This window comes from Coptis chinensis, chromosome 7, assembly GCF_015680905.1.
Source record: "Coptis chinensis isolate HL-2020 chromosome 7, ASM1568090v1, whole genome shotgun sequence".
Taxonomy (NCBI): domain Eukaryota; kingdom Viridiplantae; phylum Streptophyta; class Magnoliopsida; order Ranunculales; family Ranunculaceae; genus Coptis; species Coptis chinensis.
The window spans coordinates 59391738-59463826 of NC_141462.1; the positions used below are offsets into that span (position 1 = coordinate 59391738).

The following is a 72089-nucleotide window of genomic DNA, read 5'->3' on the forward strand; positions in this document are numbered from 1 at the left end:
ACATACACGTGCGTTATCATTGGATTAGAGAAGTACTCGAAGACAAGCATTTGTGTATCGAGAAGATCCATACCGACAAGAACGGGTCGGATATGATGACCAAAGTCTTACCGAAAGGTAAGTTTGATATTTGTTGTGCTACTGCCGGAATGGTAGCAGACTCCTCCTATTGATTTGGAAACTGCATAGAGGTATCCCCCCTCACTGTTCGGGAGGGGGAGATTGTTGGAGTTATCCCTCACATGAGGAGAGAAGAAAAACGGAGCTGATTCTGCGTGAATATGTTAGAGCGCGACTGCGCTTAGAGTAGGCGCACCTGCGCCCATGCCGTAGAAGTCTCCAGTAAAGTGGGTGCGACCCGCGCTCAAAAGGGGCGCACCTGCGCTCAGTCTCCAGTGTTTTGGCGCGACCCGCGCTCAAAGGGGGCGCACTTGCGCCCAGGTCTAATTTTCGTGGGCTTCGCTACAGTAACCGTGAAATTTGGTTTTTGGAGATAAAACCAAAATCAAGGTTTTGAAAAACCTAACAAAAACAACAAAAACCAACCAAGTCAGAAGGATTGGAATCCAGACTAAAACAAAGAGAGAGAAACCCAATCTTAAAAGCTATCAAGATTGAGAGATAACATTTATAGAGATACAACCCTGTAAAGAGATAAGAGTGATCTAGTAAGGTGAGAGACTGAAAGGAGAGATTGTAATCTTCCTTCCCACTTTATAAAGAACTAGCTCTTGTGGAAGTAGGCACCATTGGCGAACCACGGTAAATCTTTGTTTTGTGGTTTGCCTTTACCGCTTTACATTATTATTTGTTGTTGATAGTTGTTTAGCGAGTTGGGCATGTTAGTATAGGTTGTAGTTGATATTTAGATTTTGTCCGGAGTTGAATTGTGTTCAAATACAAATTATCTGTGTAGTGGGGAATCGATTGGTATTGGTATAATCCCCAACAGAAACAAGGGTTAAGGAGTGTCATGTGGATAACATAACTTACAGGTGTTGTCTAGGGTGGGAGGTAGAGGATAACTATGAGTCTATGAGCATAGTGTGTTAAGAAGAATTTGGGTCTGTTGGGATGCCCATCCCATGTACAGTTAGAGTGCTTGAGAAGGAACTACAAAATATTACAATGGAGGTGCTCTTGCAAAATGGCAATTCTTTTATCCTCACAGTAGTATATGCAAGTAATGAAAGATTTGAAAGGCAGATGTTATGAGACAGAATCAGAAACTGGTCATGCAGAATTCAGAAACCATGGTTAATATTAGGGGATTTGAACTCTATTATGAACTCCCAAGAAAAAGTATGAGGGATACCTGTGATACCACACCCTTTTGCAGACTTGTTGCATTGTGTAACTATGTCTAATCTAATGGAGTACAAAGGTAATTTCTTGACATGGAGTAATAAGTAGGTAAAAAGAGTCAGCTCAAAGATTGACAGGGTGCTAGTAAATGCAGAGTGGATAGATAAGTACTCAGATCATGAAGTAGAGTTTCTCAATCCATTTGCAACATCTGACCATAAATCTATGGTGATATATTCTATTGCACAGAAAAATTACAAGAAAAAGCCTTTTAGGTTTTTCAATTTCGGGATAGAAGAGGACGGTTTCATGGAACTAGTTGCAAAGGCTTGGGCAGTTCACGTAGTAGGTAATCCCATGTATATACGTATGCAGAAACTGAAACAAGTCAAACAAGAACTCATTTAGTGGAACAGGGAGAGAGTTGCTAATGTAACAAGCAGAACTAATTAATGATACTAAAAAAGTGGTGGATGAGGTGCAGACCATATTGTAAACGGATCCTTTGAATGTGGAGTTAGTTAAGGCAAAAAAAGTGAGCATCGTATGTGGTGATAGCAAAGGCAGAGGAAGGAATGTAGAAACAAAAGTCAGGAGACCAAGTAATCATTGTAGATGATAACAATATAATACAAAGTATTTCTTCAAGTCAGTGCAAGCAAGGAGAGTGATTAATAAGATAACTTGTTTGAAAGACAATGGTGGTAATAGATAAAAGGATTTGGAGAAGATAGGTGAAGAATGCGTATTACAAGGATTTGTATGATCTAGAGAATATGAATGAGGTTGATTTTTTGCTTTTGATAATGTCCATCCAATACATGTGCTTTCTAAAAATATGTGCTAGAGAGTGGAAGCTAATGTAACAAGGAATGAAATCATAGAAGAACTATCAAGGATAGATAGTATGAAATCACCAGGTGGGGATGGATTCAATTCCTTATTTTTCAAGGTTAATTAGAGAATAGTTGGGGATGATTTTGTGAGAGCAATGATAATATTTTTTTTTTGCTAACTACTGCATTTATTTATGTATTAATCATTACGAAATGTACATACAGCAGTAAGATCATTAAATAATAACCTAGTTACACATAAAGGTGGTTGTTGAAACCATATAGACATAACATCTAAAGATATACTAAGAAGATTATCAGGAAGATTTAGGCAATGAATTGTTGGATGAAGCCACCATTATGGATTAGCAGACTGATCAGAAGCCATCTTTGCAAAAGCATCAGCCACAAAATTTCCTTTTCTATATGTCCATTGAAGTTGGAAAGTGGAGTACTGACGGAACAATTCTTTGATATCAGAAATAAGAGCAATCTCCCAAGGCACAGAATGAGAGTCATTTCTTATGCAGTCGAAAAGATATTGTGAATCAGTTTCAAAAACAACATACGCCAACTCTAGTTTGTGAGCAATTTGAAGGCTCATTCGAAGTGCGAAAGCTTCAGCATTAAGGGAAGAGCCACGTTTGATTGGTGACGCAAAACCCAACAAAAATCCACTGGAAGCATTTCGAAGTACTCCACCAGCACCAGCAGGACCTGGATTGCCAAGAGATGATCCGTCAATATTAAACTTAAGAAAATTCAGTGGGGGTGACCGTAACACCGGGGATAGAAGCTGGAACAGTGAGACCAATAATGAGATCACGCGGTTGTCGATGTAACTGCAATAGTTCTTGTGTCTGACTCTGAATTTGTCGAATCAAATTAAGTGGATTTGGGGGGGGGGGGGGGGTGGGGGATAGGTTGTTTGAAACCTGTACTTATTTCTTTCCAACCACATAATCCACAAAGTCATCAGAAATAAAACAAAACAGTGAATTTTATCATTGGTGCGAGCCAATGTGGAAAACATATCTAATAACCAAGTGAGAAAATCATCTTTTTGGGTTGCATTAATAGCTTACGTAAGATTTAACCCAAACCAGATAGCACGAGCAAAAGGACAACTTTCAAATAAGTGTAAATGAGTTTCACTCGCACCTGCACATAGATAACATACTGGATCCACCCTAAAAGACTTAACGTCAAGAACATCCACCTTGGGAAGTACTCCTTGAGCTCCTTGCCATAGGAAAAAATGGATTTTATATGGAATAAGCAATTTCCAAATCTTCTTATACAGAGAGGAATGCACTTCCATTGTTGGTCGCACATATTTCATTACGACAGAATAAACACTTTTCACAGTATAAAGACCATGTTTCTCAGGAGCCCAAAAGATAGAATCTGGTTGAGGTTAAAAGCTTAGAGGGATGAATAAGATTCTCTCAGTATACTAAGATGGCCAATAAGTAGTAACGAGGAGCTGATTCCAACTTCTATTCACCGGGTCAATAAAATCTGAAACTCTATCCAAAGGACAACCAACTGGTTGAGGCAATAGTGGCAGGGATAATGGTGTGTCAGGGACCCAAAAGTCGAGCCAGGCACGTACTGAAAGACCATTGCCAATGTGCCACAGTAAGCCAAAAACAAGAAGGTGTCGTAACTTATGAACTAATTTCCAAGCCTTAGATACAGTCCTTGGACACCGAGAGCGCAAGAATGTGCCATTCGGGAAATACTTGCCTTCCATGTAGGTAGCCCAAAGAGAAGTAGGCTGGAGCAATGCCCAAGCTTGTTTACCTAATAAGGCAACATTCTGGACTTCCAAATCCTTTACACCAAGACCACCCTGACTCATGGCCTTGCAAGCCAAGTCCCATGCAAAATAATGAAGTTTCTGTTCCCTTACCTCATGCCTCCATAGGAAAGAGCGACAATATTGATCAAGCTTTTCAACTAGGCTCACCGGTAGCCGGGGATACAAGACATTATATATGTAGGGAGTGCAGATAATACATAATTAATAAGAGTAATTCTACCTCCATTAGATAATAGGGTTGACTTCCAGCTCGCCAATCTAGTTTGAAATATGGTAATCAGTGGTGAGAAATTATCCTGAGATGCTCGACCAAGAATAGATGGTACTCCAAGATAATTTGGAAAGTGAACAGTACATGGAACTTGATGGATAGCATGAAGCATTTGTATGAGCCTTCTTGGTAATGCTTTATGATGTATCAAAGAGGACTTGGCCTTATTTATTCTTTGCCTGGAAACATTGCAGTAAGCCTGAAGAGTTGTATTAATAATTTGTGCTTCATTAGAGTCAGCTTTTGCAAAAATTAGAAGACCGTATGCATACATTAGATGAGTGAGTGGGTTGGTGTTTCTCGAAAATTGGAGGCCCTTAACCTGCTTTGACATTTGGAGATGATGAAGCTGCAATGATAGAACCTCTGCACAGAGAATGAATAGATAGGGCGACAAGAGGTCACCCTGTCTTAGACCACAAGAAGGACGGAAGTATCCATAAGGAGAGCCATTCACCATAATAACATAATAAGGAGTAGTAATACAAAACATAATTATTTGAATCCACTGTGCATGAAAACCAAACCTCTTCAGAACCTCCTTGATAAAGGGCCACTCTAAGCGATCATACGCTTTTTGCATGTCAAATTTAAGAGCATAGTAATTGTGTCGCTGATTGTTCTTTGCGCGGATATGGTGAAATGCTTCATGCGCCAGAAGAACATTATCATGAATGAGTCTGCCAGACAGAAAAGCACTTTGGTTGGGACTAATAATATTGTTCAAAATAGCTCTCATTCTTTTAACCATGATCTTGGCAATAACCCTGTAAGTGACATTTGTAAGACTGATGGGCCGAAAGTGTTCTGCCAAGGTAGGTCGAGCAATCTTGGGGATCAACACTATATATGTATGATTAAGTTCTCTGGCAAAAGTACCCTCGCTGAAAAAATGTTTCACCATATCACATACTTTAGATCCCACCTCCACCCAAAACTTTTTATAAAAAACTGATTGAAAGCCATTTGGGCCTGGGGCTTTGAAAGACCCAATGTCCTTCATAGCCTTCCATATTTCATCATCAGTCACCGGCAATAACAAATCATTGTTAGCTTGATCATCAACTTTGACAGGAATTAAACCAAGTAACTCAGTGTCAAGAGTTGGATTTGTCGAGGTCATGATTGACTGAAAATGTTGAATGAAATGAGAGCTAATTAAATCATGCGAGGTCAAAGTATGGCCATTACCATCAAATAAATAGTAAATATGAGAATTATGCCTGCGACGTATAACAGTAGCATGAAAAAACCTCGTATTTAGTTCATTAAAGAGTAACTTATCTGTTTAAGCCTTCTGCGCCCAATGCATATGTAGTCGTTTTAAAAGAAGATTATACTATTGCAGTAGATCCTTCTCCTCCTGAAGTAAATCATCCAATGGTTGAGAAGATGAAGATAATTGTTGTTGTTGAGACTGAACTTGCTGTAGTGCTTTTCTTATTTGAGCCAATTGATGATTAACATTGCCAAAATGATGTATATTCCAGTGTTTTAAGCTCCTTCGACACAAGTCTAAATGTTAACATAATGAGAAAGAAGCAGAGCCTGGTATATGTGGCTGCATAACCTCTTGAATCACATCTTTGCAAGAAGGATTAGTAACCCACATGGTTTCAAATCGAAATGGCTAGCTTCCTCAGTCTTTGAATCCTTGGTGCACAATCAAGAAGTAATAGCTTGTGATCAGAATCCAAAGTTGGTATGTGTGATAACTTAGCATTCGGAAATAAACACCGCCAATCTATTACACATAGTTCAATCAAGACGTTTAAAGACTTGGCGAAGACCTTGCTGATTATTGCACCAAGTAAATGGTGATCCGATAAAACCCATATCCATTAGACAACAGTCTTGAATCATATTGTTAAAGTACTGCATTTGTGAAGGAAACAGCAGAGGTCCTCCTCGTTTCTCACTGTTGCTACTGACATCATTAAAATCACCTATGCACAGCCAAAGTATATTAGATGGTGGAAGCAAAGAAGGTAAAATTTTCCACTGCTCTCTGCGAATGGAAGGAGTTGGACTACCATATATACAAGATAAGTACCAAAAATTTCCTTGAAAATCATTAACAACCGTATGTACAATCCAACTATCAGACCAAGCAATCTGAACATCCAAATTTTCATCCCAAAAACACCATAGGCCTCCCGATAATCCCTGAGACCCAACTACAAAAGACTTGTAGTGATCCAGATTACTAATAGTATTTACAGCTTTATGTACATTAGATTTTGTCTCACAAAGAAAGATAAAATTGGGTCTCTCTCTATGGATATGATCAGTCAAACACCTAATTTTAGAGGAATTGTCTAGGCCAATTCCTTGACAATTCCATGCCAGAATTCTCATTAGTCACACACTCACACCGCAAGACTTGCATGGGCTTCCACCATAAGGAACCACGAAATACCCAAATTGGGTTTGTACAAATTATGGTCACTGCAATAAGTACAATACCTTCCCGATGTATATTTTCTGGTATGTCAAAATCGGAAAAATACAGCTCTTTCTCCACTAACGAATAATCAAATCAGCATCCAAACATTACAAATTGTTTTTGAGTAGGCAAGGAAGATGTGCACCTGATGGTCTGGCAAAAGCTAAGAGCCTCACCCAAACTCTCCAATTACACCACTTGATGTCTAACCCACAAACACAATCAAAATGTTTCAGACATACCATACTCTGAATCCAAGTTAGAGGAAATGTAAAAGCCTCAACCTTTCAACAATTCAAATCTACACCAGAAAAGACACACCTGAAATATACTTGCTACTTGAGTAGAGCCAAATTCAACAACCATGAAACTGGTTTTCGTTAATCACGAGAAAACTATTCGGAAAAACCAACATGCAATCCCACAGTCGACCTTAGAAGATCCGTGAAAGTAAGATTCAAGGTCTTGATCATAGAAAATTATGGAAAATGGGGTGAAATTGAAGAGAGTTCATGGAGGAGAGAGAAAAAGGTTTTTTTTTGTTTTTTTGTTTTTTTGTTTTTTTTTCAGATTAGGTAAATTGCTTAAAGAATTCAATGCCACGTGCATGCATTACCTTGATCCTAAAAAATTCTAGGCCAACTTAACTAAGTGATTACCGACTTCTAGGCCAACTTAACTAAGTGATTACCGACCTATTTCATATTGTGGAGTGGTGTATAAATGTATTACAAAGATTATGACAAGGGGAATGAAGATGTTCATACCAATGGTGGTCTCTAGCAACCAGTCTGCATTCATAGTAGGGAGGAGCATATAAGATAATATCTTACTGTCTCATGAACTACTTCATAACTATCATAGAGACTCGGGGGCTCCAAGGTGTGCAACAAAAGTGGATTTTAAGAAAGCATATGAATCTATAAGCGTGGGCGTTGTATTCTTTAACTTACCAACCAATAAAAAAAAAACAAGGGTTAACTAGTATTACCCTCCCACTAGATGAGCCAATTAAGATTCCCCCCCCCCCCCCCACTAGATAGCCAATTAGGGTCTCCCCCCTAAACACACGGTCAACTTGGATTGACTGTTAAATTTTAAGTCAAGCAACAGAAAATTACACAAATGCCCTCATTATTTTCAAAATACAAATGTTCAATTTTAATTAGGTGGGGGCAATTGTGGTATTTTCAACCATTTGACTTAAAAGTTAACAGTCAAACCAAGTTGACCGTGTGTTTGGAGGGGGAAATCTAATTGGCTCATCTCAGAGGCGAACAAACTGATAAGAGCCAAAAACTGTAGTTTTAACCCCTTAATAATAATTGTTTTAGACCAATTATGCGAGTAATAAATAAGAGTTAATGCTGATTACGCGCTTTTATGTATTTCAGGCATTGGAGTCAATTATGTGCAGAAATGTGTCACTTTGGCGAGATAAAGGAGCAAGGATTGGTTGCTAAGAAGTTATGTGATTAAAGGCCAAGATTCAAGGAGAAAAAGCCTTTTTTAAAACCTGGTCAAAGTTGAAAAGTCAAAGTCAACGAGGGCAGAAACAACGCACAAAAGTCAGTAGAACTTCTGAAGATCGTATCTTTGGACTTAGACCTCAGAATTGAGCCTACCTTATGTCAAAACGACCGGCTCGGAAGGAGATTTCCAATGGTTTAAACCTTAATCCAATCAAAAGAGCAGAAGTGGACGAAAAGTCTATTGAAGTAAAATTCAGCTGAAAAGGCCTCTATGGACTAAAGAAATTGGGGTTTGGGCTCGATTTTCCGGCCCAAAACATGACTCCTCAACCCATGCACGAAAATATGGATCTTGTCTCCTCTATTTCAATACACAAGACTTAACTCTGAAAGAAGTAGTTTTTTAGGTAGCGATTAGCATAGAATTCTAGATATAGATTTAGACTCCATTAATTAATTTTTTTTATCTTGTTTCAAATTCAGTTATTGAAATATTATTATTGCTATTCATTAAATCAATAAATTTAATTAGTTCTTCATAATCTAGTTTCATTTTCCATTAATCATTTTAGTTTCAATTCATAGATTTAGTTATTTGTCATTACTAGTTTCAATTAATTCTTGCATGATTAGATTTTCATTTGAATTCAAATAAGCAAATTTAGAATCTTTATATCATGTCTTGTTTAAATTCAATTGGAAATGATAGTTTAATGACTCTTGGCTAAACCTCCATTAGAGGGGTTTGAGGAAGCCTTGATGAAAGCTTGATTGTTGTTAGTGTAGAATAATCGTAATTTTCCATTCCAATCTAGAAAGTAATTAGTTCACCATGAGAATGAGTTGCTTCACATACTAGTTGTTAGTTGGTAGATATTACCATGAACAATTAGGGATTAGGAACACCCAATTGGTATGCGAAAGCATTGCAATTCGGATTACGATGAATCTTCGCTAGTTAATTAAATCGAGTTAAGGTGGAATCAATCCCCCCTAATTCCTTATCATAGTATCAATTTAGCATTTCGTAGTTGAATTATCATATCTTGTTAGTATAATTTCCACCGTAGTATAATTCCCATCATACTCTCATTAACTTTGGATAGGACCGATAATCTTAGAAAACATTAATACTAAAGAACTAGGAGTGGAACGAATCTTCTACTCCAACTCTATTGCAATAGCATCGAGAGTAGAAATCTTTGATAACACAATTAGAATTAGTTTTAGTTTTACTTGCGTTTGAGTCTCGTTCTTATGAGCAGGTAAAACTATCATTTTACGTCTATTAAATGGCGCCGCTGCCATCTTAGTTCCCTTTAGTATTGTTTTCTTTAGTATTGTTAGTCTTCTCAAAGTCCCATTAAACCCACCCAACGTTGTTTGTTCTAACAGTGATTGTTTGGTTCAGAAACTAAAACTTTTTCAAAGAACAAGCCTGAGCATGCCCCGCGCCTATACAAGGCTAAATTCGAGCGCCCCCCGCGCTTAAGTGCCTGGAACTTGAATTTGACTTGAGTGCGACCTACGCCCTACCAAGGCAAAAATCGAGCGCCCCCCACGCTGAAGCGCCTGGAACTCGAATTTGACTTGAGCGCGACCTGCGCCCTACCAAGGCAAAACTCGAGCTCCCCCCGCGCTGAAGCGCCTAGAACTCGAGTTGGACCTGAGCGCGACCCACACCCTCTTCTTGAACCTCCCGATTTCCACAGGTTAGTTCAAACTTCTATTTCTTCAAGTTATTCAGTGTTCTAACTTATTAAATACATTGAGCTCGCGTATACAAGACGATATTCATAAGCAAAGCAAGGAGGCATTCAAGTACTTCTTTCTTCCACTCTTCGCATCTCCTGTTAGAGGTTTATAATAGCATATCAGGATTGTTTTGAGTATTGTCATGTTTAGTTAAGATTGGTCTTAGCCTTGCATGAGATTAAGGTCAGGCAGAAGAAAAATGCCTAACGTAATCAACCGGCAACGTCAACAAACACGCCTTTCTAGTATACCACTCACTACACCTCTAGCTAATATACCACACACTCTACCTGAAATAATGGCTGAAGAAAGAGAGTCTCCTCTCTTTGACTTTTACAAAGCCTTGAATGATAGCCCAATATCTTGCATCGTACTATCAGATCCAGTGGGGGATTTCTGAATCCCCCCAAATATATTTAATTTGTTATCCATTTTTCATGGGTTCCTTATCAGCACATGCGTAAGATTGAACAAGTCCTTACTACATTCCACCATCCTACGGTTGGTGCTAAACAAATTAAACTGAGGGTGTTTTCTTTCACCTTAGCCGATAAGGCGGCGTCTTGGTTAACTGCCCAAGCGCCTAATTCTGTGGACTCATGGGCCAAACTTGTTCAACTATTTATGAAACATTTTACCCACCTTGCGAAGACAAATGAAATGCTTTCAAGATTCATTTCTTTCGGCCGAGAATCCTCATGAATCATTTTATTGGGCTTGGAATCGTTTTCACCGATCTTCTTATAGAGTGTCCACACCATAATCTCGCGAAAAGACACGTTAGTTAATTGCTTTTTCATGGGGGACTGTTACACCACCACAAAGAGGTGCTTGACATAATGAATGGGGGTAGTTTCCTTAGTAAAGGAGCCTCAGAGGCTTATAAATTTTTAGAAGATCAAACAAAGCGTAATAATAACTGGGGGGTAGTGACGATATCTCCCGCTCCGCTAGTTCTTCTACAACAGTTAAGGCCGTCGATATGTTTGAGATGAAACTTGATCCTGAGCTTAAAAATTTAATCGAATCTCTCACTAAAAAGGTAGAGGCTATTTCTGTTCAACAAAACCTTATCCCCATCATGAATGTCAACTCCAATCCATGTAATTTCTGTTTGAGTCCTGAGCATCTCGACTCCTATTGTCCTCTCGCTTATGAACAACAAACATCACAACAAGATAATGTTTGCTCAATTAATAGTTATCCTATTCCTAACACCCCTTGGAGACAACATCCTAACTTCAGTTGGAGAAATAATCAACAAGTAACACCTCCAGGGTATAATAATCAAAATGTTAGGCCAGCAAACAATTACAATCCACCCATTAATTATAACAACCAAGCTCCACCACGTCAAGGACAAGGTCAGGGTAATTATAATAATTATAACAATCAAGCTCCACCATGACAAGGACAAGTACAAGGACAAGGTCAGGGTAATTATAATAATTATAACAATAATATTTATAATGCTAATAGAGGTATCGTTCCGGTAAATAATAACTATCAAAATCCACCCATTAATAATCAACGTGACATAGTTCCTATCACACAACCTCTAACAAACACTCCTCCACAACCGGATCGTTTTGATGCTTTTATACAAACCCAACAACAGATTTTACAAGCTATCCAACTTTCCTTACAACAGATAGCATAAGAGAAGGTACACTACTAAAAGAAGGGCTTTTTGTGTCACTTTTTAAGTGACACAAGTAAGAAGTCACTTGTGTCACTTTTGAAACTAATTCTGGAGTGACCTATAAGCCCCTGACACATAAAGTTCTACCAAAAGTGACACAAAAGCCTTACTAAATGTGTCACTTTTTGTTAATAAAAGTGACACTTAAGAATAACCTCTTGTGTCACTTTTAAGAAAAAGTGTCACAGTGCTTGTCAAAAGTGACACTAGTTGTATCCGTTTAGAACTAGAGTGGGACATAATTTCGTTAAAAGTGACACATTAAGTATACTAGTTGTGTCACTTTTGGACCAGAGTGAGACATAGAATGCGTCAAAAGTGACACATTAAGTATACTAGTTGTGTCACTTTTAGACTGTGAGTGAGACATAAGTACGTCAAAAGTGACACATTAAATATACTAGTTGTGTCACTTTTGGACCGAGACATGAGTGAGACATAAGTTAAACTTTTGCGCCAAAAGTGACACATTAAGTATATTAGTTGTGTCACTTTTGGACCAGAGTGAGACATAAGTACGTCAAAAGTGACACATTAAGTATACTAGTTGTGTCACTTTTGGACCAGAGTGAGACACAAGTACGTCAAAAGTGACACATTAAGTATACTAGTTGTGTCACTTTTGGACCAGAGTGAGACACAAGTACGTCAAAAGTGACACAAAAGCCCCTTACTTCTTGTGTCACTTTTGGGAATCAACTCCATATAACTCGTATGAAAAAGAAAGCGACACATAAGAGTGGTCAGTTGTGTCACTTTGAATAGATATTATGTCACTTTTTTCAAAAGTGAGACAAATGAAAATAATTTTTTTTAAAAACATTTTCTCATTTTAGTATTCGATCGTATTCATTTCTCAACCTGCATCCTATACGTCATAACCAAAATCCCATTAACCTGCTTTATGACATAAACAACATCTACATACATTTATCAAAACATCACAACCAAAATCACTTTAACCTGCTTTATGATACGGAAACAACATCCACTCGAGAAGAAAGAAACAACATTCAAAACAATTAACTTCTATTGATTTCATCGATCAAACCAAGTATTTTTCATCTAGTTTGACTCCCAACAAAGGAAGTCATTCCAATACCAAAAGAATCATAAAAAAAAAAAACTACATAACGCCAATACTATCCTAGCAATATCTTAGCTTGTTGTGCGCACTTCCAACACTAAAAACCTAGCTGCCATCTATTCATCTGTTAATCGATCCATGACACCTGCATCATATCATGAAGTCGTCATTCCACTATGACTAGTATATAAAATTAAAAAGCAAGTGAATCAAGAAGGGTATATTATACAAGTAAGAAAAAAAAAAACGATAAGAAAAGTATATATACATAAACAAAGGGAAAATATGGAAACCCACTTACCCAAATTAACTACTCGATAAATTGTTGGATAAAGTCGATGAATTCAAGACGAAGTTCATCTATTTCATTGGTGTAACTCTTCTTGCTAGAGAACTCCAATACCTGTTCGACGAAAAATATATTATAAATATTGTGAAAATAAATGATGCAGGCAATGCATTGCCTACCATATTTACAAATGCACCAATTTATAAGCTAGCTAAGACTATATGAAAAATAATGCTACTTTGCAGTCACCTTCTTTTTTATCGGTGGACTAGGATCCTCTACTAAATCTCGCATAAAGCGCAATACATAATATCCGCATACAATCCCTCCTTGTTGTTGTGGGCACTATACATAATTAATACTTGCATTAACACATACACAAATTGAAACATATTTTGTATTGTATTCCAAAGAAACTAAGCTTACTGTCACATAGTTCCAATTTGGATTTGGATTCATCTTTCTCTTTCCTTTGGACATATTTGATGTCTTGATCGCACTGAAAATGAAAATGCATTTGTTTCATTCTCATTATTTTCAAGATAGAATCAAATATACAATGAAAAATACAATAAATAAAGACTAAACTCACGTGTTTACTAATAATTTAAAAGATGGATCCGGCGGCCCTCGAAAATCTTTTAAAGAATCCAACCAGTACACTTCCATTGATGGTATGTCAAGAACCATTAAGACCCATGCCCCCTACATGACCAGTTATGTGGATACAAATTCAATTAAGTACTTTTAATTATATAACCAATCGGAAAAAAATAAATAAAAATAAAAATAAAATAATTTTAATTATATGAAAATAATGTATATGTACTACAAATGTATAAACACAGTTACCCTGTGTTGAAAGGAATTAAAAGCACACGATCACCGTGTTCTTCAGCCAACTTCTGAATATATCGAGCCTTCTCATCATCTTTTGTATAAATAGTAAAACTTTCTGGGTTACCAAATGCATACTTTGCTCGAGCAATTCCAAAAGTCGTATATAAATATCTACAACATATATATATATATATATATATTCTGTTAAGTCGTCGCATATGAAAAGTTAAATTATAACTAACACAAATAAGTTCACCAAATTATTCATACCTCATGTAGGAGATAATGCAGCTACCATTTAACATTCTCTTCTCACACACATCCATCAACTCATCTTTTGAAACTCGTACTTCCTCCATCTCATCATGGAAAAGAGTTCCAACCATTGGAACTTCTATAAAAGCGTTTTCTTTCACTATTTTGTTGACACAATCCACAAACTTTCTGATCTTATATTGAATACTGCCCCACGGAAGTGGAATACGCTTCTCTACCTAACAAAAAGTTGATGAACAAAATTGATGTTTATATAACAAAATTAAATAAATTACCATACAAATATCCATATCCTTATACTACCTCGTCACTTTTAAGTATCACAAGTTCCTTAGGCCATGCCACAAACAAGTTTACTGCATCTTTAACAAATACATGTTCATCGCCGTTTCGAACTGGGAGAAAGGCATCACCACACAATGCTTTATTTATTGAGACCTTCATATATGACTCACCCAAAGGCATGTTGTGAACAGTATCCTCTGGCCCCTTCCTTGCTAAAACACGACCTTCGGCAACAATGTTGTCTTTAGATCCCAATGCCAATCTACAATCTTAGTCCTATAACAAATAAGCAAAACAAAGACAGCATTATCTAGTAACAAATTTGACACAAACATTTAATCAACCTTTTTAATTAAGAAAATATTTTTTTTACCTTCCCATCTTTAGCTTTAAGTTTTTCGGAATCCACAATGCTCTTTCGTTGTCTATTTTTGACTATACGACGAAGTGTACATCAAGTTAGTATATGTGAAGCACTTGGAATAAAAGAATGAAAAAAACTACGTATCATTCCCTGCATTTACTCCTATAACAAATAAGCAAAACAAAAACAACATTATCTAGTAACAAATTTGACACAAACATTTAATCAACCTTTTTTAATTAAGAAAATATTTTTTTACCTTCCCATCTTTAGCTTTAAGTTTTTCGGAATCCACAATGCTTTTTCCGTTGTCTATTTTTGACTATATGACGAAGTGTACATCAAGTTAGTATATGTGAAGCACTTGGAATAAAGGAATGAAAAAAAAAGCTACATTATCATTCCCTGCATTTATTATACCACAATGAATATAACATGGTTAAGGCAACTATAGAATGAGCTTACCTGTACATTTTTCGACTTAAGTTTTACTGAAGTCACACCTTTTTTTTGCTGACCACCATCTTTTCTCTATACATTAAATATGAGTTTAGTTAAAGAGAACACTCGAAATATGTAGAAAATCAAAAATACAAATTTAAAGCCAAAAAACTTACCTACTTAGACTTGCCAATCACCTTATGCCTATTATCACTTTTGGCACTATTGGATTCCACATTTTCTAATGGCAACGAGTTGACGAGTTTTGGTCCTTGCTTGAGCAACTCGCTCAACAGTTCTGTCGTCGCTAGTGAATTAGTCTCACCTTGTTCTTTAAGCACATGTAGCACCAAAATTTTCAACTTCTCATTTTGAGCTTCTTTCTCTTTCAACTTCACTTCCAAATCCTCGTGATATTTCTTTGATCTTTTATTAGGAAGATTGAAGTACATAGTGGGAGTCGATATTGTCCACCGCCCTAACTTCGACCACTAGGCTCGAGTTCCCAATGCCATAGTAAGTATGTCATTCTTTCCTTCCGTTGCCAAAACCCCCTCTACCTTATTTTTTCAGCTCCTCCTGCAAAAATAGATATAAAATTCAAAATCAACGAATGAGCGACCACAGGCTGTTCTAAGAAGAGACGAAGACGGCGGATTTTCAATATTGTCATTCTGTTTCTGCAAGAGTAGTATATCGTTAAAAACCATCATAGAAAACTTAGTCAATGTGTAGGAGATAATATCGATATGTAAATAATTAAGCTAATTTATGATCGGATTATTCTTATCTTTCTTCAGACAGAGAAGATGAGTAGATACCGATATATTGGAATTGCAGATCTTGCCAACACCTCAACTTCAGTTGGCGAGATACGTGTCAAGCGTGTGGTGACTTGAGATCTGGTGAAAGTTATGGTTCAACTAGATTGTGTACCATATCTTCATAACTCGATTGGCGGCTCCACTGTTTGTTTCCACCCTCCTCAAGGCTTCCTCAGCTCTGACTCGAGTAAAACCCATCTCAACTATAGTAGCAATAGTTGCTTCATCTGGAGGTGGAGCCATGAGGCCCTGTGATGCGCCACTTGTAACACCATGTCGCCCTTGCTTTACATCTACCACACCAGAGTATATATGAGTAACAAGGGAGACCATGGAGGTAATGAAAAGTAGGGCTGCAAGTGGGGGAAACATGTGATGGTTCCATATGGGAAGGACAACATCCAAAACCACGACCGCAACATACGGACAAACACTTCGTGATCCCTAGGAACGGGAAACAACCCAATCGACAATCCAGCTACACAAAGAGGTTGAACAAGCAACCGAGCACGAGATGAAGAGCTTGGAGACAAGAGTAAAGTGGAATTAACAAAGTACTCAAGCATGCAACAATAGCTTTGTAAGGTATCATGCAACCACAAACCGGGAGACAACTTGTTCCCTTCGCCGATCTTATCCCGATCAAACCCGGATGAAGTAAACGAGAATAGGGTAGGGTCCAAAGTAGTTGGCTTGTAGCCTCAAATGTTGTCAATAGCTCTTTGAAGGTTCCATGCACGTAGAAATTATTCACCGTAATCGTGTTACATGTATGCGCCGCCTACTATCAAAAAAATGGCCACCATGTCATCCACAACCTTCCCAAGATATCTACATTTCATCGATAGTGATATTTCTAGGGAAGCAGATGAAGAATGTCCGAGAAGCTTAGAGCATCATGAAAGATTTTAGAGGGGGTTGTAGCAAGGCTCTTAGATGCGAGAACTTAATGAACCGAGTCAATCCCGCGACGGTTTGGACTAAATCCCTTAACAAGAGTCACAGAGAAAGAGCATTGCAAAAGCAACCTTACTTAGACTTTCCATGATAATAACATCGGGACTTTTATTTTTGGTGTCTTGGGACGAAGCATAATCAAGAACATTCGCTGAACTTTTGCATCAATGCTGAAAGCCTCTATTTGTCGACCAGTCCTTCTTCCCCGCGGTCCGTGTCAACCCATGTCTACCATGACGGTTTGCAACTTCACCGTAACGAACCGACCGAAATACCGATAAGATTTCCTCCTCCGCGACTCCATTCGATTGGGAATTGTTACGTGTTGAGACTGGATTCATGTATCTTACCATTGGTACAACGTTTGCATCATCACCATTTCCAGAAATGACGGATAAAGTAGCATTCTTTGTTACAACTTCTATATCTTCCATCTTCTCTTCCACCTTGGAATCATCGGCTAAAGATATTTGCCATATTATTTCCTTGTAAGCAATGCCAAAATCCTTCAACACATCAAGATCTGTGGACCCCAATTCAGATACCATCTTTGCTAGAACCTTTCAACACAAAGTTGGACAGAGACAGAGACCTTCAAGACGGAAAGAATTCGATGACCTCCATTTGCTTTCCAGAATCAAGCTCGGCTAGATGAATCCCACTCACCAAAATTAAAGTTTCATTTGTTGCCCTTGACGCGTTCCTAAAAATGTGCATAGTGTTCGAGCTAGAGTAGTAGAATGTTGAGGCTTAAAAGTTCCCGAAAAGCAAATGATATATACTGCCTAACCGAAAATGTAAGCGGCATTAGTGGCAAGGTGAACAACTGAGAACAGCTTCAATCCCTTTCTTATCAATAAATATTCGGCATGTGTCAAGATTTTGAAGAATCGTTTCAAGAAGGCGGGCTGCATTATTTATGCATTCAGGAAGGAAAGACTCAATATTTGCTAAAAACCATCGGGGAGATGCCTCGGTTATTTGTTTCGAAGTTTCCATCTTTGAAAATTCCCCATCATCGGTTGAAACCGAATACTTTCTTCTCAGCATCGGTTTCCATTGGAACAGGGCTGAACAACCTATTGATTCGGTGGCCAAGGAAGGAGCTTCAACCCCATGACCAATCTTTGAAATGGTAAACAATATCTCCATTAACATATCCACTCCAAGACCACGCAATGAAGAAGCATGACGATTAGTTCATCCAACTCAGTAGACAATGATCCCGGAGCATCCCCAAAAGAGCCCGTACATACCGTCCCCGAAGTAAATATTCTTACAAAGGACCTCAAAGCATTGCAATCCTTAACGATTTGCAAGCCTTTGTTATTCAAGCACAATGCATCCAAGCACCGTGGTATGCATGCAACAACTTCAGCAGAGCAAATAACACCACCCATTACAGCCTCCGGGGAAGCGGATGGCAAATCAGCAAAGATTTAAGACAGGAAAACAAGTAGGATCTTTATGAATGAGATCACTCATGACAGTTGTTGCAAGTGAGAATACCCCACCACCAAAATCTTTTGCTCTTCCGAAGATGATACAAAGGCAATGAGGCAATAAACTTTTCCAATGAACCGTATAAGCGAGCCGAGCTCCCGGGGCATAAGTTCCAAGTGATATAGCACGTAACAAAGCTTTCATTAGTAACGCCCGGTGGTATGCAACCAATCCATCAGAATAAATAGGCTGCTTTGTTATCCATTTCGCCCGGCCTCAACATCGACAACTTGTTTTCCCTTACCAAAACTATGAGAGTCTTCACCCCCTGTTTCATTGGAGCCACTTTCAATATAACAAACTTCGTCTTGAGACGAGCAATAGTGTCGTCTAACCCCCAAGTCTCGAACAAAGGCAGCATTTCTTTGGGTTGCTATAATCCATAAATGCCTCAAGAACATGAACCGCAAAGTACCAACCAAATGTAAATGTTGGGGTTCTAGGTCTTTAAGAAGAGGAAGAAGAGTAGGTATTAATCCCGCTTCACGCAATAACCGAAAGCAACCGTAAGAGGATGAAACCAAAACAGTGACTAGCGACGGAGAGCCTCAAGAAAAAACAAATAGAACATTTTGAGTAATCACCGGTGATGGAATCGATAGTCTTCGCGATGAAACTTGGTAGAATGCCACGGTTCCCACCGGATGTGATAGTGATCAACACCGCCGCCTGGCGTGATCTATCTTGGCAAAGGGCAACCAATGCTAGAGTAGACAGAATTCGGATCTTTTCGGGAACCATATCTTCATAACTTCGATTAGTACCATATGATTACCTATAGCAGGTATTATAATGTAACTGGCGTAAATTTTATCTAATAATCAACGTGTCTTTGTGCGTCAAAGGTCTCTGTGTACAGTAATTCCTCTCAATTTTAAGCTTATAAACAAAACTTCAAGATTACAAGTTTCAAACGTGTAAAACAAGCCAACTGCTCACTATAAATATTTCAATTTCGTTACAACCTAAACTGTGATATGGAAAATGGTGCTAATTATTATAATATCTAAACTTATCACGGATGACAATCTATTATCAATTCAACATGTTAGTCCCTCCGTATGATATGGATGATCTCTAACAACATGCACACACTCTCCATTTTCTGGATTTCGGATCCTCAATGATGCATCCTCTGAACCAGTACAAACCATTTTACCATCAGGGGTAAAATCACCACAAGTGACAGTGCTACTATGACCAGAAAACATATTCAAAAAGACATTCTTGTCACCATTCCACATCCATGCTATGGAATCCTCTGAACCAGCTAAGACCACATATCCTCTTGGATGCCACCTAACCCACTCAATACCCCCTCCGGACCTTCAAGTGTACACTTGAGACTACGAAGTGATGTCCCACACTTGAATAAGTCCATCAAACCCCGAAGCGAGAGGAGCTTCCCGTCGAGAACTAAAGGCTAAACAAGTGCGGAGTCTCTATGCCCTCAGGAGCTCTTTAGCCCAATCCCCATGACCAATCTCCATAAACAAGAGAGGGGCACATTCCACACAATCCCCTTCAATAGGGATATTATAAAAACCCGTCCCACCCTATAAGAAGTAAGACACGAAAGAATATATTAAAGGGATGGGTTAATGAGTACGGAGCCCTTTAATCCCCAATTTAACCGATTTTCAGATATCGCCACGGAAGGGGCACGGAGACCCTCTTCTTGCTATCTTGCCATCATTTCATGGAATTAAGGACTAGGGATGGACGTCTAAAGATGATAGTACTCTGAAACTCTGATACTCAGATACTCAACTACTATTTGTGAGAATAATGGAGCTATGGCTTTTTGCCGTCAAAAAAAATGACCCTACCAGAAATAGAGTACTATCAGTACTATTACAGCTCTAAGTTAGAGTACTATTACAGCCGGTACTATCGAGTACTAACAGAAACAGAGTACTATTACAGCTCTAAGTTATATCCATTCATGGAGCAAAATACAAGGCGATCGAGCTCATCGGACAATTTATGGTAGCCGAGGGCGGAGCGAAGCGAGGCCGGAGCAGATAGTGGCTTTGGGCTATTTCCCCACGGGATCGACCTTATTGTATTGATTAGGGACGGTTGCTTGCTTTGGCTTACTCAATAGGGGATACCCCGATCTTTATTTCGGGTATCGTCGAGGAAGCGAAAAGATCACTCCACTTAAAAGGAGAGGAAGCTTTCAAGAAAGGAAGCCTTGGAGGGATAAGCGGCGAAGTCAAAGGTAGCAAGCAAAGGCTGTGAAAAGCCATGCCCGTAGAAGCTTTGAAAGCTATCTCTCAAAAGGGGTTTGGAACCGAACCCTGATGGAAAGGTGCCTAGAAGTGCCTACTACTAGACTACATTCAATCTCAGGTCGGAGCGTTCATCATTATGCTTGCTAGTTCAGTAAAAACAAAATCATAAATCGAAGCTAGATCAAGCTAGATAGGGAACCACATCATCTAGATCAGTACAAAAATTCATCAATATATCAAGCAAGGTATCCTACACAATATCAAATATGCTTCGCAAACACACATACAATGATGAGCTTGATACTTACAATCTTTTGAACTACCTCCTTTGTGGCATCATCAGCATATTCACCACTTTTGTCTTGTCGAGCTAAATACACAAAAGAGATCTATCATCTTCATCAATAGGTATCCCAGCTTCTATCTATTATCAATTACAAATAACCAAACCAACCAAGTATTATTAGATTACCTACGTTGGTTTTATCTAACAAACTTAAATATAATATCTACTTACCATCTTATCGACAAGGCCATCATAACCTAATTTGCTTAGTCGATGGTTATACTTGTTCAAGTTTCTTCTTTCCAATTGAATCTTGCTTAGTTCCTAACAGCCCAAATGAAAATAGTATATTAGTTTATCACACCTTAACAAAATTATAAATTTATTAGAAATGAAAATTCAAAGGAAATGACAGATATATATCTGGAACTCTTCCGATAACCTTATTTTTACAAATTTCTCCCAATCTTGCTTCTTAACATTCGGATAGATTTTTGGTGGATTCATTAGATCGGGGTCATCTATGTAAGGTATGACAAAATATTTTGTGCAATAATTCTTAAATTTCCGCCATATCTTACCACATTGCTGCAATCCTTTTTTCTTAAACTTAGGATCTGCCTCAAATTTTTCCTACAAATAACCAAGGCAGAGATGAGTCTACACTTCTATAAAGACAACAATAATAATTCAAAATCAGTATAATAGGCAAAACAACCGCTTACCAAAGATCAATCCCATACATCATCTTTTATTTGCTTGTCAACTTTCGTCTAGTTTGGGTACTCAGCTAGTGGAACCATATTTTTAACTAGTGTGCCAACCCAATTACTGAACTCGCTTTGAATAAATGCACCTTTGATCTTTCCTTTCGCATTAAACTCCACCACAAGCTTACCTTTAAAATGCTTAGTGAGTGAAAGCTTTTTAGCTTGACCCCTAACACTTGTAATATTGTCACCTTCCTCGATTGGATGCTTCCTTTTTTTTCTGAGATGATTTGGCACTCGATTTTGGATCCATATCTAACTAAACCTTACAAAAAAACTATAGAATAGGAAAATCATTAGAAGATGACATGATCAGTAGCAATAAGCATGTCTATGGCAAAATCTTGATATCATAATTTGAACAGAACCAAAATAATCGAAAGGACAATACATAAATGACAAAAGTTGGTCACAATCTCTTATTAACAAACCAAATATCGATTCCACCACAAAAAACAATGAAAACTAATAAATCAAGAAGTTTCTTTATGCTCAACCCAAGTGCCCCTCGCAAATCTTCACGGACGTAAACCGACCGAGATTCGTCATTAACATCCAATGAGTCAACATTTGGCAATTCAACAAAATTGTCATCTCCTACATGAGCATCAACGAGCTCATCATCGTTATCGTCGTCAGATTCGCGGAAAGCATCTTTGAGGAGATTCTACAACAACTGACCACGTTGGGTCAAGTTGATCGTGTACATAGAAAACTTGCTTTCGGCCCGAGAAGCTAGGATGAAGGAATCAGATTTATAGCCAACTCTACCAAGATCCACTAAAGTGAAACCCATGTCATCCTTCCTAATTGCATTCTTGCTATCAACCTAGTCACACTTGAACATTGGAATCTTGAAATTTGTATAATCGAGCAACCATATTTCAGCAATAACACCGTAGAAGACACATGTTCAAAAAAAATTGGGTTTTTATCCTTTGCGCTTGAAACCTGTGGTGTTGTTGCTGTCAAACTCACACCACTATTTTGATTTACTCGTAAAGCGTCTTGCCGTTTCGTGGCAAAACGATAACCATTAGTGACATAGGTAGAATATTTGTAAACATGTGCCAAAGGCCCCTTCGATACCCACTTCAAGGTGTTTGACACCTTGTTGTCAGGATTTCCCCTCTCGAGCAAAACCTGTGCATTGTTGTGTAAACATTTTAGTCCTAATCTAAGTTAAATTAACATACAAAAATAACAAAAACAAAAAAAAGACCAATTTATAATATACCTTGTCTCTAAGCCAATCACTAAATGAGCGATTGTGTTCAGCATGCAACCATGTGGGTTTTTTTTATTTACGAGGTTGTTGTTCCTTCAGATAGTTCATATGTTCTCTATCATGTTAGGCCACAAAATAAACTAGTTAGCTATCGGAATCCGAAACCAAGGAACTAAAATAGACTTTTAAAGTGAACAACTAAAGAAACCTTACTCGATGTAAGGCTGAACATCTCTTGTGTTTTGCAACACATAGAGATGTGCTTGGTCCAATGTTTTTCTATCTACTTGACTATGGGTACTTCCTCGGGGAAGATTTCCAGATGATATCAAATCTGTGGTAGTGTTATCTTTACGGAGAGGAATCCCAATTGCATCTAAGTTAGGTAAGAATTCGCTACAAAATTCAATTGCTTCCTCTGCAATGTAATTCTCAGCAATACAAGCTTCCGGTCGATTTCAATTGCGTATAAAGCCCTTTAACACGGTCATGTACCTAAGAGATTGAACAATAGTAATGTTTATAAAGAAAAGCGCATTAAGAAATATTGAAGGGTAATATATAATTCATTGTACCTCTCAAATGCATACATCCATCGGTAGAATATAGGACCACAAAGATCAACTTCTCTGACAAGGTGCACTGTTAGATGAATCATAACGTCGAAAAATGATGGCGGAAAATACTTTTCCAGCAAACATACTGTGAGCACAATGTCTTCCTGAATTTGAGGCAATTTTTCCTTATCTATTACTTTCGAGCAAATAGCCTTAAAAAAAGAACATAGCCTAATAATTACACATCTCACATTCTTTGGCAAAATTGTTCTTATTGCAACGGAAGAAGTTCTTTGCATCATCAAAACATGACGATGATCGCGGCGACTTCATATTTTGCAGTTTTAGATCTTGCATCGAGACAAGAGGCCTAAAATTCGAAGAGTATCCACTTGGGACTTTTAACTCATGCAAAGTTTTGCATAGTCTTTTTTTCTCATCTCTAGATAGTGTGTGACAAGCCGGAGGCAAGAACGATCGCTTTTCCCCAATTGTTGGAGCCAATTCTGTCCTTAGACCCATTTCTTGGAGGTCAAGATGAGACTTAATGGTGTCTTTATTTTTACGTGGAATGTTAAGTAGGGTCCCAACAATGCTGTCACATACATTTTTCTCCGTGTGCATAAAATCCACATTATGTCGGAGTTCTAGATATCTCCAGTATGAAAGCTAAAAAAAAACTGATTTCTTCTTAAAACAATTGGTAGCACCCGTAATGGTTCCCTTTGTTCCCTATATGACTTTGATCCCTTCAACTTCTTCTAGTACTTTCAAACCAGTTAAGGGTTCAGGTGCCTCCCGCAGCTCTGTTTTACCATTGAAGGCTTTTTTTTGTCTTCGATATGGATGATAGCACGGAAGAAATCTTCTATTGGCTGTGTATATGTTCTTCCCAGAGTGCTTAAGCCTGGTTAAGGACGTGCCCTCGCCGCAAATAGGACAAGCAAAATAACCTTTCACAGTGCACCCAGAAAGATTGTTATACGCAGGGAGATCATTGATTGTCCACAACAAAACAACTTTAAGTATAAATGATTCATGACGGTACACATCATAAGCATCCACCCCTATCTCCCACAAAACATGTAAGTCGTCAACCAAGGGTGCCAAGTAGACGTCGATATTGTTTCCAGGTTGATTTGGACCTGATATCAACATCGTAAGCATCATATACTTTCTTTTCATGCATAGCCACGGTGGGAGGTTGTATGTGACCAGCATAACAGGCCATAAACTATACTTAGTACTAAGAGTACGGTGTGGATTGACTCCATCGGCTGAAAGTGCTAGGCTTAAGATTTACGGATTCTCATGCAAATTCGGATATTTTTCGTCAACCAACTTCCATCTTTGGAGAGTCTGGCGGGTGGCGATCTTACCATCAACCACCCTTTCATCGGCATGCCATGTCATTGACTTTGACGTTTGGGCAGATTGAAACATCTTCTTGAATCTTGGAATTGGTGGAAAATACCACAAAACTTTTTGGTACTCCACCGATTTTTGTTGGTCGCTCTCTTGTTCTCTTTATATCTTGAGACTCCACAAATAGGGCACATAGTTTCATCTTTGTATTTATCACCCCTATAGAGTATACAATCATTTGGACATGCATGTATTTTCTCGTACTTCATCCCATAAACAGATAATGTCTTCTTGACTCCATTCAAGGATTTCAGCAAGAGATTTGGTTGAGGAAGCATATGTCCCAGTAGCTTCAATAACTTCGAAAAACTTGTGTCAGACCACCCACTATTTGCTTTCAGATTAAATAAAATGATAACTATTGATAGCTTTGTGAATTTTGAGCAACCCTTGTACAAAGGCGTTTCGGCATCTTCAAGCAATTCCTTAAATTTCTCGGGATCAGTCGTATAATGGTCCTCTGCAGCCTTCGCCATTTCTCTCATGCGTTCAACATCTTCAGGAGTCTCAATCTCATCATAATATCCAACATCTTCAGGAGTCTCAGTCTCATCATAATGTCCAACATCTTCAGAAGTCTCAACCTCATCATAATGTCCAAAAGTGTCTTGTTCTGTAAAACTAGTCGGGGTAACCTTGGCTAATACCACGTTCGAAAAGATGATTTCTGACCTCAGTCTTAGTTAACTCGTTGATATTTGAACAATCTCTACATGGACAACGTATGAAACTTCCTTCTTCCTTTCCAACACTAATTAACCTTTCAACTCCTTGAATATATTCGCTTGTTAACCGGTCCTTGGACATCCAAGACTTATCCATATCGTAGCAAAATGCAACAAACCGATCTCTTAAAGAAAAACAGAGTCAAAAAAAAAAAAAAAAAAAATCAAGTACAAAGACCACACATTCAAAAATAAAGTGTCATGGCAAGATGATATCAACACATGACACATTAGTAGGAAAAACATTAAGTAAGTCTAAGATGATATGATAATTGTATTATGCAAAATCAAATTACAGTGGAAATCTAACTAACCAATTTAGGCTACTCTCAATAACCAAATAGAAGCTAAGAAGCACAAATACCGACACGCGACACGGATACGCGGACACGGTATTTTTCAAAAATATAGGAAACGGATTCGTCTTGGACACGTTTATATATTTTATATATAAAATATATATAATATATATATATATATATATATATATATATATATATATATATATATATATATATATATATATATCCCAACAACAAAAAAGGAAAAGGTCCATAATTTTAAAAATGTTTAATACCTAACATGCATATGCTCATCAAAGCCATTATCTAAAAGTTCTATTTAGCGACGGTTTACTATAAAACGGCGAGGCGATATGCCTCACGCGGAGGAGAGAGGTGCAAGCCCGTCCATCCGGGAAAAAAAACCTATCATGTGACATTATAAAACTAAACCGGATGGATAAATTGATTACTATTTCCTTAAACTTTATCTTATCAAGACATTAGCTACCACACATTAATTCAAAAGCACACAGTCCAAACAAAGTCACCACTAAGCAACGATATATAGATGATTTGGCATCATAAAATTGTTATAATAAGCGGACTCAATAAAGATCAAAGACATCTTTAAAGATCGTCACAAGACAAAAACAAAATCACCATTAAGCAAAGGCAAATAGATAATGGCGTCTTATAACTATTATATGAACTCGACTCAAGGATCACCAAATCTTTAAAGATCAGTAATTGAGGGTGGATCACGATATACTAAGTATAAACCTAAGTATCATGCATTGAGTCCCTTCGCTTCAAGGACCTCATGGTGTATTAGGACTTATGAAACTGGGTTTCATTTTGAACTCCTTTGAACATTGGGGAATGCAAGAAGACAGGTTTTAACAAGATATCTATGAAATTCTGTTTTACCAAGTTTATAAGATAGAGTATGTTGTATAACTATATAACTATAAACTATGTCAACCAACTATGAAGTGAGAACTATAAGATTCCTTCCTAAAATAATACAATATAATTGTAAACCTGAAAAGAAACGAATGATATGTGCTTGAGTTTTATAGCTAAAAACCGTATAGAGACATCCATAAGTCAAATGTAAGAATAGATGGCCCATAAGATGACTAAGCTGTTCAACAAAGGTGACAAAAGGTGTGCAACTTTTTCTCATGCAGACCAAAGCAAGATACAATGGAGCAAAATTTGCTATATAAACAACTTAGAATTTTCTGTTACGTGCTTAAAGTCAAATGGATTAGTCCTTGACTTAACTAGCATAAATTGATCAGTAAAACATATGAGATTGATAAACAAAATAATTTTTCAAAAAGTTCATCGAGTTTGACAACTTTGGTATAGACATATATGCATCATAAACATAACCAAAGATAGAAATCTCAAAGCAATCCGACATCTAATTAATCTCTAAAAACAAAACAATTATCCAATAAACTTTGACATTTAGCAAAGTATAATTACTTCGTCAAATAAATCAATCCATAATGTAACTAGCATTCATAGGAAAACCAAATAACTAAACAAATGACAGCAGAGGGATTTCAAAGCATTACGGTTATTAGATCAATTGTGACATTTAACAAGCACAATTTTCAAGGAGTTACCTGAAAATATCAGCACCATCAAGCATAAAAATCCCGGGCTCCTCACCGTCTTCCCCATCAAGAACAACTACATTACCCAATCTCCTCCCTCTCCTTCTTCCCACATATTCTCAATCTCTCCACTTCCCACCACTCTTCAACTCCAAAACCACACCATCTCTATAATACTCATCCATCCTTTGGGAAAACCCTCAAACTGTCATCGACTCACCATACCAACCCATAACCCAAAACTCCATCTCCTCACCATTCCCAACTAAAAACCCAACACACCCAGCTCAAAACCTCAGTAACCCATCCATCTCCACCCACTCATTTTTCTCCACATCATATCTCTCCACTGAACTCATCCTACTTCCAGCTGCCCCAAACATAGCATGTCTAGACCCCCCACCAGCCACAATAATCCCACCATTGACCGCCGCACACGCAAAACTCCCCCGAGCCGATAACATAGGCGATAAACACACCCAGTCATTGGTAAACATATCAAACCTATATATCGAGCCAGACGCTGATGGGCGGTCCATAGGAAACGACCTGGCATCGAACAATGAGCCGCCAATTACGTGTGAGGAGGGGCTATCCCCCGCGTATCGGAAATTACTATTCTGGCGTGTCCCCGGTGTGTCGAAAATTAAAATTTAATTATAAAATCCAGATACTCTAAATTACACTGTATAGCAGAACCTGACAACAATATTATCTAGTGTTCAGATTGAATGCAAGCTATGGTTATAAACTTATAATGGTGCTTAAATCAGTTTCTTGACCAATTCCCTTTCATTCAATCTCAAATTTATTGATCAAAGTTTACGATTTTGTTTTTTATCAAAATTTACTTTTTGTTTCCTGTATAGACTCAAAGATTCGACAACAACAAATACAGAGTGCTATAATAGACTTCGAAAACAAAACTTTGATCGATTAATTTTCAATAGCATCCAAAACATAGACAATTAAATAAAAAAAAAAAAAATATTACCTTTATTTTCTTGCTCTTAGAGAGAGAGAGAGAGCTGCTGAAAGTTTAACCGGAGAACGACACCGACGATGGGAGATGGGTGAGGAGCGTGTGGTGCAATAAAACGCCGATGAGAAGTTGGGAGGAAGAAACGCGGTTACGACGAGTTTTTTTTCTTTTCTTTTTTTTCTTCTGGTATTTTTCTTTTTTAACATAAGTGATGAGTATGAAGGGATTTAAACGACCTTCAGTTTCTATTTCTATTCCCTTTCTATTCCTTTTCCTTTTAGGTTTAGTTGTTTTTGGGAGGGAAGTTAAAAATATAGCCGCGCGCCCAAAATCAAGACTTTGAGTTTCATGGCATACGAAGTAATTATTCAGATTCAGATTTACTTTCATCTTACTTACTCATTGTCGCATTTATTTATTTCGATAATTTGTTAATTTTTGTTTTCGTTTGTTTTCGATATTTTTACACCCAGAAATGACACATCAAGGCAAACCACTAGTGTCACTTTCAAATAATGGGACACAAAAAATAAAATTACTTGTGTCACTTTTCCTAGAAGTAACACATCAGCCCTCGTTCTATAAAAAAGTGACACATCAAAACTCTGTGTGTCACTTTTTTCTAGTAAGTGACACAAGACAAAAAAAAATAAGTGACACAAAAAGCCCTTCTTTTAGTAGTGGTACAAACAAAAGGTGTGTTTCCAGGTCAAACAATACCTAATCCTAAAACAACAAACATAGCCTTTGAGGTAAATGGTAATACTAGTTCGAACAATGAAAACGTAAGTGAGCTAAATGCCATCACCACTCTCCGTTCCAGCAGAGTGGTTGATAACAACGTAACTATGCCTATAGTTACTCTACCAGTGGTCCCTACACTAGATATTGAACTAGATACCGAAATAGAAACTGAAGATCCTACCCCAGTAGAGGTACCAATTAAACCACAACCTAAAAAACAGAAAGCCAAGGTTAAACATCCTGTTGATCCATATGCTAAATATAGAGAGAAACCACCGTTTACTCAGAGATTAGCTATGTTAAACAAGGATACAAATTTTGACGAGATTAGGAAAGTTTTTAAAAATCTAACGATAAACTTACCTTTTCTTGAAGCAATTAAAAAGTTACCTCACCATGCTAAGTTTCTCAAAGAGTTGTGCACTATTAGGCGTAAGACAAAGATTCCTAAAGATGCCTTTTTAACTGAACAATTTCCAACTTTAACGGAACACAATGGAATTGTTAAGTACAAGGACCCTAGTCGTCCTACTGTACAATGCACCTTAGGGGATACTTACACGACCACTACTTTATTAGACCTGGGGGCGAGTGTTAACTTACTCCCTTATTATTTATATAAACAAATAGGTCTACAGGAGATGCAACCTACAAAAATGACGTTGCAATTAGCTGATCGATCTATCAAGTATCCTAAGGGTGTAGTTGAAAATATGCCGGTTAAGGTTCAGGATTTCTACTATCCTGCGAATTTTGTTATCTTCGATACAGAAGTTGCTAACGACTCTGTTCCGATCATTTTAGGGCACCCTTTCTTGGCTACTGCCAACGCGCTTATAAACTGCCGCGATAGTTCAATGTCCTTGTCGTCCTTTGACCATCTTTCTGTTGAGGTCAATGTTTTTAAAACGATGAAACAGTTTCCTGATACGAATATTAATGGAGAGGTTAGGATGATTGATAGCTTAGCTCAGGATTATTTCAAAACTACGTTTCCGGATGATCAGATGCACAAATTCCTTTCCTTTGGAAGTTCCAACTTCGATGAGAACTCCCTGGAAGTCGAGGAAGATTTCCTTTGTCTCTTTTGCAACTCTTCCTTGCCACCTCGCGAGTCCCACCCTGCCAACATCCCTTCATCCCTTGACACTATGACGGAAGATGAATTTTTCACCCTCTATCTCAGTGATTCTTTTGATTCACCTATTGAGGAATGTCTTGCATATCTCAAGGCTTCTGATGATCTAGACATGAGAACTCTAGCTGACACTCATTCATCTTCCATCACCAATTTTCTCCGCCCTCCACCTTTTCAAAGGAACCTTGAGTTTGCACTTGACCCTCTTACTTCTTCTGTGATTAATGATTTTCTAAATCCTCCTAATACAAAAATAATTTCCAAGGGAAAGGCACTTGACACCTTCATTTTCAGAATTGAGACAGTTCCCACCTACACCATAAATGAGTTTTGTGCTAAACCCACATTCTCATTTCTCCCATTCCTTACGTCTAAAATTCATCCATATCCACCATATCTTCCACAAACGTCCATTTTCTCATGATCATACCCTCTCGTTCAAAGATGAAAAAGAAGGTGCACGCACGGTTACGTTCTAGATCTATCAGACTTCACTTCCATTTCGCTAAGTTAATGCCAGAGAAAATCTTGGTGCTTGATTTACGTTTTGGGGTGCATTCCATGTTATTTATTTAGGAAAGACCCACAACTCTTTAGGTTGTTGACATATGGGAAACTGCAGGGTATATATATATATATATATATATATATATATATATATATATATATATATATATATATATATATATATATATATATATATATATATATATCAGTTATTTGTTAAAGTCTCGAAAGTATCTGACTATAAACGGCTCATTTTGTTGTTTGGTGTACTTCCTTATACTTTCATATATTGGTTAGTGCACCATTCAGGTAACCGGGCCCTCCCTATCGAGTGTGTGGCTATAAGTACTGGATCCTAAGTCCACGTTAAACATAATTCATGTTTTCCACTCGTGCATATTTTCTCAGTTTTTCAGTTATGTTTCTCTATGGTGTGAATTATGTCCTTATTGCTTTTTGTTTTTTCTTATAGTAAACATCACGCATAAAAATTAAATAAAAAAAATTCTAAAATCATAAAAATAGTAATTTAGGAAGTCTCGGGAATCTGACTTTAAAAGACCCACGATTAAAACAAATTTTTTCAACTCTGTTGTCTAAAATTTGTTTGGGGGTTGGATGTTTATTTTTTCCGTCCTTGATTGTTCAACTTTCCATTTGTGTTGCTTATGCCATTTAATCGTATTTTGATTCGGGTTGACATTATCTATGAATTTAGATTCGTTCACATAACTTACATTATGCACGCACTTTGAGGCATTTATATTTTCTTATATGTCACCCACGGTTGGAATAGAGTGTTTTATGGATCATTAGATTGGAAATTCTCTCCTGGTCGTTTCCATATCTCATTCACAAAAATCAGAACGGTAACGAAGTGGCAATTTTAGGTTGAAGTTCCACGAAAAATCGTCAAATTTCGAAAATCGAATTAGGCTTGGGCCCAAATATCGCATGCACGTGCCACGCACGTGCCTCCCCTTCCTTGAAACCAAAACAGATCGCGAGAGTTCCTTCTCACTTCTTCCATTAAAGCTTTAAACCCTAACCTAAAAAAAAAAGAAAACCTAAATACACCCACGCCCAAAGTTAAACCCACTCCAAATCTTCTCCATTTCCGACCTTTTACACCACCAAAAACACAAAAAAATTCAAAATTTTTGAGCCACCACTGCCACCATCGCACCACCTTCTATTGTTTTAAGTGAGTTTGGTTTCAAACTCGTCTCCTCCACCTTATTCAAACCCACAAATCCTTTTAAAACTCCAATGGCTCAAAGACGACGAATTTTGTCGGAACAAGCATTTAATGCTAACCACTTTCAGCCGTTTTACAGTGAGGAGATGATTCGTAGGGATTGGACGCATTTATGGTATTCGACGAACGATTTTTATCATGAAGATTTAGTCCAACAATTTTATAGGATGAGGGAGTTGGTTGGAAATAAATTTTTTGTGAAGGTGAATAAAGTAAGGAGAGAAGTGGATAGGACTTTGTTGGCTCATATCTTCAGTATAGAGGATGGACGCACTCTCGTAGCCACATTGCAGGAATCCCAAGTTAGTGGGATCGAGCCTTTGATGAACGAGATGGTTTTGGAGGGTAACTACAATGTAAGCTCGCATTGTGTTTACCAGTCGTCTCTACGAACCAACCAACTGGCTGTAGCTCAGTGGATTGGAAGAAATGTCATTGGAAAAGAGAAAGTCAGTGACATCAGCCTGAATTGTCTTCACGTTCTTTGGATACTCCAGACGAGGAATACAAATTCTGTATCCTTGAGTTTTTTATCACTATAATTAGAGGAGTCAGGAAGAGTATTGCACCTCTCCCTATTTTGATAACAAAGATCATGATGAGGTTGAAAGCGACTCCGAAGTCTGATCGGATTTGGCTGAAGAGGCACCAAAATCCTACTATTTATATGGAGTGTATCTAGAAGATGTGGAGGTTGCCTGAAGAGAGGGTAGTTGAAGAGGATGAGGAGGACACGACATGTTTTGATGCCGATGCCTTGGAGAGGTGTACGTCTGATACATAACACATGTCGGTGCTTCATCGTGGCATGCGTTCTCTCAATACTATTTGTGAAGACCTCCGAACTCGGCAGGCTACCATACATCATAACTTTGAGACTCGTGCCCAGCGCGAGGATGAGCATTGGGAAGAGATGAAGGCCAAGATGGAAGCTCAGCGAAAGTTCTGAGAAGATATGCTGGAACACTACCCACCCCAAGGGGGTTCTTCTACTGAGGAGGCATCTGTGAGCCACGAGCGTCGTCGCCGAAAGACGGATGGCTCTGGCCCATTGGGAACTCAGGCCCAATCTTCATCTCACGTTCCATCCTCTACCAACAGCGCGTGGTTTAGGGATCTTATGAGTTGATGTTGTTTTTTATTTGTTTTTATTAGCTCGGATATTAATTTTTGAATTCAAGAGCAAGATTTGAATTCGGTAGTTAATTGTATTTGAATTTCGATTTTAATTTAATTTGGTTCTTTTCAAATTGTGCGTTGATTTTATTGTTAATCCCACCTTCCCGAATTGTTTGGGGGTGGTATTATTTATTCTAGCATGATTTTTATATGATCCTCAATTTTAGAAGTTGTTTTGGAGTGATTGTTGGGAATATTGCCGATATTGGTAGGTTATGAGTAGATATGGTGGTAGGATGAAATCTAAAAGAGTTTAGAAGTTACTATTCTAAATTCATCTTAAAAATATTAGGTTTGTTTTAGAATCAAGAATATGGGTTGTTTCCGTTTTCGGTTTTGGAAATATTTTGTTTTTGGCAATTGCCTTAAAGCTTTTTGGCAACTTCTCGATTCGTTTTGGAAACTCAAAACCTATATAAACTTCATTCATTCTCCACACAAAACTCACATCTCTCACTTTCATCTCTCACCTTTCACTACCCAATTTTTCCTTCTTTCCTTCTTCACTTCAGCACTCAAGCAGTTCGGAGCGCGCCTGCGCCTCAGTTGAGCACTTGAGTGCTACCTGCGCCAAAAACACTATAACTCAAAATTCACCTGAGCGTGACCAGCGCCCTACCCAGGCATAGGTTGAGTGCACCCCACGCTCTGACCCCCGTGGGCACAAAAAATTCCAATTTTTTGTGGGTTGTTCCAGGATCGTTTGCAACTGTTCCAGAGGATAGTTTTGTGATGACATCTCCTACAGTCATACTTGGACAATCTTTCAAAGACTTGTTGGGAAGCGAGACTTATGGAGGTTGGTTCCGCGATATGATCTTGCAGTTAGGATGGCGACATCTACTGGTAAGTGATGACGACTCATATTCACCTCAGCTTACTGCTTATTTCTACAACCATATTAAATTATATTGTAACCAAGATGGAGAACAAAAATTCTCCATCGTAATTGATGACACGCCACTAGATTTCAATAAGTCTTTAGTAGCGTTAGTTTCGAGATTACCCTTGCCTGATCCTATGCACACGTGGGGATATATGACTGATAATGTATACCTCTATGACTACATATTTCCATGAATATTATAGGGGAGGGGTGTTTCGTATAATGGACCAAGAGCGTTATAACATAGCCCTTGGTAGCATGTCCCTGAATGTAGGAACCACCATGTTATTTTAATCATGATGAATATTTTGGGGGAGTGACATCTTACTTCTGCAAATAGTACCGCTAGTGACGTTTTTCTTGCTTTAGCTGAGGGACGTCTCTGATATGACATTCCCCGAGTATTAGTGGCTACTCTTAAGAGAGCCCAAAGCATGAGGCATAAGTATCTTCTTATGCCTGTTTTGGTTTGTCGCATCATGCGTGGTTGTTTACCTGTATTCTGTACCCAGTTCACGGATTGGAAAAGGGTTGAAGTCATGAGACCCACCAATTGGGTGGTTCATTCATTTCGAGTTATGACTTGGCCGGGATGGCAGGTACAACCTCATTTGGTTGCCCCTTACACCCCATCAGGCATAGTAACACTCGACAGGTTTGCACAATTTGATGACACATGGCGGCAGGCTTGGCAAGTTATCATGGCATGGCAGGACGCGAAGGAACCTCATCTCTTTGAAAAGGAAGATGCGGAGGATGACGATTAAACGCGGGAGATAAGGTATGTTTTTAGTTTCAGTTAGTGTCTGCTTATGTCCCAAGCAATTTGATTCTTGTTAACCCCATAACGGGTGGAACTCATATATAGTTGCGTCTGTTTTTCTTTTTCTATATTAGTATGTTTTAACCTTGTTTTGCAGATGTTCCAGAATTTCACGCGTTTCCATGGTATTTCTCTACCCTTTTTATTTAAATACTTTGAGGACAAAGCATGCTTCTTGTTTGGGGGGGGGGGGCATAGAAACACGTGTAATTAAGGCATCTGTTAGGATATAGATATGTACAGTATGCACTTGTTTTCTAGTAAAAATTCAAAAATTTCAAAAATATAAATAAAAAGTTTATGCTATGCACTTAGGAATATTGGTATTGTTTTCTTTCTCTATGCCCTTGATAATCTAGAAATCTCACGTAGCATTGTATTAGAATAGTTTTTAGAAACTTAGATTAATATGTAGGTAATAATCTTTGCTTCTTTCTATAAATATATTGCATGAGTATCTATGATTGTTTGGCAGTAAGTTTATGAAATCTAGGCTAGAGTACTTATTCTACAAATCCTGTGAGAATATAGCATAAAGCTTTATATGAGTGAAACGTTTGAGAAATGACACAAGGGAGAAGTAAAATCCTGATAGAGAAATCACACGTCCACTTGCTTGATCACTATACCATATCCTAAGTGAGAATTTAGGCTCTCTTTGGATCGATATAGCCAGAATTTCAAACCTATGAATTATTTTCCGCTAGTCGCCCCTCTGAGCCTTTCTTTAGCCTTCATAAACTGCAAATCCTTTACCCTATTACAAAAACAAAACAAAATAAAAAAAAATCAACCTACCCATTATAGAATGAGTCTGAGAATAGGATGAGTGAAGAAAAGTGAAAGGAAAAACCTGTGTAAACAAAAATTAGTTAGTTGCTTCAGAAAAGAAAAAGAAAAAAAGTTTCCATCCAAAGAAAAGAAAAGAAAATTAAAAATAGAAACAAAATAAAGACTCCAAAAATAGAATAAAAGGAGTCAAAAAGCCAAATAAAAAGGTTAAGGATGGAAACAAAGTGTAGAAGCAAAAGAACAAAGGTTTCTCTAGTTACGTAATATCAAGACCCTATTATCTCAGACTTGTCCTTTTTGAATATCCATTTCCTTCCTTCTTAAACCATCTCCTAATCCCCGCAACACCTAATAAAGACCTCTAGCTCAATTAGGAATAAGTTAGTGTGATAGTAACTCGCAAATGTGTTTGATCGACTCCGGCTTCCTTGTGTGTCATTGAGATTGTAAGATAAAGTGTGTCCACTGTACACTGGAGTAGCGAAACTTGAGCGGAAAAATTAGAGTATTTTTGTCTTGACATTTATGTGAGGACCTACTTAAGGACGTTATTCCGAGTTTTCAGAAACGGACCTGCTAGTGCATTTCATAGTAGTACTCATTGTATAAATGTTTATTCGTAGATGATTGATTATTATTAGCTTAGGTTTCTACTTGATTATTATGTATTCATTGCTAGTGAGATATATAGATAATTGGGAGCATAAATAAGGAAATAATAGTTTTATTTCTTAGTCGTTGTAGTATAGATGAAGTTTGTGAGTACCTTCACTGGAAAACTCTCACAAGGCTATAACTCGTCCACTAGGGAATTCCTAGTGATTTAAGGCCTTGTTGCATATGGTTAATGCAATCGCATTCGGCGAAACGAGAGTAGTTAGAACTCCATTTTTGATCACTTATTCTAATTTCTCATATTTGCTTGAGGACAAGCAAAATGCTGTTTGGGGGTGGTTTGATAAGAGCCCAAAACTGTAGTTTTAACCCCTTAACAATAATACTTTTAGACCAATTATGTGAGTAATAAATAAAAGTTAATGCTGATTATGTGCTTTTATGTATTTCAGGTATTGGAGTCAATTATGTGTAGAAATGTATCACTTTGGCGAGATAAAGGAGCAAGGGTTGGTTGCTAAGAAGTTCTATGATTAAAGGTCAAGATTCAAGGAGAAAAAGCCTTTTTTAAAGCCCGGTCAAAGCTGAAAAGTCAAAATCAACGAGGGCAGAAACAGCGCACAAAAGTCAGTAGAACGTTCGAAGAACGTATCTTTGGATTCAGATCTCGGAATTGGGCCTACCTTATGTCAAAACGACCGACTCGGAAAGAGCTTTGCAATAACCTTGACTCAATCAGAGGAGTATAAGTGGATGAAAAGTCTGTTGAAGAAAAATCCAGCTGAGAAGGCCTCTATAGACTGAAGAAATTGGGTTTTGGGCTCGATTTTCCGGCCCAAAACATGGCTCCTCAGCCCATGCACGAAAATGTGGATCTTGTCTCCTCCATTTCAACACACAAGACTTAACTTTGAAAGAAGTAGTTTTTTAGGTAGCCATTAGCATAGAATTCTAGATCTTGATTTAGACTCCATTAATTAATTAGTTTTTTTTTTATCTTGTTTCAAATTCAGTTATTGAATTATTGTTATTACTATTCATTAGATCAATAAAGTTAATTAGTTCTTCATAATCTAGTTTCATTTTTCATTAATCATTTTAGTTTCAATTCATAGATTTAGTTATTTGTCATTACTAGTTTCAATTAATTCTTGCATGATTAGATTTCCATTTGAATTCAAATAAGCAAATTTAGAAATCTTTATATCATGTCTTGTTTAAATTCAATTGGAAATGATAGTTTAATGACTCTAGGCTAAACCTCCATTAGAGGGGTTTGAGGAACCTTTGATGAAAGCTTGATTGTTGTTAGCGTAGAATAGTAATAATTTTCCATTCCAATCTAGAAAGTTATTAGTTCACCATAAGAATGGGTTTGATTGCTTCACATGCTAGTTATTAGTTGGTAGAGATTACCATGAACAATTAGGGATTAGGAACACCCAATTGGTATGCGAAAGCATTGTAATTCGGATTACGATGAATCTTCGCTAGTTAATTAAGTCGAGTTAAGGTAGAATCAATCCCCCCTAATTCCTTATCATAGTATCAATTTAGCATTTCGTAGTTGAATTATCATATCTTGTTAGTATAATTTCCACCGTAGTATAATTCACATCATACTCTTATTAACTTTGGATAGGACCGATAATCTTAGAAAACATTAATACTAAAGAACTAGGAGTGGAACAAATCTTCTACTCCAACTCTATTGCGATAGCATCGAGAGTAGAAATCTTTGATAACACAATCGGAATTAGTTTTAGTTTTACTTGCGTTTGAGTCTCGTAACTACAAACCCATAAAAAAATGACTCAATAAGCTGAGATGATGTGATTTTGCTTTGCAGAGAATTGGAGTTCCAATTAAGTTCATTCAATGGATAATAAAGACTTGCATATATAGTGCTACTTTTTCAGTTATGATTAATGGGGAACTTTATGGGTAATTTGGTAGCAAAAGAGGGATAAGGCAAGGAGATCCAATATCTCTGTACTTGTTTGTTATTGTCATGGAATTGTTCTCTGAACTTATGACATAGACAGTAAGAGGAGGTTAGTTCAAACTTCATTATAGATGCAAGGATCCTTAAATTACGCACTTGTCATTTGTTAATGATTTGATTGCATTTATGCATGGGGATAGTGGAACTGTTGAGTGTTTGATGAATGTACTTGGGAAGTTTAAAATGGGCTTGGGGCTTGAGGTGAATGAAGCTTTATTATTGGTGGAAGTATACTTCAGAAATGTGCCACTTTAGCGAGATAAAGGAGCAAAGGTCGGTTACTAAGGAGTTCCGTGATTAAAGGCCAAGATTCAAGAAGATAAAGCCTTTCTAAAGCCCGGTCAAAGCTGAAAAGTCAAAGTCCACGCAGGCAGAAACAGTGCACAAAGTGAACAGAACTTCCGAAGACCATATCTTTGGACTTAGACCTCAGAATTGGGCCTACCTTATGTCAAAACGACCGGCTCGGAAAGAGCTTTTCAATGATCTAAGCCTTGACCCAATCAGAGGAACAAAAGTGGACGAAAAGTCTGTTGAAGCAAACTGCAGCTGAAGAGGCCTTTTTGGACTGAAAGAATTGGCTTTTGGGCCTGATTCTCTGGCCCAAAACATGGCTCCAAGCCCATGCACGATTTTTAGATCTGAGAGTATAAAAACCAAAGCTTCACTCTTTGTTAATGGTAGATAGTTAGACCTAGATTAGTTAGCCTCCATTAATTAGTTTTAGAACTTAGTTTAATTAGTTTCAATTCATTGTATTAGATTAAACCTTTGAATCTTGCTCTTCAATTGATTAGATCAATAAAGTAGTATTTTTATCAATTTTGATTTTTTTCATTTCTATTTCTAGATCTAATTTCAATTCTTGTTCTTATTTCATTTTAGTCATTAAATTAGATGTCATTATTGTTTGATTAAGTAAATTTCAATTCTTTACATTATGTTTAGTTTAGATTCAATGGGAAATGTTAGTTTGATGAATCAAGGCTAAAACCTCCATTAGAGGGGTTGATGAAGCCTTGATGAAAACTTAGTTGTTAGTGTAGAATTGTTTGTAGATTCTATTCCACTCTAGAAGGTCGTGTTTCGCCATGAGAATGGGTGGACGACCTCACATGCTAGTTAGTATTTGGTAGAAATGCCACGAACACTAGGGATTAGAATTCGAAATTCTTGCCGTAAGAACGTAAAAATCGAGATACAACAATCTATGCTAGGTTATTAAGTTGGATTCGAGGTGGATTCAATTCCCCTCTAATCCTTTATCTAGATTCAAAAACAATCATATTTCCATAGCATTCGTAGTTTAAATTCAAATAATCAATTTCATATTGCATCGTAGTATAATCCCCCCTCGTAAAACTCTCATTGACTTAAGACTGACTAATTAGATTAGAAAACATTCCATGCTAGAGCACTAGGAGTGGAACGAACTTCCTACTCCACTATATTCGATAGAATTGAGAGTAGAAACTTTGATAAATTAGGCACGTAAACTATCGTTTAGTTTTACTTACGTTTAGAGTTTCATCGCTTTATTCATTAGTAAAATTATCATTTTTTATGATTATCAAATGGCGCCGCTGCCATCTTAGTTGCACTTTAGCAATGTTTTCATAGTAGAATTAGTCATTTTTAAGTCCCATTAAACCCACCCACCCTTGTTTGATTCATACTTGCGTGGTTATTCGTTTCGGCGTTGAAAAATTGCGGGACAGAAATTACGCGGAGCGATCGGCGCTTATATAAGGCGGCGCTGCGCTATAGTCGGACTTTGGAGCCAAACCGCCCCTCACTTATCTTGGACCTCGGCTTAACTTCGCCCTCATACCAAGTGCGACCCGCGCTCACTTATCGGACACGCGAGCGCATCGGCGCTTCAAAGCGCGGCCCAGCGCCTAAGCAAAAATTTTCCGGATTTCTGCAGGTTTGTTTCGAATTTCGATTTTTCAAGTTTTTCAGTGTTTTAACTTGTTATTTACACTGAACATGCGTAAACAAGACGCTATTCATAAGCGAAGCAAGAACGCAATCAGGTATTCCTTTCTTCCACACCTCGCATCTCCAGTTAGAGGTTTCTACTAGTATATCAGAATTGTTTGGAGTGTTGCATGTTTAGTTAAGTTCGACTTAGTCTTGCATGAGATTAAAGGTGCGGTGAAGAAAACAACTAACGTAATTACACGGCAACGTCAACAAACAAGTCTATCTAGTTTCCCACCCACTACACCTCTAGCTACTATTTCACACACACCACCTGATATTATGGCTGAAGAAAGAGAGACTCCTCTCTCTGACTTTTATAAAGCCTTGAGCGATAGCCCTAAATCTTGCATCGTTCTAGCAGACCCAGTGGGGGATTTTCGCATCCCCCCAAATATATTTAATTTGTTACCCGTTTTTCATGGTTTGAACCTTATCGTTTTTCATGATTTTAGCAGACCATGAAAAACCTTATCAGCACATGCATAGGATTGAACAAGTCTTTACAACATTCCACCATCCTACGGTTGGTGCGGAACAAATTAAATTGAGGGTATTCCCTTTCACCTTAGCTAATAAGGCGGCGTCTTGGTTAACTGCCCAAGCGCCTAATTCTGTGGACTCATGGGCCAAACTTGTTCAGCTGTTTATGGAACATTTTTACCCACCCCTAAAGGCGGATGAAATGCTTTCCAAGATTCACTTCTTTTCGGACGAGAATCCTCATGAATCATTTTCGAGGCTTGGAATCGTTTCACCGATCGCTTATAGAGTGTCCACACCATAATCTAGCAAAAGACACGTTAGTGCGTGCCTTTTTCAAAGGACTTCAACATCACCATAAAGAAGTCCTTGACATAATGAATGGGGGTAGTTTCCTAAGTAAAGGAGCCTCGGAGGCTTACAAATTTTTAGAAGAACAAACTAAACCTTAATAACAATGGGGGAGTGATGATATCCCCCGCTCGCTAGTAGTTCTTCAACAGTTAAGGCCGCCGGTATGTTTGAGATGAAACCCGATCCAGAACTTAAAAATTTAATCGAATCTCTAACTAAAAAGGTAGAGGCTATTTCTATTCAACAAAAGCCTATCCCCGTCATGAATGTAAATTCAAATCCATGTAGTTTCATTTGAGAGTCGAGCATCCCGACTCCCACTGTCCTATAGCCTATGAACATTCTTGTTCCATTAATAGTGAACCTAACGCCCCTTGGAGACAAAATCCCAACTTCGGTTGGAGAAATAACCAACAAGTCACACCTACAGGGTATAATAATCAATATGTTAGGCCAACGCACAGTTATAACCAAGCTCCACCACAACAAAGGACAGGATCGGGTAATTATAATAATTATAACAACCAAAAGCAACCTCGACAAAGTCAAGCACAAGGTCAATGTAGTTATAATAATTATAATGCTAATAGAGGTATCGTTAGGTAAATAATAACTATCACAATCCGCCCATAAATAATCAACACGAGATAGTTCGGTCCACACCACCCGCGGTGACTACTACACCCACACAACCGGATCGTCTTGACACCTTCATACAAGTGAGCCAACAACTTTTCCAAACCATGGCTCAATCTAACCAACACATTCTACAATCCGTTAATAATTTAAACCAACGGTTAGCCCAAGAGAAAGCCCAACCAAAGGCGTGTTTCCGGCCAAGCGATACCCAACCCTAGAGCGGCAAACCACGGCCTTTGAAGTAAGCGGTAATACTAGTGCGGAAACTACAACCGTAGGTGAGCTAAATGCCATCACCACTCTCCGTTCTGGAAGAGTGATTGATAACAAAGTAACTATGCCTATAGTTACCCCATCAGTACTCCCTACACCGGATATCGAACTAGATACCGAAATAGAAACTGAAGAACCTACCACTGTAGAGGTACCAATTAAACCACAACCTAAGAAACAGAAAGCCAAGGTTACACATCAAGTCAAGCCATACGCTAAATATAGAGCGAAACCACCATTCCCTCAGAAGTTAGTCATGCTAACCAGGGATACAAACTTTGAGGAGATTAGGAACGTTTTCAAGAATCTAACGATAAACCTTCCTTTTTCGAAGCTATAAAAAGCTACCTAACCACGCTAAGTTTCTTAAGGAGTTGTGCACTACTAGGCGTAAGACCAACATACCTAAAGGCGCCTTTCTAACTGAGCGGTTCCCAACTTTATCCGAAAATAATGGAATTGTTAAGTACAAGGACCACGGTAGATCCCTCTTGACAATGCACCTTAGGAGATTCTCACCAACGACGTATTTACTAGACACGGGGGCTAGTGTTAACTTACTCCGTTTTATTTGTATAAACAAATAGGTCTAGAGGAGATGCAACCTACTAAAATGAGATTGCAATTAGGCGATCGGTCTATTAAGTATCCTAAGGGTGTGGTTGAAAACGTCTTTGGTTAAAGTCCAAAATTTTACTACCCGGCCGACCCGTTATCCTCATACGAAGTCACTAACGACTCTGTACCTATCATTTTAGGGTGTCCCTTCTTGGCTACTGCCAACGGCGGCTCATAAAGCGCCGCGATGGTTCGATGTCCTTGTCCTTTGGCCATCTTTACGTTGAGGTAAATGTTTTCAAAAGCGAGGACCGCGGTATCGATTCATCTACAAATGGCGAGGTTAGCATGATCGAGAGCTTAGCTCAAGATTACTTCAAAACATGTTTCCGGAGAAACAGTTATCAAATTCCTTTCCCGGAAATTCGACTTTAACAATGACTCCACGGTAGTAGGCGAAATTGAAGAAGAATTTCACGCAACTCTTTTGCGGCTTCTTTACCACAGCGAGTCCCCCTTGCCAATAACCATTCATCCCTTGATGCTATGGACGGAAGATGAATTTTTCAATCTCTATCCCGGTGACCCTTTTGACCCAACTATTGAGGAATGTCTTGCATATATCAAGATTTTCGATGATATGGAATTGAGAGCTCTAGCTGAGAATCATTCACCTTCCATCACCAATATTCCCCCCTCCACCTTTTCAAAGGAACCTCGAGTTTGCACTTTCGATCCTTTAGTTTCTCCTGTGCTTCATGAATTTTTTAATCCACCTAGTAAACAAATACTTCCCAAGGATAAACCACTTGACACCTTCATTTTCAGACTTGAGACAGTCCCTAACTACACCATGAATGAGTTTTGTGCTAAACCCATATCCTCATTTTTTCCATACTTTCCCTCTAAAACTTATCCCAATCCACCATATCTTCCACAACCATTTACTTTTCCACACTTATTCACTAGGACACCCTCTCATTCAAAGATGAAACATAAGGTGCATGCTCGGTTATGTTATAGGTCGATCTGACTTCGCTTTCATTCCATTAGGCTGCGTCGTAGGAAATCTTGGTGCTTGATTGTGTTTGGATATATTTTCTGTGATATTTATTTATGGAATGATCCACAACTATTTCGGTTGTTGATATATGATAAACTGCATATTCATACATATGTTTAGATAAAGTCTCGAGTATCTGACTATAAACGACTCAATTTTTGTGTTTGGTGCATTTTCTTTCATTTCCATATATTGGTGAATGCACCATTAGAGTGCTTGGGCCCTCCCTATGGAGTGTGTGGCTGTAAGTACGGATCCTAAGTCCACGCGTTTCACATAATTCACGTTTTCCACTCTTGCATGTTTTCTTGGTTTTGAGTCATGTTTTCTCTATGGTGTGAATTATGTCTTTTCTGCTTATTGTTTTCTTTTTATATTAAACCTAATTCATAAAAAGTAAAAAAAAAAAAAAAAAAGTTTAAAGCTAAAAAAATAGTAATCTAGCAAGTCTCGGGAATCGACTTTAAAAGACCCATGTTTTAAAACAAATTTTTTACAAACTGTTTTCAAAAATTTGTTTTGGGGAAAAGTGTTGGTTTTCCATTCTTGATCACTCAAATTCCTATTCTTACCCCACCTCGCTCCCTTGAAGAGCAGCTAGATTTCTTCTTGTTTGTTGTTTTGATGTAGTTTTTTTATTATATTTAGTAGATAGGATGTTACGTTGTTAAATTCGTAGTTAATTTTGACTTTTGTAGTGAAATGTTGTTTGAATGACAATATTAATATAATGTCGTTATTTTCATTGTCGTGATTGTTTAATGTTGATCCCACCTTCCCAAATTGTTTGGGGTGGTGTTATCTATTCCAAAGCATGATTTTATATAAACTTCATTCATTCTACACTCACAACCCACACTACACCTAACTTCCATCACTCACCTTTCACTCCACGTTTCCCACGTTTATTTCTCATTTATCAATCTTGAGCACCTCGGGCGCTGCAGGAGGCGTACTCGCGCTCTACACAATTGTCAGGAATTTTATGCAGGCGCTTTTCGTGCCTTAATTTGAGTAGCGACTTCGCACTAAAACACTGGAATTCCAAAATCATCAGAGCACACTCGCGCCCAAGTGGAGCGCACTCGCGCCCTGACTTCCGTGGACCAGAAAAATTCCAGTTTTCTGCGGGTTGTTCCCGGGTCATTTGCAGCTGTTCCAGAGTGTAGTTTCGTGATGACATCTCCTACAATAATACCGGAACAGTCTTTCGAAGATTTGTTCCAAAGCACTAGTTATGGTGCTTGGTCTTGTGAGGCGATCAAACACGTAGACTGGGAACCGCTTATGGTTCTTGCTAGCATTTGTTCTAGGACTTGCCATGCCCGCTGAAATACAAACCCCATGGTGCTATTGGGTAGATAATATGCATGTCCGGGAGATAAGGTAAATTTTTAATTCCATTTAGTGTTTGCTTATGTCCCAAGCAATTTAATTCTGTTAACCCCATAATGGGTGGAACTCTTATAGAGTTGCGTCAGTTTTTTATTTTCTATATTAGTATGTTCTAACCTTGTTTTGCAGATGTTCGAATTTCCGCGCGTTCCATGGTATTTTTCTACCCTCTTTATTTAAATGCTTTGAGGACAAAGCATGTTTCTTGTTTGGGGGTGGGCATAGAAACACGTGTAATTAAGGCATCTGTTAGGATATAGATATGTATAATATGCACTTGTTTTCTAGTTAAAATTTCAAAAATTCAAAAATTCAAAAATAAAAATAAAAAGTTTATGCTATACACTTAGGAATATTGGTATTGTTTCTTTTTCTATGCTCTTAATAATCTAGAAGTCTCACGTAGCTTTTGCATTAGAATAGTTTTTAGAAACTTAGTTTAATATGTAGGTAATAATCTTTACATCTATCTATAAATATATTACATGAGTATCTACGATTGTTAGCAGTAAGTTTCTGAAATCTAGGCTAGAGTACTTATTCTACAAATCCCGTGAGAATATAGCCTAAAGCCTTATAAGAGTGAAACATTCGAGAAATGACACAAGGGAGAAGTAAAATCCGGATAGAGAAATCACACGTCCACTTGCTTGATCACTAAACCATATCCTAAGCGAGAATTTAGGCCCTCTTTGGATCGATATAGCCATAAATTCAAACCTACGAATTATTTTCCGCTAGTCGCCCCCTCTGAGCCTTTCTTTAGCCTTTCATAAACCACAAATCCTTTACCCTGTTATAAAAACAAAACAAAATAAAAAAATAAAAAAAATCAACCTACCCAATTTAGAATAAGTCTGAGAATAGAATGAGGAAGAAAGAAGAAGAGAAAACCTGTGTAAACAAAAATTAGTTAGTTACTTCAGAAAATAAAGAAAAGAAGTTTCCATCCAAAGAAAAGAAAAATAAAAATAGAAATAAAATAAAAACTCCAAAAAATAGAATAAAATGAGACAAAAGCCAAAAAAAGAAAAAAAAAATATGGCTAAGGATGGAAACAAAGTGTAGAAGCAAAAGTAAATAACAAGGTTTTCTCTAGTTACATAATATGAAGACTCTATTATCTCGGACTTGTCCTTTTGAATATCTATTTCCTTCCTTCTTAAACCATCTCCTAATCCCGAAACACCTAATAAAGACCTCTAGCTCAATTAGGAATAGGTTAGTGTGATAGTAAGTGGCAGATGTGTTTGATCGACCGACTTCCTTGTGTGTCATTGAGATTGTAAGGTAAAGTGTGCCCACCAAGACTAGAGTAAATAAACTTGAGTGGAAAAATCGAGTGTTGTATCTTGACTATTATTGTGAGAACCTACTTAAGGACGCTATTCCGAGTTTCAGAAATGGACCTGCTATTGCATTTCATAGTATTACTAATTGTATATATGTTTATTGTAGATGATTGATTATTATGCATATATTAGCTTAGGTTTTTGACTTGGTTATTCTTGTTCATAGCTAGTGAGATGTATAGATAATTTGGAGCATGAATAAGGAAACAATAGTTTTATTTCTTAGTCGTTGTAGTATAGATGAAGTTTGTGAGTACCTTCACTGGAAAACTCTCACGAGACTATAACTCGTCCACTAGGGAATTCCTAGTGGTTTAAGGCCTTGTTGCATATGGTCAATGCAATTGCACTCAGCGAAACGAGAGTTGATAGAACTCCATTTTTGGTCACTTATTCTAATTTCTCATCTTTGCTTGAGGACAAGCAAAATCCTGTTTGGGGGTGGTTTGATAAGAGCCCAAAACTGTAGTTTTAACCCCTTAATAATCATATTTTTAGACCAATTATGTGAGTAATAATTAAGAGTTAACACTGATTACGTGTTTTTATGCATTTCAGGCTTCAAAGTCCATTATGTGCAGAAATGTGCCACTTTAGCGAGATAAAGGAGCAAAGGTCGGTTACTAAGGAGTTCCGTGATTAAAGGCCAAGATTCAAGAAGATAAATCCTTTCTAAAGCCCGGTCAAAGCTGAAAAGTCAAAGTCCACGCAGGCAGAAACAGTGCACAAAGTCAACAGAACTTCCGAAGACCATATCTTTGGACTCAGACCTCGGAATTGGGCCTACCTTATGTCAAAACGACCGGCTCGGAAAGAGCTTTTCAATGATCTAAGCCTTGACCCAATCAGAGGAGCAAAAGTGGACGAAAAGTCTATTGAAGCAAACTGCAGCTGAAGAGGCCTTTTTGGACTGAAAGAATTGGCTTTTGGGCCTGATTCTCTGGCCCAAAACATGGCTCCAAGCCCATGCACGATTTTTAGATCTGAGAGTATAAAAACCAAAGCTTCACTCTTTGTTAATGGTAGATAGTTAGACCTAGATTAGTTAGCCTCCATTAATTAGTTTTAGAACTTAGTTTAATTATTTTCAATTCATTGTATTAGATTAAACCTTTGAATCTTGTTCTTCAATTGATTAGATCAATAAAGTATTATTTTTATCAATTTTGATTTTTGTCATTTCCATTTCTAGATCTAATTTCAATTCTTGTTCTTATTTCATTTTAGTCATTAAATTAGATGTCATTATTGTTTGATTAAGTAAATTTCAATTCTTTACATTATGTTTAGTTTAGATTCAATGGGAAATGTTAGTTTGATGAATCAAGGCTAAAACCTCCATTAGAGGGGTTGATGAAGCCTTGATGAAAACTTAGTTGTTAGTGTAGAATTGTTTGTAGATTCTATTCCACTCTAGAAGGTCGTGTTTCGCCATGAGAATGGGTGGACGACCTCACATGCTAGTTAGTATTTGGTAGAAATGCCACGAACACTGGGGATTAGAACTCGAAATTCTTGCCGTAAGAACGTAAGAATCGAGATACAATAATCTATGCTAGGTTATTAAGTTGGATTCGAGGTGGATTCAATTCCCCTCCAATCCTTTATCTAGATTCAAAAACAATCATATTTCCATAGCATTCGTAGTTTAAATTCAAATAATCAATTTCATATTGCATCGTAGTATAATCCCCCCTCGTAAAACTCTCATTAGACTTAAGACTGATTAATTAGATTAGAAAACAATTCCATGCTAGAGCACTAGGAGTGGAACGAACTTGTTACTCCACTCTATTTCGATAGAATTGAGAGTAGAAACTTTGATAAACATAGACTCATAATTTAGTTTTAGTTTACTTACGTTTTGAGTTCATCGTTCATTTCGTAGGTAGACTATTCATTTTATGGTTATCAATAATAATAACATAGCTTCCAATAATTGTAGTTGAGTATATAACCCAATTGAGCAAGCTTAGCATGAAGATCATCCAAGTTCACAGCAGTAGGATCAAGACCATAGTACACTTGCTTATACCCAGCTTCATAATGCAATATTGGCTCCCAAAAGAACAAACCACCATGGTGTAATACTAAGTTGAACTTGTTCACTATATAAAAAAATAAATAGTTAATAAATTATTACATTATAATAAAAGTATATGAGAATCAATATACAATTGAGTACTCTATACAATTTCAATCCAAATTTCGACCTGAATATACAATTACAATTTCAATTTCAATATACAATACAAATCCCCAAAATTTTCGACCTAAATAAACATACACAAAAGATAAGGGAATAACTTTGATTATAAAAACACTTACTAAGACAAAAGAGGGATGAAGCTTTACTCTCTGTTTTCTGTTCAACACTTTACTCTCTTTACTCTCTGCGTTTTTCGATTTTTTTGGGTAATTTTTTTTTGGGTCTGTTCGTAAGTAATTGGGTTATTAAGGTGCTAATTAGAGAAACTTAAGTCACGTGATTAAACACGTGATGTCGCCGTTAGAGAAATTTGACAGATTTGGATGAAAAATGGATGGAGGTACTAAATTGCACAAAATTAAAAGTTCATGGTACTAATAGGAGAGAAACAAAGTTCAGGTACCATATAAGATAAAAAGTGAAAGTTCGTGGTACTAAATAGTAATAAACAACTTAACCCGGCAGCGGAGCCATTTGACTTTGCCTTTTTTTTGTGAGTGAGATGGTATATGGATGATGTAGATAGATGATGGTCGTTGAACAAAATAGAAGCGTATCAAAACCTAATTATCCTTTAACAAGTAAAGGATGAGTAGGGTATCGTTCCACTTTTAAGTATATGTTTATATGAAAGACAGGACTGGAAAGGGGGTTTGAGGGATTAAAAACTATGATTATAGATATTATAGATTCTAATGCTAAACTAAACTAAACTAAACTAAACTAAACTATTGAGAATTTATAAGAAAGGGAATTCAAGATATTATAATCCACCAATACTTTTGATTCAATGACCTTTTGCTTCATGGTTGTTCTCACAAGTAGACTACAATTAGGCAATCGAGCGAGGGTCGATGCCCTCTTGGACGAAACATCATTAACGAATAACTCTACTTAAGGTTGTTCCTATGTTCATGTTACTAGTATCTTCTTTCTTTTTATGTGAGTTTGGGCAGGTATTCATTAAATCACACCATCTAAGGAAAACACAAGGAATACTTCTCTTACTCTAAAACACTACACAACTAGAAGAAAAGTAGAGAATAATAGTATAATATTCAATTACAATAAATAAAACCCTATTCTAGCATGATATTCGATTGCAATAAATAAAAGCATGTCACTAGCAAATATTCAATTGCAATAAATAAAACCCTAAACTAGTATGATATTCGATTGCAATAAATAAAAACCTTAATCTATACTTCCATCCCCTGGTCTGGGCAATGAAACTAATAACTAAAAACATAAAGAACTAACCTGATTGAAGAACACCATGAATCAGAAGAATCATTAAACCTTAAGCACCGGCTTCATCTTCTCCTTGAAGGAGAAGATTAGCCTTCCATAAAAGAAGGAAGAACACGAAGAGCGAGAGAAGAAGAAGAGTCGAAGAACATAAGACTAGAAAGACTAATTTATTAAGACTCAGCTAGTTAAAACCGATCTTTTATTATTAATCTCTCTCTGCCTCAAGTTCTGGAGACAAGAGTATAAGTGAATTGGCAAATTACATGAGGCACTTAGGTCCTCTATTTATAGAGGTTACAATGAGCTCTAGAAGCATTCCAAACCGTCATTTGTTTCCTAATACAAATAAACTTCTTTTAGAGTATAACTTTGTCTCCAAAACTGAGAAGGAATTGGCTACAGTGTCGTTTCATGCGTCTCAGACTCCAGCAATGCATCTGGACTCACGATCCATGCATCCCAGACGCAAGCATGGACTCATGATCTATGAGTCTCAGATGCAGAAGTCTATTTTGTCTCTTCTGCTTTATCCTTCTATCTTCTTTTGCGGGCTTTGGTCCAAGCAACGAATCCTTTGGCCTTAGGCTTCCAAATAGGCTTTAAAATAGGTCCAAGTTGCATCTTTAATAGCTTCAATTCCTTGGCCTTCTCCATGATTGTCCACGAGCTTCCCATGTGATCCTTAATGCTCCGAATTGCTCCGTTTTACCCTTTTTTCTCTAATATTCCACAAAACTCTCTCTTTGACCTGTAGAATCATAAAACATAACTTATAAACACTATTAGTCCACTAAGATGGCTAAACAAGAGGCATAATCGAGGGTTAAATAACACTTTTTGAGCACTTATCATGCATTCATCAAAAAATAAAGTAACTAAAGGAGGCAAAGCCTCAGGTAAGTTAGCCATTGGGTACATGTACAACACTGTTGAAGACTTGGCTATTTTACACTCTCTCAACATAAAGGGAAGAGCTCGACCAAACTATATTCAAGAAGTCATGTGGTTTCCACTCGAGCCTAGAATCATTAAAGCTAATACCGATGGCTCTTCTATTGGTAATCCAGGGATAAGTGGTGCTGGCATCATCTTTAGAGATCACTTGAGCCAAGTTATGGAAGTTACAACCTATGGACTTGTGATCTCCACAAATTTTGCTACGGAATGCTTTGCCATTGTAATGGTAGTGGAATTAGCGGTATCAAAGGGATGGTTGCACCTATGGATCGAAAGTGACTCAACAGCTACTATCATGGCTCTTAGTAGGGACAAAACTCCTTGGATACTCAAAGCAAAATGGCTTTGAGCAAACCAAAATTTACTTTCTTAAAGATTGTCTCACACATGCCAAGAAGCCAATTGTGGTGTGAACTTAGCAGCGAAGATGGGAGCAACTATGAATCAAGGAGAGAGGCTATGGATTAGAGTTCTACCAGACCAAGATATATCACATGATTAGAAAGTCCGAACATGCCTTACAATCGTTTTAATTAGATCTAGTTTTATTATCAAGTTGTAAGCTCTCCATTTGTGATGTAACATTCTTTATTATATTAATGCAATATCCCTACTTGTGTGCAAAAAAAATTGCACACCGCTTGGAGCTCGAATTAGACAGTCCAAATTGGAAGCAAACACTCGAGGGAAGCTTCCAAATAAAACCCAAGGCTCATGTAACCTAGGAGATAGATATAAAAGGAGGCAAGACCGAGAGAAAGATCATCACATCTTTTGGAGCTGGAGCAGACGATCAAAGTGGAAAAGAAGAAAACCACCACAACGTAATCACATTTTTATTAATGGTTGTTACTTCTCTTTTTGCTTCTTTTATTATTATCATGTCTAGCTAAACAATAAACTAGGGCTTAAATGATGCCCTAGACTGGAACATATTATTTTATGTTTGTTTGATTTATAGTTTTGTTATATTGTATTGGGTTTAATGATGAAAGTTTGAATTTCAAATTTCATTAATTATATCTTGCGTGTTTAGTGCATGTCTCGACTAGTCAATAGTTAGATTAATTCTTTTTTGAAGTCGAAGCATTAGTTTTATCGTGTAATTAAATTTGTGAGAAGTCGTGCTTTCGATAGACAACTTTTGTTAGGGGTTCATAGTAGTTTTGCTGAAAATTCAATCAAACCAATATATAGATTGATATAAGAATTACACGATCATATCTTCAAGCAAACAAGGGTTACCTTTCCCTCATGCAACTCGATCGTATTAAAAAGAGAACTTTAAATTAATAAAACTATGATAATCTACAACGATCTAGGGTGGATTCGAATGTTTTAGTATTTCATCATTGATAGTGTAAACCTTAGTTTATTGATTTTGTAGTTTAATTACATAGTTTTAGTTAATAGTTAATTCAAAACCTCCTCAAGCAACCATTGTTCAGATTAGGATAGGAGATATTATATTCTAGTACTCAATTGTTTAAGAAACAATCATTGTGGGATTGACTCGTTTGCCATAACTATTTTCAACGATAGTTGTGTGCTTGCGGTTATAATTAATTAGGGTTTAAATTAGTATGTTAATTTAGATCGGTTAAAATCATATCAATAACAAAGGATGTAATAATGGATCTCTCTCTCTCTCTCTCTCTCTCTCTCTCTCTCTCTCTCTCATTATTCAAGGTTTATTCACTTATTCATTGTAATCTGATTGATTTATTTGGATATGATATAATACTAATTTTAGGAAATCACCCCAACTTCCAATTTTCTTTAAACAAGGCAACCAAATGAAGGTGAAGGTGAATGTGAATTAGGTCACTTTAGATTAATTATAAGAATACTACACTGATAAAGATGATAATAAACGTATGTATAACAAGTTTCATTGTGTTGTAGAACATGACTATTTGTCACCCCCATACTTCTAGGGAGAAAATTACATCTTTTTTAAATCGTTTTTTGGTTATTTGAAAACCGTTTTTCAAAGCTTCACACTAACAAATTAGTAAACGTTGCTAATTAATTGAAGTATGGGGTTTTGCAACAAATACCACACCTCCTCAATATTTATATTTCTTTTCAATATGAACATATATTGGATAATCATATATTTCTTTTCAATATGAACGTACATAGCACTAACACAAATTTTGTAAATGATATACAAACAACCCTTCTTCTCTCAAACGTATTTTTCAAGCAAGCATACATCGACGGGATTATTTGTGTCACCATAGTGTTTATTGGAATATCATTTTTAGGCTTGGCATGGCCATAACCAACTTTCTAATTCGGGGTTTGCTAAAGGATAATATAAATGTGATTTAGAAAGTGGGATAGTAAAGAGACAGTGGTTTCATCTGAAGTGGCTATGTTCTCTCTCAACTTCATTTCCCTTTTCTTTGCGTAACTTGGGAAAAGGGAAAATGCCAAACTAGATAATCTTAATGATGATTACCTATTTGCACACACCGACCTTGTCTTTGCTAAAAGAGTGAAGGAAAACAACCATTTTTATGTTGATTAATTCTTTGGTTGCTATTTTCCTTGGAGGTGTGGCTTTAACCATTTCAGTGGTAGGAGTATAGAGATTAAATTGGGTAAGTTGGGATGTAGTTTGGTTGCCGATTTAGCTTGTACTCCGCTCATGCTATTGTTTTTTACTTTCACTTATTTCATGTGGAAACTGTGGAGGAGCTGAGTCTGTTTTAGGAAGGGTAGTGTTGAAGAAAGGTAATAGATTTTAAAGGTAGTTTTTAACAATAGTTTTGAAAATATTAAATTCTACTCTTTAAATTCTTACCATGGTTTACATTCTCACATATATAACATCACATTTAAAATACCATTAGGCTTCAAAACTAGTACCACTATTAGCTAGTTTTCACCCCTACAACAAAACAACTAAAATAAAAAACATAAACTTTCCCAACATTGCATCGTACACTATAAACTACACTTTAACCAATACGTTGGCGCACTTGAGTGTCCATAAATATGTAACCCATTATAATAGCAACTAAAGCTACATAATATGACCTCATTAGTTTCCAAAAATAAGTGTGTATTTATGGAAGATTATAACTCCCAAATTAATATTTAAGTTTGCTCCAAATGCTATGAGAGGATGCATATAACCTTTATTGGTTACAAATGCAATTAGGTATATAATTGATAGATGGAGTGAAAGTAAATAAACTACTTGTAAGTCTCCTAAATTCAAAGTTTGGATTGAAACCGCTAAACACCTAATACTAATTGAAAATGTTATGTTAACTATTGACTTGATTGTAGAGTAGCCAAGAACCGCATACCTTGCACTCCCTCCAAAATCAATAGTGATATTGGGGGCAATCCAACCATGGAGTAGAATCTCTAGTAAACTAATTAATGATGATCACAATTCCTATAGTTATACACATTACCGAAGTTATCATACGCCAACCATACATAAACATGTTCTTTCCAAACACCATGAATGTTGCCAACTATAAAAAGAATGATTGAGGAGTTAAATGTTAGAATATGGGCAACTGTCCATACTCTCCTCCAATTTGCAATAGCGGTGTCATTCTAAATATCCACCACACAGTTTCTTGTTCCATTCCATATGACCACAGTGAAATTCCATAATACTTCCTTTATGAAATTTCATACACTCTCCCAAATAGTAACACATATCTCCACAATAAAATTTCCTACTTCCGATCCCCCAAAATAGTAAGAAATCTCACCCCACTCCATATATACATTAGGAAATGAAGCACGTACAGGCGTTAGTAAGCTACTCACTTTTTTTTAGGGAGTTTGTGCTTGTGTTTTAGTTGGTGTTTCCTTTTCCAGTGGAAAATTGTTTGAAAATAGAGAGAGAAAGTTAAAGTTAGAAAGAAAAAAAAAATGAGAGGTAATATGGGAGTTAGAGTTAGAGTTTCTACGAATAGTTTAAGTGGTGAAGGTAATATGTTATATATATTGTTATGGAATGGGGGGTAATATGTTTAAGAATATGTTTTAAGTTGGAAATATAATATGCTAAAATTTTATGGAATGACACGTACTAGGAATTAAGTTGTGTCTGTGTTTTAGTTGGTGTTTCCTTTTCCAGTGGAAAATTGTTTGAAAATAGAGAGAGAGAGAGGTAATATGGGAGTTAGAATTAGAGTTTCTACGAGTAGTTTAAGTGGTGAAGGTAATATGTTAGATTGTTAGGGAATGAGAGGTAATATGCTTAAGAATATGTTTTAAGTTGGAAATGTAATATGCTAAAAGTTTATGGAATGACATGTACTAGGAATTAATAATATCTATGTTTCTAAGAAAGTGTTATGGGCTTGTAGAAGAATTTTGTAAAATATAACAACAATATTACGGTTATGAAGAATTTTATGGAATGGAATGTGAAATTTAAAGGTAAAGTTATGTGTGTATTATTTATTTATTTTTTCTTATTCCAATAAGGTGAAGTTATGTGTTTGATATCGTGCACAAATGAGTGTGATTTGTACAACACATCGCATATTGTTGTTGAAAATGGTAGCTACTATGGAATGCCTAATCCAGTACGTGGCTCTGAGCTATACGATGTTAAAATATCCATGATAGTACATCCATTATACAATGTCAAATATTTAACTTTCCTCAAGAACCCAATATTTTCAACCAGTTGTTTCTTTCTTCCTACTGATACTTCATACAATTTTTGTTATATAATTCTTCTGTCTCCTTATATAAAGCCCTACAACTAAATTGAAGTCTCAGTTAGAACCCTCCATCACTAATGTATTTCTCACTCTCAATTCCTAAATCCAACACAAAACCATTTGTGTTTCTCTCACAGTTGAGTGCTGATATTGCCTCTATCTATCTTACATTATTACCATATTCATCGGACTATCATATCAACCATAGTTCATATAAGTACATCGAGTGTATGCCGAGTTAGAAAACACCTTTTAACTTAAATGAGCATCCCCGATTTCTTGCTTCCCGATTTTCTCTTATTAGCCCTTTTTTCACCTTCCTTCTTGTGTGACCGATACACATTCAAACACTCACAAACCAAATTCAACCTTGCTACTCGGTTCCCCTTAGCATACTCTGACTTGTCAATTACCACAACCACATTAACTTGTTTTCCTCTAGCGGTTGCCCAACCAATTCCCTCACTACGTGTATGAAAGACTTAAACACATGAAAAAAAAACTATTAATACACTAATAAAATTTCATTTCGAAAAAAAAAAAAAAAAATGAAATCAAACCCTACTCCACACCTCTTCCGTAGTAAATATTTTTGTTGTATCACTTAAAATTGGTTGAGCATCTGATAAGATAATAAAAGTAGATGTGAAAACAGTGTTTCTACATGCTAAACTCATTCTAATCAATATATAATAGTACTTTCAATATCATAGAATAAATGGAGTAGTCGTGTTTGATCCACTCTTGTTTGCACGTACTTAAAACGAATCTAGACTAAACAAACTATTCACTAATAAAAGTAATCTTAGGCTATGAAAACAATAAATTATAATACTAAACAGTGATTTAAAGTGATGAGAGGATATTAGAGAGGGGTTAATCCACCACACGATTCGATTGGCTATTAGTTTAGTCATCGAATCGTTTTTCTTGATCCCTAGTAAACAACCTACATCTATATAGTCATTGTTTGACTAGCATGAGAGATTAGTACCCCCACAAATCTCTTTGATAGGGGAATCTCTAGTTCTTCGTTATGAGTTCTATCTCTAGACACTCACAACGAAGAATTTAAATTTGAAGTTCTTCGTTGTGAGTGTCTAGTTCTTATACAAAACAATAATGAAACTAAAGACTAATCATCCACACGTGGCTTCATAAACCCCCTCTAATGGAGATTTAGCCTTGTGTCATCAGATTGAAACTAACTAAATTAATAATATAAGACATAATGTAAAATACAAGAATTTAATTGAAGAACTAAAGCTTTTTATTGATAGATTTTAATGGAGGCTACACTACAAAACTTAACCCTAAATTACATTAACATACTCTACACTAAAGAAAGGGGAGTTAGAAGAGGAGAATATAGTTTACCCTTAACCCTTTTTATATAGGAGAGAGTTAGAGTTACATTTTTGTGCATGGGCCAAAGAGGGAGACTTTGGGCCTCTAATGTGAGCCCAAAGTCCATTAGGTTATGTCTAAAGAGGCCACTACTGCTGGAATTTATTTAAGTGCCCTTTTCATCCAGTTTATAGCTATGATTTGGGCAAGGCTGGGTCCATTGGAAAGTTTATTCCGAGCCAGTCGTTAGTTTTGACATAGAATAGGCCCAATTATAAGGCCCGAGTCCAAAAATATGCCTTTTTGAAGTTTTGATGGCTTTTTGTCATTTTTCTACCCGAATTGACTTTGACTTCCCAGCTTTGAATGGGCTTGAAAAAGCTTTTTCTTCTTGATTCTTGGGCTTTAAACATAGAACTCTCTCAGTAATCATCTTGATTCGTTTTCCATGCACAATGACATCTTTAAGCACATAATCAGCTTCAAGACCTGAAATACACAAAAACACATAAACAGTACTAACTTTTATTTATTATAAACATAATTGGCCTAAATATAATACTATTAAGGGTTCAAAACTACAGTTTTGGGTGCTTCTAAGCATCTACATCATTCGAGTTTGTAGAGGATCGGTTCTCGGATTGCAGCAAAGGATCCTACATATAGAAGAAATGTTTAGTGATTTGGATTACTCAAAATGACCTTCCAATATCGCACAAAAATACACCAAAAGACCAAACAGTGTCGCAGAGAAGAAATTCGAAACGACCCAGTAGAGTCGCAGAGAAAAAATTCCAAACGACCTACTATAGTCGTCTGGGACTTCTAGATGACTTGATGGGGTCGTTTGGGCTTGAGTTCTAAACGACCTAGTGTGTCGATACAAAATTATAGTTGCAATGTGCAGTTACCTTATTAATGGATGTTTACAACATTAACAATTGTAATGCAATTCGAGGGACCAATAAGAACCCCAATAACAATTGTGTTCTTATGTGTATAGTATATAAATTGTAGTTGCAATGGTTTACCTCATTATTTGGATTTGGCTGTTTTGGTCGTCGACGACTTCTCAACCCTTCCTTTGCCCAACTAGTCGCATCTTCAACTTCTTCACTTTCCAATGCTACTTCTTCACTTTCCATTGCAACTTCGTTATCTTCAACATTTCTTCCCACTTCTTTACCTTCAACATTTCTTCTCATTCCCTCTTCTTTCATTTTTCATTTTTCTACTTTGTTGTTGCACCTTAAGCATTACCTTAAGTGTTTTTTCTTCATCTTCATGTTCTAAATAGTTGGGGTCTTCCATTTAGGGCTTTGATTGAGAATGAGAACTTTTTAGGGTGAAGGGTTAAAAGAGCTAGTTGGCAATATGTTATCTTGATGTAGTTAGGTGTGCCCAACATAAAACATGTTTTTTTTTATAGCATTGGCCAACTTGGAATATATATATAATTTTTTTTGGGTCTGCCAAATACAATTGGTAGTTTAATCAGGCACTCATGAAATTGCATTGGGCAACCCAAAAAAAAAAGAAATATTACAAGTTTGCCATTTTCTAAAATAAAAATGTTTTGTGATGGGCACCATCCAACTCATCAAGGCCGGTAACCTGCCCTTTTAGCTCTTCACTTTACATTGAATACTCAAGCTTCTCATTTACTCATTACTCTTTTCATACTCAATCAAAATCCTAAATGGAACATGAAGATGAAGAATAAACATTTACAAACACATTAGAATGAATGCAAAATGTTTGATTGATTGAATGAATTAATCTATAAGAGAAAGCAAAACACATGATTGATTGAATGAATCTATAAGAGAGCATTCATTAGAATGAATACAAAACTCTTGTTTTATTGAATGCATCTACAATTGTTAATGTTGCAAACTTCCATTTAACATATTGCAACTACAATTTGGTATCGACAACATTTAGAACCCGAGCCTAAACTACACCATTAGGTCGTTTGGGGACTCTATTGGCCGATGTAGCTAGGTCATTTGGGCACTCTATTGGCTGACATGACTGAGTTGTTTGGGGACTCTATTGACTGACGTAGCTGGGCTGTTTGGGCACTCTATTGGCCGACATGACGAAGTTGTTTGGGGACTCTATTGACCGACATAGTTGGGTCGTTTGGGCACTCTCTTGGGCGACAAGGCTGGGTCGTTTGGACTACCAAAAAAATTGAGAAGTTCTAAACCAATAAAATTCCTGATTAAGCAATGATTAACCAATGAAAATTCCAAACACATTCCACTTTTCTTATACATAAACACCAAAAAAATTTCTTATAATACAAATCATTAATCGACCATAATTGTATGATAATTGATTTAAATAATGATCTGCAAAATTGAATTAGCAATGATCAATGATCAACACACCCCAATTAAATTAGCAAAATTGAAATCTAATTTAAAAAATTGGGTTAGGATCAACACAATTAGATGCACCAACATAATTACATGCACTCCTTATATGTTATGACATGGCATCTGTATGACCAAATTAAAACATTTAATCAAACATACCAAAATCTAAAATAATGTAATCAAACATTTCAAAATCTAAGATAATAATTTGTTTTATATCTAAACTTGTTATTTTCCATTTTTTTTTTCAATTGTGAATCATAAACTAGTTTAAGGTTTACAAATTTCATACCAACATAATAAATTTTAATTTTAAACATATTTCACTCAATTATTCGAAATATATCAAAATTTCAAACATCTTTGAAATATATCAAAATTTTAAATATTTAAAAATAGATCCACTTTCAAATTTTGGTTATTGTGAGTTTCAAATTTTCAAAATAGTTCCACTTTTAAATTTCTAAATGTATGAAAACCCATTTAAGTAAAAGTGTAAAGAGCTAAACCCATAACCCTAAAAACCATTCAAATTCAAGTCCTTAAAATCACAAGTGTAATGAGACCCAAACAACTTTACTATATCACTGTGATGAACTTCTAATCGACCTTACAAGATGATTCAAACGGTCTCACTATGTTGTTTCAGTGTACACTCAAACGGTCTCGTCATGTCGTTTCTGTGTTGACTTAAACGGTCTAAACAAGTCGTTTGAGACAAAGCTCTTGTGTTTTTTCTTTGAACGGTCTGAGCTTGCCCGCCTTATCATTTGAGTGTACACTCAAGCGGTCTGCGCGAGCCGTTTAAGACAAAGCTCTTGGGTTTTAGTTAGACGATATAGCTGGGTTGTGTGGGCAGTCTCCAGGATGACATAACTGGGTCGTTTGGGGACTCTCTTGAGCGACATGGCTAGGTCGTTTGGACTAAAAAAGTTGAGAAGTTCATTTTGTTTTTTGGTCACTAAAAAATGATTTCTTTTGGCTCTTGATTAAACAAAAGTGCAACACGAAGGGGACTTGGTGACTTGAATGAAGTGCACATTCACATTGATTAAATGTGGGTTCACTAATTTGTTCGAAGTAATTGAATGCGAGTGGAAATATACAATGTTCTGTAACCTTTAACCAAATACAAACAACAGTGAAACTAAGAACCAAGCTCAAAAACCCACTTCCAAAACTAATCCTAACAATAGCCATTATCGATAATCCTTTACTCTTCAAAGGTGGAAATGGGTATCCAAAAAGATCCTTGTTCCCTTGAAATGAAATATCATTGAACATGGACAAATTCTTATTTCTATTCCCAAGTGAAATTGGTACTGGACCTAATAATCGATTATTCGAAACATCAAAAACTAAATAATCAATTAGTTAATGAAGCAATTAGTTAATGAATGTGACCCTTAATGTTTGATTGAAGGAAGAATACTCACAAGTATTGTTTTTGGACGAGTGTTGTGTTGATTAGGATGAGAGAGATGGGAAAAAATGGCGTAGTTTAGTTCAAAATTGCTGGAGACGATGAAGGGTAACTTGTTCGAAATGGTTGTAACCCGTTGGGCTTGGGTCGGAGGCTGCCCAATCTAATTTGGTGGGTGTAGGATACAGGAACCATACAATTTGTTGAGTGCCTAATGAAACTACCAATTAAAATGAGTCATGTATTAGGCGCCACACGAATTGGATTGGGCAGCCTCCAGCCCAATCCCAAACAATGAAGTCCAAAAGAAAGCCCAATACACCCCCCACCTAAATCACAAAAATTGGGAAAATCTTTTCAAACGGTATCATCTCTCTCGCGCATTCACTCACAAAAAAACTAAATCATAAAAAAATCAAAGATTAAAAACCAAAAACCTAATCTTTTCTCACCAATTCGAGTTTGGGCAACCACCATTCAAGTGAGTTTGGGCAATTCAGTTTGAGTTTGGGTAACAACCGTTTGCTCTCATCTCTTTGAGTTTGGGCAACACTCGTCTACCACAGGTATCTTTATCTTGTTATATAACTTGTTATCTTTACCTTGAATAATTTGTGGTTTGTTGATTATGGTGATTTAATTATACAAAACAAACTATTGTTTGAGAAAACTTGAAATGACCTGGTGAGGTTGTTTTGAAGAAGCACCAAACGACTCAGTGAGGTCATTTTGGTGGCCTAAACGACCCAGTGAGGTCGTTTTAGAAATGGCCCAAACGACCTAGTGAGGTCGTGTAAGACCCCAAATTATTTTTTACATTATTTCATAACAATATGTAGAATTTTGGAATTTGATATTTATTTCTGGGTCAACAGGCTAGTCAATGTGAGCTTGACTTTTTGGAAAAAGAAATGGAAAATAGTTTGTTTAGTTTGAAAATGATTTAATAGGAAAGTTTTTAAGTTTTAAAATAAGGTGTAAAAATCTTATTAATAAGGAAACAGGGAGAGAATAATTCCAAAATTTATGGGAGAAAATATGGAAAGTTTCTTAAAATAAAATATGGTAGAATTCTTTAGAATGGGATGGTTTTTTCAAAAATGGAGGATTTTTAAGAAAAACTAATTTTTCATTAGAACTAGACAAGTTAAAATAAAGAAGAACAGAGCCCGGATTGTGCTTCTTGTAGCTAGCTTATGATCGGATTATCTGCCATCATTTTTCTATATACCTTTCGCGATACTGGTGAGTAGATAATTTACCATTTACTGAACTATTGGATTTTCCAGTGGCGTACAACCTATACTACATTATACTAGACTTCTGTCGAGAATACAAGTTTTATATTCTGTTTTGTTCTGTTTATTCTCGAACCATGCTGCATATTGTTGGGACGCTAAGCAAAACTTTAGTGATACAAGATTTCGAATATAAAATAAATTAACCTAACCATTTTAGTTATTTGTAGTCAAGATACAAGGGGTATCATTAGAATTGTTGATTCTCTGTTTGAATGTTGGTGGGTTAAATTTATTGTTTGGATCAGACTGTCGGTGGTTGAATTGGGTTTTGGTTTAACTGTGGTTGGTGTCTGTCGGGATTAAAATTTGGTGGGGGCTATCGAAGCTGTGAAACAGGTTGTTCATGGCATCGCTTGTCCTAATTGTTGTGGTTTGAACTCTTATTGTTGTGGTTAAGATTGTTTTATGCTTGGTTGTTGTTGTGAAGTGTTGGGTATGTATTTTGACGTTTGGATGAGGGCTATTGGGAGCTTGAAGAAATGTTAATGGCGGTTGAGATCTAGAGTTGGGAGTGATCTGAACAGTGGATAAGAGGGAGTGGTGTGTATATTAAAGTTGGTTGGTTTTTGATAGGGAGTCAAACCGATGTGATGAGGAAGGGAGGAGAGGTGGTCGAAAACTGAGCTGGTGTGGTGGAGGGGATGATTGCGATTTGGATCCAGTGTTCCCCATCTCACCAGTACAACTCTATTTTGCTTGGGCTTGGGCCTTAGGTTGTTTTGTTTGGGCCGAACCACATTAGTTGTTTTGGGCTAGTTTATATTTCTTTTGTTTTGGGCCAAACTAATTAGTATGTTGGGCCAGTTTCTATTTTTGGTTTGGGCCAATTTCTAATTTTATTCTGGGCCAACCCATTTAACTTAAAATGGGTCAAGGTGAGTCTTTAAGTGTTTAGACTTTTAGGCTTTGGTTTTAGGCCTTGGTTTTGGGGGCTCGGTCTTGTTTAATTTGATTAGGATAATGGGTTGAACTGTTTTAAAAATGGGTTTGGGTTAGGACCTGTTTGGATGACCACCGGTTTAGGACTATTGACTGTTAGGCTTGACCTATTGTACAGTCAACCTTTTGACTGTTTACTGTTGACTTTATTTATTTTATTTTATATATATATATATATATATATATTAAATTTTATGGATTAATCCAATGGTAGCATGTTATGAAAGCCTGTATAAATTGGTTTATCATTATCTAAGAAAGATTTGATGTTGATATTGTGTATTTTTGACACGTGACGAGATAGAAATTTTAGGAGACATAATATTCCTAAAACGCTATAAAAATGTTATGCGGTACGTTTGGAGAAATTGTGACGTTATGTGGTATGTTGACATTATTGTTCTATTAAATAATATCATATGTTAGGATATCTATTAAATGTAATATATTTGAGAAATTGATATAAACGCTCCATTATTATATCGGTGAGATGCTACTATGAGGTAGTATAATATTTGTGGATATTTCCCACATGATTGTGGCTTAGTGCAATAATTAATTGGCACTTGAAAGAATGAAAGGTGTTATGAGATGTATTGAGATATTTCTAAATATTGTGGCTTAGTGCATTAATGTATTTGATAGTACATGCACGTGATATAGTGAAATGGTTATGAGATATAAATGTATGACACCTGAATAAATTACGTAACGAAAATCCTAGAACCTAGCTACCACAACTCATGTGATTTGGCTATTGTGATGGGCGTATGTGATTTGATTGGCTCTTCTGACGTTTCAGTGAATCTGAATGGCCCTTCTGGCATAGCCGAATAGTGGTTTGATTATTCCGTTCGCAAAATTAGAACAAGACACGCGATATTTTATGCCGAATAGTGGCAATACCAACGTAATGACGGTCGTGTGGGGGTTACCTGGTATGCGATATCCCGCTTAGGATAATTACACACGGAGTGGTTCATTACGTGAGGAGAGACATGTGGATGTACATGTTCGGCATTGAGAAGCGATTGTGGTAGCCAAGAAAACTAGGTAAAACATAGAGACGACGTGATTCTAGAGACACTTGAAGAAATTCTAAACAATAATTGTGATGATATATCAAAGTGTACGTTAAATCTATAATAAATGATTTATTATAATTTATGATGCATTCACAACGGTTCTGCAAAAGGGTGGGTTGAATTGATTATTTATGCAGGTGTGACCCACTCTGTGATTTGGCTTACACCAGTGTAAGTATAGAGTAAGTTTTAGTTTGGTTATTCTATTATTAAATACAGTTGATCTAGTACGGTTTGAAGTTGAGGCGCCTTAGTGGAGGAACTACCTACCTTAATTATTATACTTAAGGATATTGTATTATTCATTGGATGTCAAGGCGCCTCAGTGGAGGAACTAACTGCCTTATGTATTGGGTATATATATGTATTAGTATGATTTGTATTTTAGGGCTACTCATACCAGCATTGTTTATAATACTTACCCGATTTCCATGTTTGCTTATCGGGTGTGTTCATTAAATGAACAAAGTTGATAAGTCTTGACAAGATTAGTGTTGAAGAAGGTTGGTTGCTGCTTGTGGTTTGCATTAGCGTCGCATTCAGGATATGTTTTGTTTTTCCCTTGAGGTGCAATAGATTTTCAGTTGAGACAATGTTGTTTTATATTTTCAGTTGTAATTATAATTAAAGAGTTGTTGAAAGGAAATTTGTAATTTAATCATATTTGTGAATTTTTGTAATGAAGAGGACTTTTGTTTATTTAAAAAATTTTATTGGTTTCAAATTATTAGAATAATTAAATAGATTATGGGTTTTGGGAAGTTGAGAGTGCATCACACTTCGAAAATCGAAGAGTCGGGAATGAATATTATTTTTTCGATTTTGTCAAAATTCGGGGTGTGACAGTTTGGTATTGGAGCATTTAGTTAGCTTAGACTTAGGTGAGTCTAAGTGATCCTCGGATCGTGGTTTATGGGTAGTGTTTAGGAAATATTATTTTCAAAACTATTTCCCCTAGTCGTTTTATTTTTACAAAGGAAAAAAAAAGATACATAAATAAAGCGAGTCAATATTTTTCTTGATTTGTTTGTATGTGTAATGTGTATATTTATATTAGTTACTTTTGTGGAGTGCATATGAAATGCTTTTCATTTTCCTTATCATATGAGGAGTAGTTATATTTGTTATATGTTAATTATTAGTGGTTATTACCAAAACATTGTGTGCTGCTATAAGGTTGTTTTATTGTTGGTGTTCATTTTCATATGGATTATGGATTAAGTACGACAACATGGCTGTGAACTTTGTATTTGAGTGTTATGTTATTATTCAAGAAACAAGGAGATATTTTAATTTATATTGAATGAGCTGTATTAACTGATGACTTTGTGACGTACTAAGTAAGGAACTAATTGTCTCTGTGTTAGAGGAACTATCTTGCCTCACTCGTACACTTTAATGGATGAATAATGTTTTAAAGTATAAGAGATTAATTTGTAGATGTGATTAGTTAGAAATTGAAAGAAAAATAAATAAAATATACGTGTATTCCTTTTGAGATGTGTATACTTGTGTATACACGCTTTCTTATACTATTTTATATAGATGAACTATTACCGTGTATATATGATGATAATATTGTTTTACCAATAAGACATACATGTGTAGGTTGTTTTCTTAATGCCGCGTTATTAATGATTAATTAAAATAATTGTGAAATTGGTAGTCGTAAACCATATTGGAATTTATGTAGAGGATGTCTTAATATAATGATGATCTTACTTTAACAACAAACAAAATTTTATTTTTCTTATAAGTGTGTTTCGTGCCTATAAATTATGACATGATTGATTAGTATTGTTAAATTAGTCTCACATTGATATTTGCATCTTCAAGTATTCTTAAACATATACCTTGATTTATTGTTCATAAATATTATATTGAGAATATAACTTGTTGTGGGTGATATATTAGAAGTGAGTTTATATTATCCTAAATTTTTTAAAAATTTGTATTATACGGTAGTAAATCTTATTTTAATCGTCATTATATATGGAGATTAATTTTTGAATCTTTTCACTGTTTAAAATAATTAGTAATAATAATAACAATGAACGTTGAGTATTTCTTCTTAATTGTTTTGTTTCAGTCTATATGATTTTGATGGATAGATATGAAAAATTATTTTTTGAATACGTGTTACATTTGATCTAGTTGCATTCCTGAATTAGGATTTGATGGTTGTTCTCATGTACGTTCATGATTTATATAGTTTTAAATGATTTATTTTTGCTTGCTTGAATGAGAGTATTTTATGTTTGATTGTTTATCTTCCTCTCATGTTGATGGATTATAGTTGTATGAAGTTGAGTTAGAGTTCCTTAATATTTTGTTTGATAATGCAAAGTAATAACATTTGTAGATACCATAAAATAATAAAATAAAAGGGTTTTTGAGAGCATGACAAAAGTAAATATAAAGTTTTATTGTTTGAGGTTGTTATTATCCTGTGGCATTTCAATAGATTTCACATGCATAATAATTAGTGCAATTCATCCGTTCTCTATAACTTTTGCCCATTAATTAATTTTATTTTTGTGTGATTAAAATGTGTTAGTGTACCGAAGTTTTCTTATACTTTTAGATCCATGGTTTATCATAGTGAGTAGTCATGAAATAAACTACAAATTATATGCATTTTGTTGTTTCAATTTTCTTATGAAATAAGTAGTATGTCCGTTGCTTAGATTGTCATCCATGATAATAAGAGAACTTGATTTGTTTGTTTAGTAAGAAAAAAAAAATAGTTTACTAGTAAAAGAAAATAAATTTTGATATATTCATGAGAAGAAATTGATGTAAAATTTGGATAAGAGTGTTTTAATACATTATTGATGATGATGCATTGGTGTTTAGAGTAGTGAACGTTATTGATTCTTATTATGGTTTGTATTTTTAATTAGATGTTTCTCTTTCGATTTGACTCATATGATACGAGAGTACGCTTAATTAAAATGTTTGAGATTTTTTTTTATTGTAGTTTCAATGACATGAGTGATTTTTTTGTGTTAAGTGTATTAAAACACTAATTTTCTTTTGTGCATGATAATGAAAAACTCCCTAATATTTTATGCAGTGATGAACTTACTTCACATTATTGATTTGTTTATATATATATATATATATATATATATATATATATATATATATATATATATATATATAGGTTGCTACGTGTCAAGAAACTGCATGCTATGAGAAATGATATATTTATCTTGTGTTTAAGTGACTGTAATAATTTGTCCTAATATAGACAATTAAACTATATATAATAGATTTATAGTGGCATGAGGACATATATTCTGGAGTTATTTAAAAATAATTCATATCAATGTTATCTTGCTTAAGGTTAATCTGTACATTCTTGTGTAGGTTCTAAGTTAATAACCAACATTATTTGTTCGTATAGCTTACCTTACTTCCGAATCTTGGGACGAGATTCTTTTGAGATGTGTATAGCTGTAAGACTACAAATTATTTTTTACATTATTTCGTAACAATATGTAGACTTTCGGAATTTGATATTTATTTATGGGTCAACGGGTTAGTCAATGTGGGCTTGACTTTTTGGGAAAAAAGAGATAAAATAGTTTGTTTAGTTTGAAAATGATTTAATAGGAAAGTTTTTAATTTTTAAAATAAGGTGTAGAGATCTTATTAATAAGGAAACAGGGAGAGAATAATTCCGAAATTTATGGGAGAAAATATGGAAAGTTTCTTAAAGTAAAATATGGCATAATTCTTTAGAATGGGATGGTTTTTTCAAAAATGGAGGATTTTTAAGAAAAACTATTTTTTCATTAGAACTAGACAAGTTAAAACAAAGAAGAACGGAGCCCGGATTGTGCATCTTGTAGCTAGCTTATGATTGGATTATTTGCCGTCATTTTTCTATATACCTTTCGCGATACTGGTGAGTAGATATTTTACCATTTACTGAACTATTGGATTTTCTGATGGCATACAACCTATACTACACTATACTAGACTTCTATCGAGAATACAAGTTTTATATTCTGTTTTGTTCTGTTTATTCTCGAACCATGCTGCATATTGTTGAAACGCTAAACAAAACTTTAGTGATAAAAGATTTCGAATATAAAATAAATTAACCTAACCATTTTAGTTATTCTTATATACTGTCAAGATACAAGGGGTATCGTTAGAATTGTTGATTCTCTGTTTGAGTGTTGGTGTGTTAAATTTATTGTTTGGATCGGACTGTCGGTGGTTGAATTGGGTTTTGGTTGAACTGTGGTTGGTGTCTATTGGGATTGAAATTTGGTGGGGGCTGTCGAAGCTGTGAATATAGGATGGAGCAAACAAGTACTCCCATCCTCTAGAGTGTATTTCCGTATCAAAGAATGGAGCAAACATCCCATTTTCGAATAGAGCTCCAAAAAATTTCTCCACCGAAATTCACCTGTTTCTGGCCATTAGTGCTCTTAGGAGGAAGCTAGCTATTGATTTGAGCTGAGGGGGAGAAATAGGAGTTGCTGACGGAAGGGAATTGGATACGGAGCTGTAGGGGTCGCGCGCGAGACCTGTATATAACGGGGCCTGTCTCGCACGAGGCTTAATTGAGTACACAAAACGAAACATCTAGTCTATGTAGACCGGATCATGAAGAAGAGTCTTTTCAATATCTGGGGAGCGTAATTCGTGGTAATGTGTGAGGTGTTGTCCATTGACTTGAAATTCGTTGTTATCTTGTGGATTAGTAAAGAGATTGCCCCATAATGGGTCACAGCTGACACAATGAAAGGACCAGACCATCATGTTTTCAATTTACAGGGAAAAATGTGTAATCTGGAATTGTACAGTAAAACTTTTTGGCCAATTTTGAAATCCTTACGCAAAATGTGCTTGTCGTGTACTATTTTCATATTAGCTTTGTAGGATTTCGAGAGATCATAAGCATCACTCCAAATCTCCTCAAGCTCATTTAATTGCAGTTTTCGCTTCTCGCCTACCTCATTGATATTGTAATTGAGGCTTTTGATGGCCCAAAGGGCACGATGCTCAAGTTCAACTGGCAGATGACAAGGTTTTCCAAAAACAATGCGGTAAGGAGACATCCCGATAGGTATCTTAAATGCTGTTCGGTATGCCCACAAGGCATCCGATAAGCGAAGAGACTAGTCCTTTCTTGATGGATTGACAGTTTGCTCCATAATGGACTTTATCTCTTTGTTGGAGACTTCTACTTGGCCACTCGTTTGTGGGTGATATGGAGTAGTGATAAAACATAAAATTGATAGTTTACCTATGAAATGAACGATGAAACTCAAAACGTAAGTAAACTAAACTATCTTATGTGCCTATATTTTATCAAAGATTCTACTCTCAATCCTATGAGATATAGTGGAGTAGATAATTCGTTCCACTCCTAGTCCTTCCGCATGCTGTGTTTTCTACGTATAAGTAATCTACTCTAAGTCTAATGAGAGATTTACGAAAAGGCAACTAGACTACGATGCAACTACCCACAAGATGCAACTAGTCTACTATTACAACAACTATGGGAATGCTACGTCGATTCTATGATAAGGAGTTAGAGGGGGGTTGATTCCACCTTAACTCGACTTAATCCTACTAACGATGAATCGCCGTAATCCGAATTGAATCGCCAGCGTGAGAACAACTGTTACTCCTAATCCCCTAATTACACATGCCATTTCTACCAATTCATAACTAGCATGTGAACGATTACACCCATTCTCATGGTGAACTAATCATTTCTAGAGTGGAAAGGAAATTACGACGACTCTACGATAATCGGAATCAAGCTTTCATCAAGGCTTCTCAACCCCTCTAATGGGGGTTTTAGCTGAGAATCATCACGCTTATCATTCCCAAAGGAATTGAACAAGACATGATATAAAGATTGAAACTTTGCTTGTTTAAACTCAATTCAAAACTACTAATGCAATAATTGGATTAAACTAATAATGACAATTAATTGAATCTACGAATTGAAATTAAACAATTAATGGAAATGAAACTAACTTATGGAGAACACTATTTTATTAATCTAATGAATAATAAAACAATGATTCAAATACTAAATTAATAATCTAACTAATCTAAGTCTAGCTATCTACGTAATAAGGGAAATTAGATCTACACAATTGTAAATGACAAGAATCGAAAATGACAAACTAGCTATTTTATTAATCAAACTAATTAAGAATAATGATTCTAAGAGTTTAATCTAAAACAAGAATTGAATTTAAACTAAACTTAATTTTATTACATGAAAACTAGATCTATAATTATCTATAGTTTTAGGTCTAACTAGCTACCATTAACAAAGAGTTAAGCTTTGGTTTTTATAATTTCAGATCCAAAAATCGTGCATGGGCTTGGAGCCATGTTTTGGGCCAGAGAATCAGGCCCAAAACCCAATTCTTTCAGTCCAAAAAGGCCTCTTCAGCTGCAGTTGGCTTCAACAGACTTTTCGTCCACTTCTGCTCCCCTGATTGGATTAAAGCTTAGACCATTGGAAAGATTTTTCCGAGCCGGTCGTTTTGACATAAGGTAGGCCCCATTCTGAGGTCTAAGTCCAAAGATACGGCCTTCGGAAGTTCTGCTGACTTGTGTGCTGTTTCTGCCCGCTTTGACTTTTCAGCTTTTGACCGGGCTTTAGAAAGGCTTTGTCTTCTTGAATCTTGGTCTTTAATCACGGAACTCCTTAGTAACCAACCTTTGCTCCTTTATCTCGCTAAAGTGGCACATTTCTGCACATAATGGACTTTGAAGCCTGAAATGCATAAAAACACGTAATCAGTGTTAACTCTTAATTATTACTCACATAATTGGTCTAAAAGTATGACTGTTACAGGGTTAAAACTATAGTTTTGGGCTCTTATCAAGTAGCAACTTTGCGAGTAACTCCATATTTCTTTATTAAAAACCCAAAAATGTGTACCATTATCACTGATGATAGCTTTGGGGACACCAAAATGAGAGAAAATATTTTCTTTTATAAATTTCACGACAGTCTTATGGTCATTTGAGCGACATGCGAGTGTCTCAATCCATTTAAACACATAGTCTACAACGACTAGGATGTAGAGGAAACCTTGAGAAATAGGAAAGGGTCCCACAAAATCAATGCCCCAAACATCAAAAATTTCCATAATTAAGATAGGATTTAGGGGCATCATATTGCGTTTGGTAATTCGACCTAGGTGCTGACAACAAATGCAAGCTATGAAATGTTCGTGTGCATTGCGAAAAAGGGTAGGCCAGTAAAAACCACATTGTAACACTTTGGCCGCAGTTTTCTTCCCATTGAAATGACCTCCGCAAGATTGTTTATGGCAAAAGGATAATACATCGATGTGCTCCCAGTCGGGAATACAGCGATGAATGAGTTGGTAGGAACAATACTTAAAGAGGTAGGGGTTGTTACAACCCTAATTCTCTTATGAGCACTATTCCTTAGCCCTTAAGCACTATTCTCTTTCTTAGCCCTCTCACCCTCCTTTTTTCTCTCCTAGGTCTACTATTTCATTAGGTTAATGGATCCCCCTTTCCTCTCACCCACTATTACTCTTTATACCTTTCTTTCCATCCATCATGGCCCTCCACCTGTCCCTCCATCTCGCGGTCCTCTTAGCCCCATGTGTAGGGTTTCCGTACCGCGATCCCACTCTGTCAGCCCGATCCGGTGGATCGCGGACTTATGTGTTATGCTGACCCGGCCCATCTCACCATTGATATTCCGGTGCTACATCATGCCACTACAGATGCCCCCTCTCAAGTCTGCGATAGTATCTCGATCGGGGAGTCGAGAGTTCTCCACATTAACCTTTCCAACCGTAGCCTTCCG

The 72089-nt window shown here is 36.5% G+C and overlaps 1 protein-coding gene and 1 long non-coding RNA gene across 2 annotated transcripts; both read right to left on the reverse strand.

Moving 5' to 3' along the window:
- Nucleotides 1-12737: 12737 nt before the first annotated feature.
- Nucleotides 12738-13681, reverse strand: LOC147488182 (uncharacterized). Its single transcript, XM_086575276.1, has 5 exons — nt 13581-13681; nt 13415-13487; nt 13238-13333; nt 13001-13102; nt 12738-12844 (listed from the first exon to the last, which is right to left on the reverse strand). Exons 1-4 carry the CDS (start codon nt 13676-13678, stop codon nt 13010-13012), a joined length of 360 nt encoding a protein of 119 aa, XP_086431402.1. The 5' UTR covers nt 13679-13681; the 3' UTR covers nt 12738-12844; nt 13001-13009.
- A 9075-nt stretch (nt 13682-22756) lies between these two features.
- LOC147488183 (uncharacterized) lies at nt 22757-23807 on the reverse strand. The gene is made up of 4 exons (XR_015203298.1): nt 23575-23807; nt 23213-23494; nt 23009-23114; nt 22757-22914 (listed from the first exon to the last, which is right to left on the reverse strand). It is a non-coding gene; the product is annotated as an uncharacterized LOC147488183 (long non-coding RNA).
- Between the last annotated feature and the right edge of the window lie 48282 nt (nt 23808-72089).

What these genes read in the sequence shown, in the direction of transcription:
- LOC147488182 (XM_086575276.1), bottom strand. Translation starts at nt 13,678, where the DNA reads ATGGTTCTTGACATACCATCAATGGAAGTGTACTGGTTGGATTCTTTA. An exon ending in TTTAAATTATTAGTAAACAC is followed by an intron (nt 13,488 to 13,580) that starts GTGAGTTTAGTC and finishes TTTCATTTTCAG; the next exon opens with TGCGATCAAGACATCAAATA. An exon ending in GTCCACCGATAAAAAAGAAG is followed by an intron (nt 13,103 to 13,237) that starts GTGACTGCAAAG and finishes TTCGTCGAACAG; the next exon opens with GTATTGGAGTTCTCTAGCAA.